The sequence below is a fragment of the Dermacentor andersoni genome, chromosome 3 (genome assembly GCF_023375885.2).
Source record: "Dermacentor andersoni chromosome 3, qqDerAnde1_hic_scaffold, whole genome shotgun sequence".
NCBI classification, from domain to species: Eukaryota; Metazoa; Arthropoda; class Arachnida; order Ixodida; family Ixodidae; genus Dermacentor; species Dermacentor andersoni.
This window is the reverse complement of record NC_092816.1, coordinates 164468344-164540432: the sequence shown is the minus strand read 5'-3', so window position 1 is coordinate 164540432 and position 72089 is coordinate 164468344. Positions and strand designations below refer to the sequence as shown.

The following is a 72089-nucleotide window of genomic DNA, read 5'->3' as shown; positions in this document are numbered from 1 at the left end:
TTTGCCCATCGATTGACTCACAAAACTCGTCCCACTGTTGCTGGCAGAGGGTGTTACAGTATTGTTCGATTTGTTTGTTAATTCTGCGATTCTTTATCTCAGCCTATGATTTAGCCTTTGGGCCCACCACCTTCGGTTATGGCTTCCCTGGCTTCTATTAAGTGGGCAAGTTTCGACTCCATTGCCTCTACATTAGTGTCTGTAACAATTCTTTTGGACGCTGTTTTGATGTCCGTTCTGATGCCCTCACACCAGTCTCTGAGATTGAGTTTGGTGGTTTCTTTTCCGCTTTGGGCTCTTAACTTACGAAAAAGGTCCCAATCTACGACTTCGAATTCTCGAGTTCGGCCTTTCTCAACTTCTAGTTTGACTTCTATGACGTAATGATCGCTGCCAAAATTCATGTTTGCGTTAGTCCATGAAACATGCTCTGTGTTCTTAATGAACGTAAGGGCAGGTGTGGTGTCTCTGCAGACAGAATTGCCAACCTTTGTAGGATATGTCTTATCCGTGATTAAGACCACGTCTAGCTCATCCGCGTGGTTCCACAGATTCCTGCCCTTGGCATTCGTCGTAACGTAGCCCCATAGCTCGTGGGCTGCATTGAAGTCTCCTAATATAATCAGAGGTCTACTTCCAGCTAGGTTAGTAGCCTTTTCGAATAATCTCTTGAAGTGTTGTTTATGGTGCTTCGGATTGCTGTAGATGTTGAGTACGAATAAGCTATTGTTCCTTTCATTTTTGTGTGAAGTTGGTACTACAACCTCAACCATGAGGTACTCTAGGTTTTTGTCTATAATGCCTAATTCATGTGGGATGTGTGTAAGCTGCTTATTTACAAGCACGTACAGGCCCCTATCGAACGTTTGACACTCTATGGCTCTGTATCCAGTGAGTGTGACATATCCATGTCTTGTCCCTTGAAGTGCGATAATATCCGCTTTAGACTGAAGTGACCAAAGGTATTGCTGGATTATGGTACGTTTGTTATTGTACCCCCCGCAATTGCACTGCCATATTCGAAATTCCCTCTCAGTGTGAGCCATATTGCATACTCATCTCCCCCGCCTGGGGAGTTACTGTAGCTCTGAGGAATGACGACCCGCATTGTTCCCTTGCGTCCATTGACATAGTCATCATTTGCAGGGTTTTGATTCTTTCGCCAAAAGCCTTCAGCCCCTCCTTAGGGTCATTCAGTGCCATCTGTATTTGGCCTACATTCATTGTCAACTGTGAGACACTGTCCATAAGCATCTGCATGTTATCGTTAAAAGACGCCAGTGCTTGTTTGACTTCCTCCATCTGTGTTTCAGTGTTCTTGAGCATACTTTCAACAGCCCTACGCTTGGCTGACATAGGTCCTTCACCAGCAGGCGCGGGGACTGGGGCTTCTTTGCGTGTATCAGTGCTATCTTTGTTTTCTGCTTGTTTAGCCTCGCTTAAGAGTTTCCTTATTGCCGTCATCTCTCTAATCATGTTCTGATTCATTTCCTTTAGTTCTGCATTCTCTTTCTTGGATCTTTCTATTTCACGATCCTTACATTGCTCTTGGGGTGGGTCACAATGCATGGCACTTACCGGATCGGTACACGCATCGTCGGTCCAGATAAGTCTTGTTTTATTGGTGTCCCGGTGAGGAGGCGCCTTGTCCGCTATGGCCGTTCCCTTGACTTTGTTGGCCCATGTGGATCCGTTGCTTTCTTCCCCGGGTTTCGATGCAGCCTGTTGGCTCCGATCTCTTGATCCGGATCGCGCCCTGGATTGGGATCTGGATCTGGGTCGGGATCTGGACACGCTTCTTCACCTGGAGCGTGAGCGACTGCGGGACCTGGACCTGCCGCGGGACCTTGAGCTTGGCTGCGTGTCGTTATTGTCCTTGTTGACGTTGGTTGCTAGTGCTCTTTCGTTTCTCCGTTTTCTGACCACGTATGGAGTCGTATAGCGCTGCTTACACACTTTGTCTGCAGTTGGGTGTGGGCCACCACACAGTTCACACCTGGGTTGGCACTGATGTTTGTCAGTCGGATTCACTGCACCACAGCCTCGGCCTATTCTCTCTTGCAGAGAAGCGAGGGCTGAATACCTAGAAAAGACCCTAGCACCCCAAGAAACGACGGTATATGTGGACGCAGCCACATACGCCAGAGCAGCGCGTCAGAGCAACAGCAACGCGGTAGCAACGGTGATCGATTCGAACCTACGCGAGATCACCAGTGCATCACTACAAGGCTGTACGATAGTCGAGGCTGAAGAAGCGGCCGTCGCTCTAGCGGCAGCGGAGGGCTATCGGTCTAAACGGTCTTTAACAATCCTTACAGACTCGCAAACAGCGTGCCGCAACTACCTACGCGGCAGTATAGGGCACGGAGCACTCCGCATACTCCGCTCCGGAGGCCACATAACAGAACAACAAACAAAAGAAGAACCAATTAGGCATACGATAGTATGGACGCCGGGACACACGGGAGTGGCAGGGAACCAAGAGGCGGACAGGATAGCTCGAGGGTACACTTATTACCGAGCATCCAACGTAGGCGACCTCGAGGAGACCGAACCTGTACCCCAAGACTATTCGGCAATAACAAATTACTACAAGGGCTGCAGAAAGCGGTATCCACCACCGCACAACTCCCTTAGCAGAGAGGACTCTGTCGCGTGGAGGCAGCTACAAACGGGCTCGTACCCGAACCTACACGTACTCAGCAAGATTTATCCCACACTATACAATGACACATGCCCCTGGTGCCACGAAACACCCACGCTGTACCACATAACGTGGGCATGCCAGAAGATAGACGTGGTACCCGTTATACCAAACCCGAGTGCGGAGCAATGGGAGGGAGTGCTCTCCAGCGATCACCAGGTCGACCAAGAAAAGGTCTGATTCGGCGAGCACAACTGGCAGCAGCATCCAGCGGAGCCCTGGACTAAGGGCAACCGACCGTTGTGCTAAAAGATGGACGATTCCATCTGAAGACCGCAGAAGACCAGCGAATCTAGAGCTGATAAAGTTTTTCACTCACTCACTCACTCACTCACTCACTCACTCACTCACTCACTCACTCACTCACTCACTCACTCACTCACTCACTCACTCACTCACTCACTCACTCACTCACTCACTCTTGCGGAGACGGGCACACGTCAACTCTGTGACCGAGCCGACCGCAAGTGTAGCATACGTCGACTTGTTTCTTGTATAGTGAGCACCTTACAAGGACCGAGCCGTATCTGACGAAATTCGAAACCTTGTGTCCATCAAAGGCGATGATCACCGCACCGGTATTCTTGATTCTTTTAACGGCGAGAGCCAAAGGGTTTCTTGAGTTGACGATGTTCTTCTTCAGCTCCGTCGGGCCATCTGCTAAGTCAACGTTCCTTATCACTCCCTTGCATGTGTTCCTTACTGTTGCATCAGAAGTCGCTTTTGGCTCAGACAGCTGCACAGCATCATTGCTGGGTTATTCACAGCAAATGAGATCAGGGATGAGAAACTGAAGCAGATTTTTTTGTTCCTAACGCTGCACCAGATGAAAATTTGGGTTTGGCCAGCCACACGGGCATACAGTGTTCTGTTACATGCTGTCACGTAGGTGAATTTAGCGTCTATTCTTGTAGGTGACACATACCTTTATTATCATTTGCACAGTGTCCCCCAATGAGCCTTTGTGCCATTCAATGGAGAATGGGAAGAAGACGAAGTGATTCCTTGACAGAACGCTTGTGCTTTTGTCTCCGCTTTTTCGCTTTGTTTCCCTGCATTTCTGGGAGCTGCCGCTCCCTCCTTGTGGCAATGGATGAAGAAATCTCCGAGGACTTTCCTGGTGTGCAGCCGTCAGGTCGGCTAGCGTCCAGGAAACGTGGAAGTGCGTCAAGCGATACAGACAGCGAGGCCACTGAGATATGTTCGGACAGCTACGACTCGTCGGACGATGACTTCCAGGTCGTGATGAGTAGATCAGCGAAAAGAAGACTACTGCAGGCATCTTCGTCGCCAAGTGCTTCTACCGTGAAGAGTGCACCGCTGCGCTGGCCGCACACTGTGCTCTTTATGCCCGTGGACCCGGCGACCAATTTGCGGCTCCTCAACAGGCAGGTCCTCTCTTCCTTACTCGAGAGAATCGCACCAAGTGAAATTAAAGACGTGCGAATAAACTCGCGAAAAAATGTCCTGGCAGTTGATGTGCTACATCGCAGTGCCCTACAACACCTACGTAATATAACTGATATCGACAAGGTAAAGGTGCGATCAATGATCCCTACAGGCGGCGATGGTACTGCGGGCATCATTTATGACGTCGACGTTGCCATTCCTAATGACGACTTGCCAACGCTGATAAAGCCAACGACAGAAGGCAATTTGATTACAAGGATTTCCAGATTGGGAAACACACGCTGTGTGAAGATTTTGTTTGAAGGAGACAGCCTTCCTTCCCACGTCAAAGTAGGACATGTCCGCCATCCAATACGACCTTTCGTACCGAAGCCCCTCCAGTGTTTCAACTGTTGCAAGATTGGCCACGTGAAGGGTGTCTGCGTGAACAGCGTAGTGTGCCCGCGGTGCTCTGAGTCCCATTCAGAAGACGCCTGCAGCGCACATGTTCTAAAGTGCCCTAACTGCAGTGGTCCTCACAAGGCCTCATCAAAGGATTGCCCGCGGATGCGGAAGGAATTCACGATTCTAAAACGCATGGTGCGCGACAATTCAACGCATCGAGAGGCTGCTACCGCTGTTCGGCGACGTCGGCATCGGCAACGAAAACGTTCAAGAAATTCCGCTACTGCAGATAGGTACACGCCAGCTACAGTCAGCAGGGCTGCCGCATCTCCACACTGCGCCATCTCCATACAAGGAAAGCGAACAAAGAGGAGAGGCTCGCCCGTCCTGAAGAATGGCCTGAGCAACCGAGGGCCCAACTCCCTGCTAAGTTACCTCAAAACGCACCGACTTCAACGGCTTCTGCAACTGTTGAAGCGACGCTGGCTGATGATCTCCAGGTCATCAACATTCTGCGGTCGCTCATGAGTGCCATTCGCGTTATACTTACCAACATGAAGTCTTCGTCTGCGCAAAGCGCACTACAGGTGCTGGACACTTTGAGTCCAGTACTTGCAGCTCTTGGTTAAAATCATGGCTCTCCAGAAGCCGTCGTTTCGTGACGAAGTCCGAAACGCGTCGATATTTCAGTGGAACGCCAGAGGACTGAAGTCACGCATGTCGGACTTTCGACAGTTTGTGTTCACGAATAAGTTCCCAGTCATCGTCATCTGCGAGCCCCTATCAGATAACATCAGACTGTCCGGGTATGAATGTTTCATGTCCGCCACCCACGGAGAATGCAGCAAGATCATCGTATTCATGCGACGTGATCTTACGTATGTCCATCATCCAGTGTCGCCTGACCAAGAAAACCAATACGTCTGTCTGACAGTGAAGAAAGGCAAGCTCACTTTCACATTAATTGGAGCCTACATATCGCCCTCAAGTCGGTTGGACTGCGAGAGATTACGGCGAATCACCACAGTGACTCCGCAGCCTTTGGTGATTACTGGAGATTTTAATGCCCACCACCATCTCTGGGGAAGTTCTAAGATAAAGTCGACAGGCAGAAGATTAGTGTCATTTGCCTCCGAACAAGAACTGTGCTTGTTAAATGATGGAAGCCCCACCTTTCTACGTGGAACTGCCTACTGTAGCTGCCTGGACCTGACCTTTGTTTCACGCTCCTTCACTAGAAAAGTCAGGTGGTTTCCGGATATTGAAACGCGGGGAAGTGACCACCTACCCACTTATCTTAGGGTTGAAGGGTTGACGGACTCCAGGTTAGCCGCCGTCACACAATGTATCGACTGGCCAATGTTCAAGTCAATTGTCGAAGACGGCTGTCGTGATGACTTGTCCACTAGCCTAGAGGACATCATAAAAGGTGCCCTAGAGGCTACGAAACATTCGCTTCTGAGAACGTCTACACGCACCGAATACGACATTGAGCTAGGGAAGCTTCGCGCAATTCGTCGTCGTGCAGAGCGAAGATACAGGCGCACGAAGTCTGTACATGACTTGAGGTTGGCCAGAAGAACTCAAAAGAAGATTCAGCGTCGCATGGACAAACTTGCATCACAAAGATGGAAATCATTCTGCGAATCTTTGGATCCACGAAAACCATTGTCTCACATATGGAGAACTGTTCGTGGTCTCCGTGGAACCCCTCAGCAGCGCCACCCTTTCAAGTCTTTGGCCCTTCACCAACAATGCAGCGAGATTGACGTAGCGGAAGCTTTCTGCAGGAGGATTGCTGGTGAAACTAGTTGCGCTGGAACATCGACGCTCCGCCACTCACCGATTTCACGCGACTCCCGCATGGATAGTCCTTTCTCCATGGACGAGCTCGAAGCTGCATTGGCCTTGTGCAAGCGTTCATCTTCACCAGGACCCGACGGTATAACCTACCGTGCCTTGTGTAATCTTGGCGATGAGGCTCGAAAAGTGCTCCTGCTCCTGTTCAACAGCTCGTGGCAGACAGGTACGATTCCCCAAGAATGGAAGACCAGTCGCCTAATTCCACTGCTCAAACCTGGCAAGTCGCCTGTAGACATTGCATCATACCGACCAATTGCGCTTGCCAGTTGCATCGGAAAACTAATGGAGAGGATGGTTCTAGCACGGCTAGAATGGTACCTCGAACATTACCAGGTATATCCAGATGCAGTGTCCGGTTTCAGGCGTGGCCGTTCTTCCATAGACAACGTTATCGACTTGGTGACGTACGTCGAGCACCAGAAGTCCTGCAAAAGATTATCTGCTGCCCTGTTTCTGGATATTAAAGGAGCGTACGATAACGTAACGCACGAAGCGATTTTCAACGCGTTAGAGGCAGTAGGACTTGGCGGCAAAGAATATTTTTGGATAAGTAGCTATCTACATGAGAGATCCTTTTTCGTACTTACCCAGGATGGCCCGACCTCCCGGCATTACAGTAACCGTGGGGTGCCTCAGGGCGGAGTACTCAGCCCAACGCTCTTCAGTCTAACACTCCTTGGACTCACCTACATCCTGCCAGGTACCGTTAGGCTCTCCATCTATGCCGACGACATTTGCATTTGGACGTCGGCTGTGACGCGACTGCAGCTTCGCGCGCGGCTTCAAAAGTCAGCTACTTTAACATCATCCTACCTTCGAGAACAAGGACTTCGTATATCATACGAGAAGTGCGCAGCGGTGGCATTTACCAGGAAATCAATGTCTCCATACGTGATATCCGTCGACAGACACATCATCTCGTACAGCACGAGTCACAGATTTTTGGGGGTGGTCCTTGACAAAAATCTCTCCTGGACCCCTCGTGTGAATTATGTGAAAAACGCCTGACAGGAATTTGCCATATGTTTAAGTTCCTTGCAGGAAAGACCTGGGGAGTGCCAATACACTCTATGCTGCAACTGTACAGGGTCCTCTTTATTGGATTCCTGCGGTACAGCCTACCTGTCATGTCCAACACCTGCAGAACTAACCTGAACACAATCCAAAGCATCCAAGCCCAAGCACTCAAGATATGTCTCGGTCTACCGCGGAGTGCGTCAACGACTGAAGTCATTGCAGTCGCTCAAGATTTCACTATTAGAACGCACATTAACATTGAAACAATGCGTGTGCACATAAGACACGTCGCCCGGACCCCTACCCACCACCTAGCAAGTCTCCCAGTAGATAGGCCCCACACGACATTCAGTGCGACTGTCTTCGTGCACCGTGCCTCTTTCAGGTCAGGTTACACACCTGCGGCAAGGCCTTCTATTCCTCCATGGTGTATGCGCCGTACTCAAGTGAACCTTACAGTCCCAGGACTTCAGAAAAAGTCGGACTTGCCATCATCAGCGCTCAAGCAACTAACTTTACTTCTGTTGTACGAGAAATACAGCGACTGCACACACGTCTACACTGATGGATCAACTACATCAACCAGTTCCGGCGGCGCTGTAGTTATACCAGCAATGAGAATAACCAAGCGATTCAAGACTTCCCATGTCACTACGTCTACAGCTTCAGAGCTCGCGGCTCTCCGCGAGGCGCTTCAAGTGATAAATACTGAAAGTCCTAGAAAATGGGCAGTCTTCTGCGATTCAAGGCCGGCCTTGCAATGTGTGCATTCATTTCTCCGACATGGGAATCACGATCAGCTCACGTGCGAAATCGCGGAACTTGTCCATCACTTAAGAGAAAAAGGCCATGATATCTCTTTTCAGTGGATACCAGGTCATTGCGGTATCATTGGTAATGATGACGCCGATAAGGCAGCTCGGACGTCAAGCCAAGAAGACCGCTTCGTCCCCATTCCGCTCTCAAGGAACGACGCCGCGAGACAACTTGGCATTCTGGCATGCACGATCTCCTTAGCAGAATGGAATACCGTACATACAAGGCGCACAAGACTGCACCGACTAAACCCATCACTTCAACTCAGACCTCCAGCCGGTGTGCACCGGCGTGAAGCGTCTCTTCTGTGTCGGTTATGGCTTGGAGTGGCCTTCACGAATGCCTACTCAGCACTAATTGGAATGGCTGATAGTCCTGCATGTGATGTTTGCGCATGCGAGGAGAACATTGACCACATATTGTGCCATTGTCCTCAATTTCAAGCACAAAGACAGTATTTGTCCGACACATTGAGGAAACTAGACGATCGTGCTCTGAGTGAACAGACAATATTAGAGCACCGTCCCGACCGATCATCGGCTCAGAAGGCAGTGAAGGCACTTTTGTGTTTTCTCAGAACTTCTGGTTTGCTCGAGCGACTTTAACTGAAGTGCTGTCCGTACACGTACCTACACCTTCTCTCTCCCTTCTTTCTCTTCCCCTTCTCCCTTCCCCCAGTGTAGGGTAGCCAACCAGACTATTGACTGGTTAACATCCCTGCCTTCCTGTATTATTCTCTCTCTCTCTCAATGGAGAATTCATTCATCTTTAAGCGAGGTTGGTGAACTCGCTTTCATCGGCTTGCACACACTTCACACTCTGCGAGTGAACAGTTAGTCTCCCTCTGCGGCCAAAATTCTTGTCCGGTGTGCACGTGGCCTTTCTTCTAGACGATAGCTTGGAACAGTGCCGGTGCTGCCTAGCTGGAGTAAATGAATTCTGGCCATCTTTGGTCGCACTTTCTGTCAAGTAGACGGTCAGCACTGCACGTATTCGGCTTAATTCCTGACTGAAGAAAGGAGGTCAACTGGTTGTGTTTCGTTTTTTGAGGGATGTCGTTGGGGGGGGGGGGGGGGTTGTTTAAGCACTGCACCGAGTACGCAATCTCCGATCATATCATCCTGTCGGATCTTGGTTGAAGTCTATTTGAGATGGGATAGTGGCTGCGTTGAAGTCTCAACAATGTGAAGAATGCACTACCTGTGGTCACAAAGCCCATGTGAGCCTGGAAGGGAGTGCACCCAAGGGGCTAGGATTCGCTTTGCAAGAGCATTCACAGCACAGCAGAAATGATGCCATCAGTGGTCGTGGCTCTGGTGGCCCCGGGGAATAGGCGCTTTCAAATTGTGGAGAAATGGCTGTACGTAAGTTACCACGCGAAACAAGTTTTTACCCGCAGTAGCAGAGGCAGCAATGGAACCATGGAGCTCAATACTTGTTTCAGAGCATTGGGCAATAAGTTTCAGCTATACACATGTTAAAGCGGCTCGATACCAGGCATATCACTGTCAGAATCCATGTCGTCTTCACGCAGATGTATGGCGATAGGCTCAACATGCGCACTTGCAAAATTGTCTCCCATGAACATTGGTTTAATGTCAATCGCATGCCAAAGAGCGTTTGCCCAGTGTTTGCCTGTTACCTTGACGGCTTCTTTCATTAGGAGCTCCACTACACCTGCCAGCTTAAGTGTGGCATTCGTGGCTGCCAGACCTTGCTTCATATGTGTCTATATGGGCTTAATTGGATTGCGCTAGCAATTTTAGGGCGAGAGCCAAAGTACAATGTACCTTGCTCTATCAGCGGCACCGTCAATTTGATACTTGACGTCCCGTAGCTTTGCAGAGGCCGCAAGGTTCAGGGGCTCCTTTTTGACCATTTTCTTTTCCCAAAGAATTCTTTTGACATCAGTCAGTCCTGAATGACATTCTTGCGCGAAGCAGTCGTAGGCACTGCTTCTTCCAGCCGCGAGTGGTACAAGGAATTGTGCATGGCAATGACACTACCTTGAGCCAATCGCTCCAAAACGGCATAATACCACCTTCCAAAGCAGGTGCCGTCCATCTGCTCGTGGTAGTCACCGGTAATTTTACCCATAAAAACATCCATGCAACCAACGACGAAGCCCTCTTTGCTGCCTATATCCCTCGCAATCAGGGGCTGGCTTTTCCCTGATGGCTGCTTCAAACATGTCGGCAGGCCATGCATGAAGGCTTCGTGGTGCGAAGCAACAGCCATGCCCGTCCAAACAGTCAAAAGCGTGTGCCCCGAATTAACCCAGATTTCATCCAGGTAGAATATCTTTATATCGTGCTTCCTGTACTTGACGATGTCATACAGGTACCGCTGCTGCGAAGCGACACTGTTGTCCCGCTCTATCAGCAGCGAGTTCCGCCCCGCTTCTCACTCCTGAATCCGATGTCACTGAGCAGGTGGGGCACAGTCCATGGTTTCAGGGGTGTAACATCACCGCTATTGTTGAAATCAGCGGCAACTATCTTTGTTGTCGGGATCTCATTAAAGCGAAAAAAAAAAGAAGCGATGCACGCAAGACCGCAGTGTACACTTCATGAAATCATCGGGCACTTCTGTGCGTTGTCTCTGGCCTGCTCTTTGCGGTCACTTTCGGGAGGGCGTCGCAACATTTTAGTCATTTTCCTTCACCTCCATCTTTACGTCCATCACCAAAATCACGCTGAGTCACTCACTTTCGCGAACATTTTTTCCAGGGTGAGCTCGGGGTTCAGATGTTGCAAGTGAACGTACGCGCTACTGATCACCGTCCGTCCGGAGCGCTTTTGTTTTTCTTGTATCACCGGGGTGGCGTAGATGTTAATGCACCACAGTTCTATGTCGAGAACGATAAAGCACAATCCGATGTCAGCTCATCAGGCTCCATGGCGGAATGGAGAGCCGGCTATGCGCAAAAGCACAAGAGGCGCAGGCAGAACCAAGGAAGCGGATAAGGAAACATCCGGAAGAGCATAAATTGAGCGCCAACAACAAAGTTGCAATCGTAATTCGTTCCTAAGGCTTAGCTTGCTGCAAAATGTTGGCAACTTCCTGTAGAAAATGCGTTGATGTTCGCAACTAAACAATAACAGCAAAAGAAAAAAAACTTACTTGTTTTTTATTGCACTGCATGCCCCAGCGTAGATTGTATTTTCACAACGACTTCGTGCTTAGCTGGTAAACCATCTTCAAGGGTTAACAGCTCAAACAGACGGGGACAGAGTGAGCAGCAACAGGACACCTGTTGTTGCTTATGCTGTCCCCGTCTGCGCGCTCTGTTAACCATTTAGGATCATATTTTCAGCTGCATTACCTTTTCTTGTTCAACTCGCTACTCCAGTTGACAAATAAGCCATTTCACCTGTTGTACTCTAACGGGCAGATGAGTAATTCTAGCTAACGTTTTGTTTTCGCTCAGAATAAAGGCGCCCTTTGGATCTACTTGTGCGTGTATATGCACTCAGAGAAAATGGGCTCCAATGTCGCAACACGTAGGTGTAAGGCGGTCGGCCGCGACATCACGTTGCCGCAATGACACTATTGGCTGGAAGGGGTCCTTTGACGGGGGAAAATCTCCATTGCTCTTGACTTCTGTCGGACTATGGCGAGGCAGCAGATGGGCCCTTTCACCCGCTCCGCTCCGTTGAGGCGCGCTTCTGACGTGGAGTCGCTGCCAATGGCAATGCGAGTTTAGGTGCTGTTCCACTGCTTCAGATGACCAGACGCCGGCTTTTTCACCCAAAGGGCTATTTGATGCTCTTACATCAAAAATATTTATATTTGGCCGTACTTATGGCAAAAGGACCCGATGGTAGTGCTCGAAAACGTTAGAAGCCAAATTTCAGCTTTCTGAAAAGAAGAAAGAAATACCTTGATACCGTATTCATGTCTTGCAAAATGTGGAGAACCATATAAACAATACGCAGGCAGATTTTCGAGATTGTGCCTCATTTGGGGGTTAAATAAACATCATTAAACCCTAAATTTCGGTCTGTTCGTGCGCTGCTATGAAAGGCTTCAAATCTTTCTCAGCTTGCCTTAGAACTTAAAACAGTAGAAATGTGCTATCTGCGCAACAATAGGCATATATTATGGGTTACACGTATCGAAAGTTTCAAGTGTGCCGGTTAATCATGTGCTCTCAATATAGTTTATCAATGCTCCTCCTCACCCAAATTTTATGCGGTGTACAAGGCATGCAGTTGTGCACAGAGTGGTAGAAAAGTACGCGAACATGTGTGCACCGAGTAAAACCCACCATGAACAAATTTCACGCTGTGCACATTTCGTAGGGTCATTACAATGCAAGCGCTGGGTCGATATTTTGGAAGAGAAAAAGCGAAGGTAGTGGCTTCGCACATAATTTGCTAATCTATGTTGACTGCATGACGTTAATGCTCTCCCCTAGTTTATTTTCGTCCTCCATGGCGATTGCAAACGACGGACGCGAATTCGTAGAAGGCCTGCATGCTGCCGACGCGTCGCAAATTGCAAACCGATGGGCGGCAGCGTATCTATGTACGCTCTGCTAGGATCGGGGCTGTATGCCAACAAATGAAGTCGGATGAGGCCGTGCACGTTTTTGTAGACTAGTACGGTGGCGCTGGGACTGAGCTAAGGAGCGCTGGCTGCGAACCTGTCCACGCCTTTAATGCAGCAAACCTCGACGCGGCTTGGTACCTATTTTAGGTGAATGGAGGTAATCTTTTTTAGGAATGTGGTTAGTATGGCGCAAGTGTCGCTCACCACGACCGACTTCTTCTAGAAGATAGATGTTGGGAAAAAGCCGAGGTCTCAGTCTGATGCGAAAGAATGACTCGGCCGGTATGTTAACTTATTGCATACAAAGGCAGGAAAGACGGCTTTTTTCTTCCGCGGCTGACATTGCAAAGTATAACGTAATAATGCCGTAAGAAACGGGCAAGACCGGCCCAGAAGAAGCGACGGCGAGCACGACAGCAAGTACGGAAGACTCCGAGGTTCCCTGTGGTTGTTGGGTCGTGAGGTTCACGCAGGTCTCGCGCGATCAGTTGCTTTGGAATGAGAAGGAGCAGGTTCGGATCATGGGCTAGAAAGTTGCGATAATATGGCGCGTTGTCCTGACGACGGAACATGCTTAGTGATGCTTCTGTATAGGCGAGGATTAAAGGCAGTCGAGGAGCATCGCAAGGAGACAATCATACGTTAGTCGTCAGCAATGTTGAAAATATGGAGGACGCTTAAGCTTCGCCTTTAAAAGTGGGACGCGATAGTATCCAAAGATCCCTGTTTGCTTCTACCGCTTTCCGGCTACTTCAGCTTATGTAACCTTAATGTTTACCGGCAAACACTGACATCGAACACTATGCACAGAGGCGAGCTTTCTGGTAGAAAGGCGGCGTGTATTGTGCACTAGCCCGGAGGTATTGCACAGCCGCACCAAAAAGGATAAATCATTTTTCTGGTTTCGGCTATGGTTTCCCAGTTGTAATATTTCGGTCTGAGAAAATACAAAAGGCATGCGCTGTCGCTGTTCTGGTTCCTGACATTTGTTTGTGGGACGTCATTCTCAAAATTCCGAGGAATCAGTTTGCCATGAATGCAAGACAAGGTATGAGCAACTTTAGTGATTCAATGGTACCGCAATGTAACCCGCGTATACCACATGCCGCGTATCAAGGCATGACATGTACGCATACTTAAATATATAGGGGAATTTTCGCTCACGAGGAGTCGGAGCCAGACGCCGATGGCAGAATTTCAGCGACACGGGGACCTTCACGCTGTCGCGTTAAGGCAGCTGCCCGGCTAAGCGTCTCCGACGTCAGGTTGGTAAATGTTGCAACGCTACATACAGTCGCCATGTTAGTTTAGGCCCCTGAATTTGCAAGCAATCATGTACGAACACACTCGAAGTCGTAAGGCTAAGGAACTGAGCGGAGCAGGAGGATCTTTCAGGTAATAAAGCAAGCAGAGAGCACGATGATCAGTGACGACAAAAAAGGGCCGACTGTACAAGTAAGGGGAGACTTTAACAGCATACCAGACGAGAGCAAGAAGCTCCCACTCAACAATAGAGTAGCTGCATCCTGGTGCACACAGGAGATGGCTGTCGTAGGCGATAACGCAATAACGCGGTCGAGGCCGCAGCACGACTCCTCTTATGCCGTGACTACGCACATTGGTGCCAGCTGGGTTGGAGTCGGTCAAAAAAAAGGTACGGGGATCGAAACCTGACACCTTCAGGAAAGATAGTGGACAATACCAAACAATTGAAAGGACGAAACAATAGCGAAGCAGTGTTCGCAGAATATATTGGCAGAAGCGTAGCAGCGCCGAGCAACATTCGAAAGATATCGCGCAAAAATTATTTTGTCGTCTTCGCTATGACTACACGTATACCATGGGTTGCCCCGCAACAATACCTATGGTAAATGTACTGCATATTTCTTGTCTTCTGTACACGGAGCATGGGTTCTTCAATTATCCCGATGTGATCTTGCTGCTTTGCGTAAACTTCCTGTGCGCTGTGTTGGGGGAGTGATGTCTGCAACTCAGAAAAACCATCTGTGCTGCTTGCGACCTCTCGAATAACATAATCGACCCCTGACGAAGGTCTGATCTTTGCTGAAAGAAGCAAAGGTTTTAAACAGAAGTAAGGAACAGACAGCCCGTGAACTGTTGGAAGCCTTCTATATTAAAAGAAACTGTAGTGGTTGTGTAAGCGCCCCATCTATCTCCATTTATAAGAATTACACTGCTTTTTTAGATACACGGGGGTGAAATACGTGTGTGCCTCACCTATCTTTTATCTGCTTTTTTTTTTTTTTGTAAAACCCTCGCGAACATGTGTGGTTCTTGCTACCCATCTTGATTTGTCCTTATATACATTCGTATACGCGGTGAATAAACTGTTGGAAGTTGCGCCTGTCCCGTCTCGCTTGCTATGTGTTGTCTTTTTCGGCGCTACAACCCTCTTCTGGTCTACCGTATTTTCGCGATTCTAAGCACCCCCCCTCTATTTTCGCGAAAAAGTTAGGAAAAAAGGTTGCATGCGAATCTAAGCACCCCCCTATTTGTTAAGAAAAGCGCGTAGCCAAGGCCGCCAAACGCTCTTGCTCACTCTGGAATCATTGCTGGGCGGACCTGCAGGCACACGGTCGATGCTTCTGTTGGACGCGTTTCGCGGCCACCTGACCCCGGAGGTAAAGACAAAGCTTCGGAACATCAATAGCGACGTGGTTGGGATTCCGGGTGGCATGACGCCAGTGCTGCATCCCCTCGACGTTTCAGTCAACAAGGCCTTCAAAGCCAATCTCCGACAGGAGTACGAAGAGTGGGCGCGAAACCCTGACCGGAAGAAGACGCCGACAGGAAAGCTGCAGAAAGCGTCCCCATCAACCATCGCAAAGTGGATTTCGGACGCATGGAAGAGGGTCCAAGTGGACGTTGTGGTCAAATCATTTAAGAAGTGCTCGATCACAAACAACTTCGACGGAACGGAAGACGACCTGCTGTGGGATACTGAGAGCAGCGGCTCAAGCGGTGCGACGAACTCGAGTGGCAGTGATAGTGACTGAGCATCCTACACAAGCGGTGGGTTTACTGTCTGTAGCGATTTTTCTTTTGAATGTTTGCAAATTAAAATGTTGTTTCTCGCACCCATCTCCTCGTGATGTCACAGTGAAAATAGGGAGGGGGGGGTCATTCTAGATTTCTCGAATCTAAGCACCTCCCCTCACTTTGGGCATCGCGATCGTGAAAATAATGGGGTGCTTAGAATCGAGTAAATACGGTATATCTGTCTTAATATTTGATTCACGGCACAATATTACGTTTTCTAGCGAGCACTAACTATCTCAGCAGCATGTACTTTTCCTGCAAAACTGTGTCGAGGCATTTTTTTTTTTACAATATCACACACTCTTTCCATAAAGCAGCCGCATGCGCCCAGTCAAACTGTAAATTTAGTAGGCCTGAAATTGTTGTGGAAGATAGCACCTAAATTTCTGAGTGATGGGCAGTAAAACCTAATAATAAAACACGACATGAAAGTCTGCATGCATGCATAATTGTGGATCGTCTTGGAAAATCTGCGATGCCTGCATGCCTGACACGCAATCAAAGATACTTAAGATAACAGTGTGCTCGGCCGAGTGAAAACGCAAGCATTTCTCGGAGCCTCCTATCAAACAATAGAGCTGGGCTAAGTGGTTACAAGTGGGTAAAATCCTGCGCTTGTGTGGCGCGAGATTGTATGCGCACTGAACTGCGGAATTTGGGTCCGTATATGCAAAGTGTTCGGCCAAAAGGACGTGCGATTACACTTCCCGTACAATTACAATACAAGTACCATAACGTGCGCCTTAGCGAAAGTTGATTATATGTCATTTTATGAAATCGTTTGAAACCACAGACGGAAGGTGTTTCTTTCGGCGTGCGCGAAGCGAGATGCCACTGGGCAGTGATCTCCCCCGCCCCCCCCCGAAAATAAATTGTGTTCTCCCGGAAGGTGCGCGAAAGCATGAAGTTGGCAAGATTTCGAATTTCAAGAGCAGCCTGCGCGTGTAGCATGGCCAAATAGTATTTTGGACTTCGGCAAAAGCTGCCTAATTTTAGCAACTACTGTGTGTGCAATATAGATGTTGAAGATCATAATGCACCGCTAAGATTAGTGCCTTGCTGCTGCTCCTCTAAGGATCGCGTATTATTGACTTCGTATACAAATTGGCATGCCTTAGGTTTAGATAATCAGAAATCCTTCTATTGAATGCGTCATTCGGGTCAGATTCTAGTACCGCCATAACTGTGGCTCCCGGTTACCTTGCTTGCTTGAAATTATTTTCGTTGCAAACAGTGCAATGATGTAATTGATAATTTTTATACGGAGCATATACTTAAATGCACATACACAGTATAGCAGCCCGTCCTGTAACTTGAATCGACGTGCCAGCAAGTCATCCCTTTTTCAAGCAGTATATTTCCTAACAATGTACAGGGGAACGTCACCTTAGCAGCAAATTGGCACCGGTGCCTAACACGGCTCTCCGACTTGAAGGCACTGAATGGCAGCCTCAGAATGGCAGCCGGCGCACGGCTTACGTCAATTATGGCATGTCCGCTTATCAGATAACATCATTGTTAAGTGCGTCGCGCCTTGCGCACAAGTTTCAGGAGACCCTTTTTGTCGGCTCTTCGCTGAAGGAGCATCGGCTGGCCTGCAGTGTCTGACACAAAGGTAGGCACCCTTTTGATACCTATCTTCGACCCCTTCCACTACTTGGTTGAGTCGTTGTAGGCAAGGAACAAATTGATTGTATATTTGGTGTTGGATGCTTTTTAAGTGAATTAGCACTAAACAGTATAAACGGGCAGAAAATTTCCTGGTCATGAACTTTACAAACGGCTGTTTATCATAGGCTTTATCGTTCGTTACGCAAGATTGGACAAATACGAGCGCTCATGCGACCAAGCTGTTACTAGAGAGTTAAAACTGTATACAGCTCGATTATAACAAGGTTTCTCACCACTGGGATGACTGGCGCTTTACGCACCTTGGATTGCCTTGGCTGACGCAATGTCACCTGCAATTTGAAAAATATTAGATTGTGTGTCATCGTTCTTGCATAATATTAAGTGAAAGAGGCATTCAACGAAAGGGTCCCTCCCGTGTTCTTCGGAACTGATTTAAGGACTTATGTGCAGTATATGTTGCTATTATGGTCTCCGCTAATAAGACATCATTTCACTTCCGGCAGGCTTGTTCTGCGCAATTGCACCATGTTCCAAAAACATAATAAACAGAAAGTGAATTTGTGAATCTTTTAAATTCGTTTTCTGGACATCGCGCAGTCTCGCGCAGTAATATCTCTTTAGACAAACCACGTGAACTGGTCGAGTCGCGCTATATGCTGCATGTAAATTACAAAAACATGTTTGAAGAAAAGGAACGTTACATACGTACGTGTTTCCACTTGTATTTACGACAATGACCATGTGTGGGCTCCTTTTAAAATAGGAAAGCTGAAAGGAGTACGCCGCTCACCGCTTTGACTGTGGCACGTGGCGACTATTTCTTATATGTCTCATTTTTCCTCAGTCTGAACAACTATTGCACTTAAAAGCTGGCGTCCTTCATATCAAATACTAGAACGTCACCAATTGATGGGGTGAAACGAGTTAGCGCAGGAAACGTAAGAGTCTAGAAAAAGAAGTGGCAAGGGACAGAAGCATCTATCAATAGGACGCACTTGACGAGAAGATAGTATGATACAACGGAGGATGATAAAACAACACGTGCATTCTTTTAAATTTTGCTTGCCGTCTCATTCATAGAATTGTCTTCGTTACTGTGCTACATGTCTCTTCAAAGGCGTGCTTGCTGTACCGGAAATTTGTTGAAACGCTGAACCTATACGATAGCTAGAGAGGCCTGAGTAATCAGAGTGTAATAGCGAAGCAAGGCAGTAAGTACTCTAATCTAAGAAAGCCCCAGCGACTGCTTCGGATTGTGTGGTAAAAAATTTATAAATAGAACACGCACTTGAGCAATGTGGGTGCCATTCATGCTTACTACTAGCATTACCGCTGTTTGGCTGTGTAATTCACGAATTGACGATCGTGTTTATAAGATACTGCCCTTCTTCAAGCCACGCATAAAAGGGTAAAAATTTCAACATAGCACGCACAACAAAGCGCTCTCGACTGTCAAATACGACATCGCAGATCAAAACGACTTTCATATGGCCTAGACGGGGCATATTTGACATGATTCATGAGCATGGAAAATAAAAATTAACAGGAAAGCACTTCCAGCGGATGTACCTTTTCTTTCGTGCAGTGCCTGTTTCACAGAGCGCTTTTTTAGTAATCTCAAACTACATTATGCGTTTCGCTTACCAAGTCACAGTTCCCTATTGTCACGCACAACGAGCCAGCAAAAAAACATGAACAACACGGGGATTCCAGCGAAAGGAACGGCCGTGGCCGCTCACTTGCTATGCCCACTGCACTGCCGAGGTGAAGGTCGCGGGTTTGGACACGGCGGCTGTTTGCCTATAGGGCGTAATGCGAAAAAGCTCGTGTACCGTGCATTTGGTGCACGTTAAACAGCTGGTCAAACTAATTTTGCAGTTTCCCGCACATTCTCGCACATCGCGCGAGGGAAGTGGGAAGCGCCTTGTCGTTGGGCTCAAGTGTAGCACACGACGCACTGGATAGTGCTGGTAACAGCTGTATACACAGCAATGTGCGTACTTTGTGTTATCTAAGGGTTTATGAGGCCTGCATGGTCACTACACGTGCGCGTGACAACGCTCGCTTGCTGGCAAATCATGTTGCTCCCCAGCGCTTGTTTAGGATGCCAGTTTATGCCACTCCACTCATCCTCTGAGCCCTTGTCTGCTCCATGCTCTCTACCAACTGAGGTCCCGTCTTGTCAGCTCTAGATTTCGCGTCAGTGGTCGGTGTGTAACACCCCTGGCTATCCGGGACCTCCTCGGTTTTCATTCTATAGTGCTTTTCTTGAAATGTTATATGGTAGAACGCTCTCACAAAACGCTTTGCAACGTCCAGTATAAATATAATTGTTAGAGCACATCCAACAAACCTCTCGTATTCGCCGTCAAGTGGAGCACGAAGGATTCATTGAAACGTTTCAGTAATACGTTATGTCAAGACATACACCATGGGTGCATTTTCATTTTGTTTTAGGCGTCCGCAAGAGACTATTTGCGTTCTTGTCCCATCGCAGAACTTTTGATTATTAGTGCATGATACGAAGCTGTTTCCTTTCCTTCATAACAGTAACGTCATCAGCCGGCATACACTTTCTCGGTGAATATACACTGGAACCATAGCAGTGCTTTCAGCACAGTTGACGCCACATGCATCGCATGCTTGTCTGTAAATTGGCAAGCGGAGGATGGAACCTTGTGTGCATGTGTAGACAGCATCTTAATTTTACGGCTTTCAGTACATTTCCTACTTCCGCGTCGCTTCAATCTGGTTTACTTGGGTTTCTTGTTGTCATGTTTTCGCTGTCATGCGAAAACGAGCTCGCGATGCGTTATAGTGCCTCATTATTCAATTAATTACACATACCATCAATCCCTCGAGCGATTATAAGAACGACAAGCAGAATGGTAGGTGTTGCAAACACCAAACCGATTATATTTACAGCGTATAACTTGAAGAGCGTCAATGCAAAAGGTTTTTTCTCTAGATTATAACGAAAAAAGCAAACACCCCATTACAGCTCCAAGATAGAGTTACAACATACGGTTAGCTAGTGAGAATCTGGCGCATCAAAATGAAAGAAAAGAATTGAACATCGACATAGTAAGCTATGCGATAAAAGATATACCACACTGAAATGATAAACATCATATACAAGTGCACATGACGCATTAGGGAAAACCTCAGTGTAACATATAAAAAGATGGCCATACTTCTTAACTGCTAGAACATCTAGAAGAAAATGAACAGTAAGATTAGGTAGCTAATAAAGTACGTAATATTATAAATATTAGGTTGTTTACAAGCCATATAACAAAACATGTTGATTACAGACAAATCGGGGAATAAAGGAAAAGAAACTGCGGGCGTATAGGGATATCAGTGACAAAGCAAAGCAAGCAAATCACGGCTGTAAAGCGAATATTCTTCCCACACGACAGGCAAATATATATAATGAGCAGCTGCTACTAATGGACTGGCTCAGATTATTTCACGGTCGTATGACTAACGGAAATAAATAATGCTGAAAGCATTTGGCACGAAAAATATATTTATTGAGTGTGTTGAGCGTTTAAGGCGGGTTGGCCATGTTTCAGTTCTGGAGATGTATCTAGAGTTCTGATTGCGAAGCATGTCGTGTGAAAGCTGGTAGGCAAGCCTAGAATGGGTTAGTACTGCTCGGCTTTGTATTGTTAGGATTCTGGCTCTCATAAATGTTTCAATGGGCGAGTCTGTTCGTTTATCTTTATTGTATATATATATATATATATATATATATCTTAGCGGGCATTTTTGCTTGGTGCGCCTTCTAGTTTTTTAATTCGTCCCTTGGTCTACGGGCAGCCCGAATAAAATTTGCGTACTCGCCAACTGACCTGAAAAAATTTTGTACGCTACAATCTTTCATCACGTGGTTCTAGTCGGAGGTGTCTTGGAAGGAAGAAATCGCGCTTCATAGCGGTGGATGTTACATTCCTAATATGGGAGTGCAGTCTGAATTTGCGTGTAATTTTTAATGCGGGGTACTTGTGTTCTCGAATTTGTACGAGCCGTATGTCATTAACGGCAGACGAAATGTTGAAGATACTTATTCTCTTAGTAATTGATGGAACTACAGATTTCTAAGCGTTCATAGTCAGGTGCCAGTCGGAACACCGGTTAGTCACTCCATTTAAGTCATTGTTTAATGTTATGTGGCCTTCATACGAGTAAATATTTCGATAAAGAACGCAGTTATCTGCAAATAGTCTAATGGTTCCAGTGACTTTTCCTGGTAGGTCAGTAATAAAAATATAAATATATTTGTAGCCAAAACGCTTCCTTGAAGCACCCCCAATGTATCATGGGCTGTCCAAAAAATCTACTGGTTCGTCACCGCAAATTGGGTAATGCTAGTTACGTATTTGCGATTACATGGAGACGACTATGCGGCTTGCACGTATTTATATTATCTATTGTAATGAGGATAATGAGGCGCATTTAGGCTCGGACACTCGCAGTGAGGGCGAGCGGATATCAGAAGAACAAGAAGAACTAGCGAAGGCTTTCGAAGCGGTGGCCTCCGGTTTCAGTTCAGTTCAGTTCAGTTTACTGTCCTTAAAGACCCCCAAAGGGGGTATTACAAAAGGGGTGGGTTTAACATAAGTTCCACATTTGGTACACTTCATTATTTATATTCAAAGTGATCGATCACACGCTGTAGCAATTCTTTTCTTCTGAACAATGGTTCAGTCTATATGATTCGAACCCCTGATCCGACAGCGGCAACGTCACAAAAACCTGACTCGACCGCACAGCGACTGGAAAGCTCACCTTCTCGCCCTGTCAGACAACCAGTAGACAACGTGGACGCATTTAGCCTATCCGTAAAAGTGCGACCTACACCGTTAATTGCTACAGACGGCACGTAAGCCTCTGTGATGTACTGCCAAATTTTTTTCTCAACTGAGACGCGATAATTGTCTTCAAGGCCTCCTATCATCCCAAAACAGCCAGTATCGCCCACCAAAGTCGCTTTCGGTAGCGTGGACGAGAATAAAAATACAAAAAGGTGGATTCGAGTTCGGGTGCGCACACTGAAGGAACGACGGCAGAAAAAGAAAAAGCAGCAGCAAGCATTCACAACGATGATCTCCGGTTTTCTTTCTTCCTGACAATCATCATCATCATCATCAGCCTGGTTACGCCCACTGCAGGGCAAAGGCCTGTCCCATACTTCTCCAACTACCCCGGTCATGTACTAATTGTGGCCATGTTGTCCCTGCAAACTTCATAATCTCATCCGCCCACCTAACTTTCTGCCGCCCTCTGCTACGCTTCCCTTCTCTTGGAATCCATTCCGTAACTCTTAATGACCATCAGTTATCTTCCCTCCTCATTACATGTTCTGCCCATGCCCATTTCTTTTTCTCGATTTCGACTAAGATTCCCTTAACGTTACACCTATCATTCTTTCAATAGCTCGATGCGTCGTCCTCAATTTAAGTAGAACCCTTTTCGTAAGCCTCTAGGTTTCTGCCTCGTATGTGAGTACTGGTAAGACACAGCTGTTATAAATTTTTCTTTTGAGGGATAATGGCAACCTGCTGTTCATGATCTGAGAATGCCTGCCAAACGCACCGCAGCCCATCCTTATTCTTCTGATTATTTCAGTCTCATGATCCGGATCCGCAGTCACTACCTGTCCTCAGTAGATGTATTCCCTTACCACTTCCAGTGCCTCACTACCTATCGTAAACTGCTGTTCTCTTCCGAGACTCTTAAACATTACTTTAGTTTTCTGCAGAATAATTTTTTTTAGACCCACCCTTCGGCTTTGCCTCTTCAGGTCAGTGAGCATGCATTGCAGTTGGTCCCCTGAGTTACTAAGCAAGGCAATATAATCAGCGAATCGCAAGTTACTAAGGTATTCTCCATTAACTCTTATCCCCAATTCTTCAAAATCCAGGTCTCTGAATATCTCCTGTAAAGACGCTGTGAATAGTATTCCTGACAGTAGTATGTTAGAAAACGTATGGTAGTTTTCAGAAAAATGGTCTCATCGCTTAGCAGTTTGCAGGCGGGCAACAGATGAACTTGGTACGTTCTAGGCTTTCCCTCTATGAGGCGGCCGCGCCTGCAAAATTGAATAACACATGTATACCAGCTGCCAGACGCAAGCGGCCGTTCATCTCTTTCGCGACCATCGACTGCGCTTGATGATCTCGCCACCATCGAGTTCTATATTATTTTCGAGCATACAGTTTCGAGCATATTACTTTCGAGCAGCTCCGTCTAAAGTAATTGCAGTTTACTACTTCTCTGCCTACTTGCTCGCCTATCCACTCAGCGTCACACCTACGTGACGGAGGTTCTGATGCTCAGCTCTACCCGAAAGAGTCAGGTTGTCAGCTCAAGTAACGTCTCTGCAGGCGAAGCTGATGTTTCTGAAGACGAAAATGTGAAACAGGTCTTGGTGACTATGAACCGCGAAATTTGAACCTTTGCTTCACATCTGGCGCTGAGTGAAACTTGGGCCGACTGCAATAAAGCGCCGCTATATGCCAGCTAAACCGATGCTCCATCAAGCTCTGTTCACATAACGCCAGCCACAAAAATGCACTGCGTATGTTTTATTTTCGCAATTTTTATATAAAATCAAAGTCACTCAGTACAAGACAACAATGTCTATTTTTCTAGGGCTCATGTTTATATTTCCAAGGAAATTTACAATTCTGCGATTTGACGTGCAAGAACCACGATCTGATTATCAAATACGCCATAGTGGGCGTCTATCGATTAATCTTGACCACAGGAGGTCTTCTTACGTGCACCCAAGGAGGGTCCAAACAAAAATTCTGGAGTGGCAGCGTCCACAATTGCTTACCAGCAGATGTGAAGCCAGAGCTACTCTATACTTCACTTCTTAAACATGGCCGTGACAGCTGAAATCTGCTCACCTCTCAATTACTTTTATTCAGTTATTGTAAATGCTAGAATAATTGGTAAAATTAGGTCTTCTGTGTTTCTTTTTGGGGGGGGGGGGGGGCGGCCTAAAATGTTTTCTTTTGCTGCGTACTGATATCATGCTGTCAAGAAAAATCGGGCAATATGTTTAGGCTTCCTTCGCAAGAGAGTAGGAATCAGGGACAGTTGGTGTATCATTTACACGAAAAACCAGTAGAAAAAAACTAAGCACAAGAGGCGCGAATTACCACCTAAACGACTGGACCTACAACTGTGCTTTATCAAAAACAGAGCATTCTAGCAAGGCTAACCGAGCATGTGCAGCAGAACCAGCCCTAGTCACAAGGCAATCATGGAGGAGAGATACATGCCAAATCTGTCGAGACCAATCTAAAAAAGAAAAATTCTTTTCATGCAAGCACACGAAAGTTGTGCTAACATAATCATAAGCGTGCAAACCTATGTAGTAAGCTTTTAGAATCTCGCGCTCTTCTTTGCCCCTGCCTCTGTCAATAACATTGTTGAACAGCGGGTAGCAACCACATTCAAGGCAATTACAAGACGGCTTTGCTCTGTGATCAGAACCAAGGAAGGTGAGGTGTTCACGCAGCTGGTGATTAATAGCCCGGCCTGTTTGGCCTATTAACCATTTTCGCACGCGAGAAGTCAGACAAAAGTTATGTACCACACGTGTGGCATGTGTAGTGGAAACGTTCTGAAGTAGAACATGATATTGCAGCACAAAAAAAGAGAAAAAGAAAGATTCTAAGTTACACAAGAGCAAGAAGCACGGCGCTACATTAAAATTGGTGAGGGAGGAGAGAGGGATCCCCGAAAAAAGGTCAGGTGGTACCAAATTTCCACAAGGTGAGTCACAATCTCGAGAAGGTGGCGAACAGTTAAGGGGTACCTGCTGTGCTTCCCGCCCTTGAACAAACTGGCTGGCCGATGCCCCCGAATCACGGTATGTGCTGCGCATACTTGCAAAGTCAAGCACACAGAACGCTACATGCAAAAGTGTGCCACTGCTGTGGCCGACCAGACACCGCTAAGTTGCGGAAAAATTTACGTTGGGCCGGCCAGTCGTTGTGTGAATGACCGAATGAGTGAGCACGCAAAGAATATAAAAAAAGGATACGAGTGCCCATCTCTCTGCATGTTGCAGATCGTGCTCCTGCGAACCACGTTTTTCTGAAGTGAGCATTCTTGGTATGAGCTGAGATAAAATCACGCGAGAACTGCTCGAGGTGTACAACATTCCTATCAGTGGTCAAGCTTGCGTTAGTCAAACATCTGTTTCGCTATAATATGCAGAAATGAAATTGCTAGGTTACTCGGGAACAATATGACTTGCGGCTTGATCTTTGCCGCTCCCTGGTGTCGACATTGTGCGCGGCATATAGTTTATGCCATATAAACAGTTGCGAGCATAGCGCGTTCTTTATTGCTCTTCTGTCTGTCGCTTAGAGTTAGTACTTTTCCGTGTTTTTAGCGCTACACCATGTCGTTCAGCAAGCAGCAACTCGACCCCCCTCCCCAAAATGTTATTATTATGTTGCGTCGTACACCTCGGGTTCCTTGCCCTACCTATCAAGATACGCGAGCACAGGCTCGAGAGCTCGCCGGGAACAGAGAACACAACGCTTATGCCCTGATTGGCCGCCAGCTTCCTAATCTTGTGGGCCACTGTGTGCGCATCAGGCACAACTTCAAAATTTATTCGTTCAGTTGTTCGTCCAGTCGTTGTAGTGCAAATTTCGTACTCTTTTCCTTCGTTTTTATTTCTTTACCGGTTTTTCCTGTGAATTCATTCTCGGACCAGTGACAGGAAAGAAAATACGCCATGTAATATCTTTGCTGCAAGTTTTACTATCGTATACCTGAATGGAGCGTGAACGGAGCATACATTATCTGCTATTCGGTAACGCTTTTTTCGTGCCTGTGGTAAAGTGGTGGTGGTCCTGCTTCAGTTTGGGTACATCACCTCCACCACACCAGCAAATTATTTTTTAAAACCTCGTTGCGTGCACGCAGTTCTCAGTGCACAAGCGATGTCGCATGTTGCCCCTATCGAAGTGCCGACGCTGTGGCCTGGATTCTATGCCGCGACTCTGTTCTTAGCAGCGCAACGCCAATTTCATTAAGCCACCGCAGAGGGTGCGTGAAAACCTTGAAAAGGTAGAAAATGTGACGTATGCAATGGCCCAAATTTCTAATTTTGGGAAATCTTACAACATAAGAGTATTCCTACGTCTTCATACTTGGGGTGCAGTGCTTACAAATAAAGTAATGAAGTAAGGGCCGCCTATTTCACACATTATCAAAAATGGGTACCAATTCGTTTTTTAATAGGAAGCCCAGAAAGGAGCCTATCTTAGGAATTTTTCAACGTTGATGACAAGAATTGCTTCCACTCAAGAATATTCTGTGCATACGTTGTCAACAGCCTCAACTAGCCGCCAGATATATTGACAATCTCGTGTACACAGCAGTGTTGAATTTCATCGGAAAATTTTGCAAAATATTCTCAACGCGCAAGAGTTCCCAATTACTTACCGGACGGCAAAAAAAAATATTTTTCTCCAAAGGACATTTCGCAATTTCATCTCATTTCATTGGTCAGCGGCACTCTGCAAAGAACATGTCACCCCATATTGTTTTAAGTTTAAAATAGAACAATGAAACATGATGTATAAGTTGAAGTGCTTGGTGACCCTCGGTGTCTGTTGTAGAACGGCGCAATGCCCAGGAGCCAGGTGTATTTACGGCTTCCGCTTCTTTCAAGAACTTAGAAGCCACCTACGTTTCTGCGGAACACTGGCCCGTTATTCACAAAGAAAGTGCAAAAACGTCACTAGTCTAGCTGGGTTGACTGTCACGCGCCGTGGTTGCTTAGTGGTTATGGTGTTGGGCTGCTGAGCACGAGGTCGCGGGATCGAATCCCGGCCACGGCGGCCGCATTTCGATGGGGGCGAAATGCGAAAACACTCGTGTATTTAGATTTAGGTGCACGTTAAAGAACGCCAGGTGGTCGAAATTTCTGGAGTCCTCCACTACGGCGTGCCTCATAAACAGAAAGTGGTTTTGGCACCTAAAACCCCATAATTGAATTTTTTTGGGGGTTGACTGTCCGTAAGTAAGAGAACTTTTCCGCAGAATATGTGATAAAACTCCTGCCAATGATGACAGCCCTTATCGTAGTCTCATTGCTTCCAGAGAACTGACCAATGCGTTTAACCAAATTGAGCTGTCATTGGTTGGTACCAGCTATCAGAAGATTCTCCGTTGCGTGAGGTGACGGATGCCCAGTTTGTCGAACGGGACGGGGAGCGTTTTTTATCTAAACTGAAACGACTACAATCACGGAGAAAGCGTGCAATTGCCTCTGCATGTAAAAGCTTCAAACGTTGAGCGGTTTCACCACATTCGGATGTGGATGTCTTCTAGTCAAGGTTTGAACCTACTTACTCTCTAGCGTAAAAGATATATATATATATATATATATATGTTGGCACCTCAGCTTCTTTTCGGGCGTTTTCACGAAGAACCCCGTCTCGAAACCTTATCAGTCATTATGTAAAGGCTGTTTTCATTATGGAGGTAAAATTTATTCATGTATTGGTATTTATTTGTGCATGAGCGATTGCGGGGAACCACCTCTAATAGGGAGAGGTGAAAGAAACGCAGAAAGATTAAGCACACGAAAGAGCCCAATGCTATCGTGCACTGGGGAGTAGGAAAAGTACACGTAAAACTTCAAGAAAATAAAGTGAGAGATAGTGAAACGCAGCACAGGTACAGAGTCACGGATGCACACAGCACAAGATAACGGTTATAGCACTTGTAGATACTACCGGCGCTCATGCCGGTGTGTTGTCCCCAAGAAATGCAACGCTGCATACATAGCCCTATGCTGCCAGGGCTTGTGAGGGCGCTATTCTAAAATGATGTCTGCTGGAAATAGCCTGTCTTCAACACGAGCCAACGCAGTTGCAAGCGTTTGTCTCTGTACAGTGTATAGGAAACTGTCGTACACCATGTTCAGTCTCCAAGAGCAGCACGTGTTCTCTATTGCTAGATGATATCGTGGAGGGCTTCGCCTTATTTTTACCATCTGTAATTCTTCGACGTACAAATGAATATAAGTGGGGCAACGCCTTTGCAAAGCGGCCCCTGCGGCAGTGAATACAAGCTGCGACATAACTTCGCGTTCAGCTGCAGAATAAAGTATCAACTGAACCACCGTAGTTAGAACTGTCGCGTCTTTGTTATTAGCTTCATATATAAAAGAGCAGTACTTGTTCCACTGCAAACCGACCTACTTATAAGTTCTTGCGAGAAGTAGAAGCGATCCATAAACTTAATGACTCCGCATACAGCGAGCACCGCGGGCAGGCAATTGGTGCAACAGAAAGATGTTTGCATATTTTGCTATTTTGCACTCACAGCAAGATAGTCCAACGTGTTCAAGCAGAAAACAGGTAACCGAGGATAGAAGATATACCTGGAGAGATTTCTGTGAAATCAGAGGTGGTGTTATTTCTTTATTTGCGTTCAAACATTGCCAAATTTCGGACAAATACTTTTTTTTATTTTCCGCCAAAATTCAAAGCTTTAGTGCATACGAGACATTGAATACATTTTGCCGTGAGCGCCGAAAGCAACAACGCATATTTAGGAGCATTTTTTAGCAGCAGATTTTTTAGGTAGCAACACCAAAAACATCCAATAAACGCCCTTTTGGGCTGCCTCTGGAAGAGGCATTTGTCAATTTTACGTGTGTGGGTAAATTGTGCAAGAAATTCTGTTTATGTTATTTACATTGTGAGTGTTGTGAGTGTAGTGCCAAACTTATAAAGACGTTTAGTTGCGTTTATTTCTTCCTTTCACATTATTTTATGCTCAGGGCATCCTGCAATTTGCATTGAACGTGGCTCTTTCCCCGGACAATTCTTTCGCAAAAGGAAAGCCGAGTGTCAGGCCAGGGGACGCTTGATGCCATTTCAATAACCGGTTCGTTGTGGCGGCATCGTGGTTTTTGACCACATACGTTGCGTTTTAATCTTGCACTAGAATTACATTTCATGCGAGAACGAATGCGAGCACAGAAAAAAAAAATGAGCTCAATTGTCATGCATCGAGCGATATTGCTAAGTTATATAAATATTACTTCTTAAAAAATAAAATCAATGCAAAGGATACCGCTGTGACTCTTGCGAGCACTGGTACGCGAAGGTATTCGCCATTTCGACGCTCCAACTGGAGGGCATCCAGGAAGGGTTGGGATGATACGAGAAACTGACGACGATCAACAGGGGCCTGATGAAGTGAAACGGCGAGATATATTATTCTGCCCTGTGGACTCCGTGATTAACGCAGTACAAAAACAATGAAACAAACTTGACAACCCTAGTTGTCCGCGACGGTCACCAGCATTATCCGGAAGGAGCGTGCCGAGGCCCTCCCGCCAACGCGCTACAACTTCGTATCCGTGGCTGTGCTCGTTGACAACACGCCGAGGCTGTAACCCCTCTTGGACGGGCGAACATCACCGTAGAAAAATGTTGTGTACCTAATGAATCTCATGTAAAAAACACTTTTTTTCCGTACGCCAATGATTTGTGTATGTCACTCAAATTAAGCTGCCTCTTTGTCTAGATACGCGTTTCGTTGCCACGATTCAGTCCTCATTCACTGGACCGTGAATAAATGCGAGAGAAAACCTGCTGAGGGTGGCGCAAATGAAATTTTTGGATGTGGTGAAGGAGTTGTGATGGAGTGAGATAAGGAAAATCGTGTGTTCAAGGCCGAGAAGGCATGGAGATAGAATTATACGCGTCCAGGTAGGGGACAGTGAATACTTAGAACGGACCGGCTTATACAGTCATCTGTACTAGCCCCAAGGATGGAACAGTGAACACCTCTGTCCATTACGGAATTAGGCAATGAAACGAATTGCGGCCGAAATATTTTCACTGGAAAAACGTTAGGTCAGACCTCGGTACCAATGACTTCCTCTCAGTATGCGAAAGCGTTTTGAAAGTTTTATGTTCTAGACGTCTTGATAGCTGCGCGTGTGCGTCGCGGTCTACCTTACACCCTCTCAGTTATCAAAGTGGTGTTTCTAAAGTGCAACTTTCTTCATGATGCGAGGAGGAAAGGTTGCGCGAGGAACCTCTCCTTGTATCCTCTCCTTGTAGCCAGCGCGGAGGTCATTATATGGCAGTTCATACAAGCTCGGCGGGAAACCACTGCGTAGCCTTTGGGTGCTCCAGTAAGTACAGTCTGTGGAAATTTCTCTTAGCTGCCTGAACATGTGACGTGCATCATCAAAACCACTGTGTGTGTTCGTCTTGTGAATTACCTTGGCTTGATCGGTTTCTACGCAACAAAAAGAAGCGGTGTAAGTGAATTGGAAGCGTGAATTGTAAATTACTCGCACTATCTGATTGCTTGGCATAGGAATTGAAGCATAAGATCTCTCGTGTATGGCCAATCCAAGTCAACCTAGAAACATATAAGCGATCGTAGATATAGAATATCAATGATCCTCCGACATTGTTCTCATGCATTTCATGTATTCTATGCTATGGCACGACAGCCTCCTGTATGAGGTCGATGGCCTGTTCAGAGGGATCACCGTGATTGGTAAACCAGCATGACAAATATAAGCTTTATTCTTCGCCACTACCTCTTTGCACAATCAAGAAGTAATATAAAAACGGGATCGCGTAAGAAGAACGCGGCCTCTATTTTTGAGAACATAAATTTTGAAAACTGGTTGAGTGCGTGGATGGTAAGCGAAGCTGTAGATAGGTTGCGCCTAATGTAGTGTAACTTATCAAACACCGATCCCATTATGTGCGCCCGTTATACAGATTGCTCCACAAAGTGATATATCACACAAACACAGCTTTGAATGCAGCGCTAAAAAATTGTATTTTATTTATTCCTTTGAAATGACTGCTACACTGCTTTGTGGTCGCTATAATACGCACTGATGTTTTGCATTCTAATTTTAGAAATGTTTTTAGCCAAAGTTAAATCGATGCATGGACCGTGTACGGTGGTAGGTTGAATCGTATCGTTGAAGTAACTGAGGCCAAACTCTTCCGCGAAGTGAGGGAACCAGTGCTATGTTTCAGGTTTTGAGATGTCAACGTTAAAGTGTCCCACAACAACCACCGGCGAGGGATTTGCGGATACGTACGTCGATCAACGCGCAAGTGCGCGCGCCTCGTGATCAATGATGTGGTTTGACGGCTGTTATTATCGGCGCGTTTCGTATTCAAACGAAATCTGTGCCGTGCGCTAGCTTCATGCATCTGCCTTACTGAGGCATGAGCCATTGCTGCTGGCCCTGCACCGCCACCAAACTCATCCACAAAGTGGGTGAGTTTGGTGGCGGCGTAGCGCCAGCACCGCCACCAAAGTCACCCACTTTTTGGATGAGTTTGGTGGCGGTGCAGGGCCGGTATTGCGTGCACCTCGTCATGAATTATGTGGTTTGACGGCTTTTTTATTTGTCAGTATTGTATTGAAACGAAAGCTGTGCTGTACGCTCGCTTCACGCCCCTACCTTACTGAGGCATGAGCCATTGCTCCTGGGTCCTGCACTGCCGCCGGGATCGGCCACCTGCGTTGGGTTTCCTGTAGACGGACGCGAAGGTTTTCTGGGATCCTAACCATAGAGAGTTTCGCTGTGAAAAGCACGGACTAACGCCATAGTGCGACCACGCATGGTCATGCCGCATGCTCGGCCCACGCACCACAGAACAAGCCGACCGATAACCAAGCAGTTACCACTACTTCGGAATCTCGCGCAGTCCGTAGTCCGTCGCACGACAAATGATATTCAGTATGCTGTTATTAATAACAAAATCTGCTTCATTAGCGGGCGGAAACCATATGCATGAAAATTAAGTAGCCGGCTCAACGAATCTGCACATAACAATTTGAAAGGTTGTCAAATAAACAGCAGAACTTATTTCGTAGCAGGACGGTAACCACGATAAGAAACAAGCAAACAACAAAGCATGTGCTGACTACCAACGAAGCTGATTACACGGACACAACGAATGTAGGGACGCGTGTATTTACGATAGTAGATATGAATTCTGGGTACGAATTTTCGCTAACAAATTAAAATTTTTAGAGTTTGTTCTCTTGCTGCAGGCTGTGCGTGCGAAGGCGAGGTTTGCAGAAGTCTCGCCGTGGAGTATGAAAGCTGCATTTTTCAAGTAATAAACTCAGTCGGTAGCAACGCGTGTGCTGTTGTTTTTTGCTTCTTGGTTTCGCCAGCGGTGCTTTTGAAGATGGAGTGTTCGCAGTTTAACCATCGGCAACACAAATACGTTCACTAGGTTCTTTTATTGTTCTCAAGCTTTTCGTTTAAAGTAAAGTAAGTTTAATGTCTTATGTTGCATATATATTTACTGTTCAGGATGGATCCTCAGGATGAACGCACAATCAGTGCCTCGAAGACGCCGCCTAAGCCAACTGCCGCTCCGCGGGGAGTTGACCAATGCTGGCACGTGGCTATCATCTGCGCTATGACTACATTCCTCACTTCCGCCACCATCAGGTCATCTGGCTTTCTTTACATCGGCATAATGAGGGAGTTCCATGCCGACCGCGGTCAAGCCGCCTGGCCAATCTGCCTCATGGGAGCCATGGCCAACATGGCTGGTGAGTTGTTGGTAGTCGGAAACACAATTACTCATGGTAATCGGAACACAAACGAATTTCAGCATCGCATGTCAATGCCAGCTACAATTTCGTCTCCTGTCGAGGCGTCACCCATATTACTGCGAACGGTTAGGTGAATAAAATATCTCGTTCTTAGAAACACTGCACAAGTTGCCCGTATGCCAAAATTTTGCTATATTCTAATTAAGGGTGCCTTCAACACTTCTTTCGTTCAAGAAGCGATACAAATATATTAGTAATCCATAGCAGCTTACACCATGGATGACTGCGATTTCTTGCCCAGACGCGACTGTAAGTAGACAATATGCTACTTAACATCCGCTATCCACGAGGTTCCATACCGCGCAAGTCAAGTCTTGTTGACTAGTACGAAATGAATGAGGAGTCTTAAGAATCATGAACTGGATTAAACGCTTGAAACACTCATAATGCATGAGCTTACCCTTCTTGGCCTTCCGGAATCCTTACGACGCATTTTGTAGCAGTTACTTTTCATCAACTGCATCGAGTCGCCCATGCCCACGATAATCACAATGCGCAGCGGCCTCGGATCCAGTGACCACTGACAATAACAATGCTTAAAAAATCGGCGCCCCCAGGCCTCATTTTCTCAGAATTATCTTCCTGCGACGTTATTACTCTCTCATTATCCATACTGCCGAATGGCGATGGCCAAATAAATAGAGAAACATGTTCTGGGGCTTTGCGTGCTAAAACCGCGATGCAATTGTGAGGTAGACCGCATGAAAGGAATGAGGATTCATTTCGTCTCCCCCTCATCCCCACCCCCCTACTGGGCACCCGCTGCAATGTCCACAAATCTTTTTGCATTCCGTCACCACCTAAATGCGGTTGCAGTGGTGGGGATTAAACCCACAACATCGTTCTCAGAAGTGCAGCGCAATAGCCCCTGAGCTGCCGCTGCAGATTGGCGAAAAAAAGAAAAAGGGAAGTCAGACAAATTGTTACATAATACAGCTTAGAAGATACGGGTTATTGTTTCGCAGAAAACTTTCTTTGTTGGAGAGCGGTTAGTCACTTCTAAATTACCGAACTATCAACAGTCACAGCAGTGCTTGCCATTTTCATAGATATGCGGATGGACATGCCTGATTGCTGTCTTATGCCTCCTGCCTTCTTAATGTTTCTCCGGTGAAAGTTGTGTCTCTTTGGAGGCTATAATGTCGGATCCTTTAGACATTCCACCACCTGTACCTAGAGTCCAACACCTAAAGCGATACACTGTCTAAACTGTGCTGGTTGAATGTAATTGGACCAACTTGACAAATCAGCTCTTTTGTTCCTTGGATCCACGTACTAAAGTTGTTCCTTCCGAACCACTTACCACGATGGGAGGTTGCTCGCACATGTGTCGCCTATGGCTTGAAGTACCATTTACTATTGCCTGCTCCTTCTTGTCAATTGTCAAAAGACCAGGATGTGATCTTCGTGGGCGTAAAGAGACACTCGTGCACCTTCTGTACAATTATCCTCGTTTCAGTGCTGAGGAAAAGCAGCCTGCACCATGGAAGGTAAACTTGACAACCGTGCTCTTATGGAAATGTGACTTCTCGGACCATGGTCTCAGCCTAAGGCCGCCAGGCTTGCTCAGAAAGGGCCTGTGCTTTTTTTTTTCAGTTGCTCTGAGACTGACTCAAAATCTAGTCGATGTGAGTTGCTTTCATTGTGTTTGTGCATACAGATTAGCTTCCGTATGTTTTCTTCTTTTCTCCTCCTATTTTCAGCCGTTACCCCACCTCCTGCAACAGTGTAGCCATTTAGACATTTATTCAGGTTGCTGACGTCTCTGCCGTTTATCTCCTATTTTCCTAACTTTCTGTTCGAGCATCCTCAGCGAATATTCACTCAAGAGGCGTCAAACTACAACAACATAAGACATATATATACGTTGGCTTAACTAGCATAAGTTCACTTGGCCACTACTGCCATTTCTGCTTGAGGGGGGTCATTGCGCTTTCATTTTAATATAGATCAATCTATACAACAGAGAAAGCTGCCAAAAAATATGCAGCAGAGAGTACTTTCTTGTCCTTGCTCATTCGGCGATTAAATCATCTCTTAATGTGCTATAGGAAGTGACCGCGAGTTGAGCAAAGCGATGGTGCACACACGGCTCAGTGGGACTAGCTGAACATTACACACTTAGACACTGTATGTATGCTGCTTTAGGGTGAGTAAACGCTATCGGCATTCAAGTTAATATTCAATTGCGTGTGCGTGACTCTATTCGCACAGTTCAGTACAACGTGCCTTGTTTTACTTGATTAAAGAGTGCTTACGCTACAGTAAATACTGATGTTTACCGCAAAGTGACACTGCTGATTATACTTTACAACGCTATAACAAGTCCACGAGAGAAATAAAAGTAAGCAAGTAGTGTTGTGGGAATAATTGTGTATGACTAAAGTTTCGGCCATTGTCCTGCGAATTGACTCTTGAAAAACTATATTTTGGGAAGAGATCTTTTTCTTTATCTTCTTTACACTTTTCTTCTCTTACTCCATCCCCCGCTGCGGAGTAGCTAACCGGACAATTAACCTGGTTAGCTTCTCACCATTTCACCTTTTCTTATCTCTGTATCTCTCCTCTCTTGGCAATTGTGGACAATGGAGCACACAATGTCTTCCGCATTCCCATTTTATTCCTGCAGGCCTAGTCGCCGGTCCTTTGATCCAGAAGTTCACGCCTCCGCCTGTCATGTTCGCTGGAAGCATAATAATGTCAGGCGGTATCATCGCTTCGAGTTTTGCACCGAGCATAACATGGATTGCTGTTACTCAAGGGATTGTGTTTGGTAAGACTGCGATTTTGTTATAACGCCTATCAGTATTTCATGACACTTAAAAATCGACACCTACTTTCTTATCAGATGTGATAATCAAGCAATTAATAATGTACTGAAACATTTAAAGTGATGTGCCCAAACACCGCTTGATGTCATTGTCCGCGGAAGATTCCATGGGTCGAAGCGCAATTCTGAACGAGAACGTGAATCAAAGCTACACAGGTTCTATACATTGTTCTTAGTGGCCTGTTTCTTGCGAATTTTCATTATACTAGATGATTTGTATATTGTAGTCAACCACTTATTAGCTTTTTTTTTTTGAGGGTGGGATTAAATACTCAGTGTGCTTGCCGGTAGATACTACACATGTGCAGGTTTTTCCCTCGCACGTAGGCTAACATCACAAGCGTATACATAGAGTAACTGCTTGCCAAAATATCCGTATTACCTCCGAAAGTGATAATGTTTACTACAGGAAAATGGGAAAAAGCTCCTGCTGCGCGCGTAGGTTACTGAGACGAAGAGTAACAATGATTCTGCATGGACCTTGCATTACAACGTGACGGAACGTCCCATCACGCGCACTGTAACTTCCAAACTTTTGAGAAGAGTCTTTGCAATCGAGATGGAACTGAATCTTGTAACCTCAGCGTTTGACCTCGTTGCATACTGTGGCTGTTTGGGGTTTTGTGACTCGCAACAAACATATTTTGATGCATACGAATGGCAAACTACCCCCCCGTATTTTATTTCCTGTCTGAACTAAATAAAATTTTCTACACACAAATACAAGAAATGTAATGTACACAGTAGCAGGCAGCTCTCACAGGAAATACTTCATATTTGAAACGCTTTTAGGAGCCTATTTGTGGCATGGAGCTCCGCTTGTTAACGTACATGAACCGTTGTGACGATTCATTTTAGGCTTTGGGCTGCTGAGCACGAGGTCGCGGGATCGAATCCCGGCCACGGCGGCCGCATTTCGATGGGAGCGAAATGCGAAAACACCCATGTGTTTAGATTTAGGTGCACGTTAAAGAACCGCAGGTGGTCAAAATTTCCGGCGCCCTCCACTACGGCGTGCCTTATAACCAGAAAGTGGTTTTGGCACGTAAAACCCGATAATTTTTTTTTTCATTTATGCTACATTGTTTCTGCAAGGCTGAATGAATATTTATGAATAAATAGAGAAGTGCTTTCTCGAAGAGTAAAGCGATCCGCACAAGCTTAATTAGCTTCTATTATTTTATTTCGCACACTGCGGAGACTGCAGTGGCTTAGGCCAAACGTAGTACAACAGATAACCGTGGCAGGATGTCATTGCTTATGACATCTTGTCTAGAGGTGCTGATTTTCGCCTTTTGCTGACCGCGTCTATCACTAGTACGCCACAATGCAGTTTTCGTTTTAGGTGGCGTCGGTAAAGAACTAATAAATGTAGTGAACACTTGGTTTGTCGTTTATCAGACTAAGTGTAGGTGTCGTGTGTAGATAGCAGAACGGATTATTTTTGGCTGCTGCGTAGCATAACATGCCTATTTTTGTGTTTTCTTCGTTTCGTGAACAAGGCATAGGATCAGGCCTGGTGTTCATGACGCTCCCCGTATTCGTCAACCAGTACTTCGACAAGTACAGGGGCTTCGCACTTGGCATCATGTACACCGGTTCCACGAGCTCGGCGTTCGTCTTTCCGCGGTTGCTGCTGTACCTCGAGAAGACGTACAACTTTCGCAGCAGCATCATGATCTTCGGCGCTATCATAGGCCACGCCATCGCCATTAGCCTCCTCCTGAAAGAGCCACCATGGATTCGCCGCAAGCGAGCCGAAGACGGACTGGCAGTGAAGCAAGCCAAACAGATCTTCACCATCCAGAAAGAATGCATGAAGGAGCGGTCGAACACCATCCTGAAAGACGCTCTTCCTGGTGAAAAAGGAGAAGGTAACGCAAAAGATAAAGCAAAGAAGCCGGTGAATCCTTGGAGTCTCCGTCATGGGTTTACTGTGCTCGAGAGTCCCATGTTTTATGTCGTGGCGCTCACATATATTGTGTTTGGTTATAACTTTGACGTCTTCATGGCCACCATTGTCGACTTTGCTATCGACAAAGGCACGGATTTGGAGGCAGCCGTGGGTCTTATACCGCTTTTCTCCATGACCGACACTTTTGGACGCCTGTGCATCCCGCTGCTCGCCGATAGAGGGTACCTGAGGCGCAGTACCCTAGCCATGCTCACCTACCTGTGGATGTCTGTAGCACTGCAAGTTTTTCCGCTTGTGTGTGGCTACTACCATCTGTTGGCTGCCTGTCTGTGCTTCACGATGGCCGTTGGGTGTGGCATCATCATGTATCCGATTCTTATGGCCGACTACATGGGCATCCAGAGGCTTCCTATCAGTTATGGCATCGTTGGGACAGTGGCTGGCCCGTTGTTTATAGTCAAGCCACTTTTTATTGGTAAGTTGATGTCTTCCACTCTGTTCTTCCTCGGCCATGTTGCTTCATTGCGAAGCGCCTTTGGGATGTACAAATCGATGCACTATCAAAAAAAAATTAGGCATTGAAAGAAGCATCACCATAGGCGACCCTTCCATCGGTCTCCTTTTTTACATGCATTAACAGTCAAATATGTAAAAAGCTTCCGTAACATCAACCTAAACAATTCTTGAACCACGCTTTTTGAACAAGTGCATTGAGTCGAAAATCTTCGTACAACTGCATTTTCCTCAAATGTACATTTCGGTGCTGGCCTCTTGTAATCTACTATTGCTGTTTATGTAGTTTTAGGTAGCTTTGGTGGCCTATAAGTGTAGCGTAAGGTAGAATACCCCTGATAGTAGGCTTGCTTCTGCGCATTCTTTTGCGGGAGAAGGAAGCTTGTCTTCGGAGGCTTCTCCCGTTACCTGCGCTTGGGGATCTCTAAGTGACAACCCTGTAACGTGTTCACAGTGCGTGGAACTTCTGTCTACGTGGATATTCGTGATATCTTGTAGCTGTGCCCTGGCACTAAGGATATGGTCTGCAATATGCTCAGGATGGCGAAACTAAAGCTGGAAGTTCCAGATGACGTTATTATTTCGCCAGTGGACAGCAACCACGCTGATTCACTGCTATAGTACCGGTGCAAAAGAGGGCTCGATGCATTTCTTCGATGCCCTTTGTTAAGTATGATGCATATCCTTGTTGGCAAATCTCCGAATAATAAAAAATAAAAATTTGTCTTTCCGAAATATAAATGTAATTCCTACAAAAACACTGTTATGCGCAATGTTTTCTCTTAGTGAAAACATAATCTTCACTTTTTAACCATACCTATATACCTAATGTTTGCAGAAACTGCTGTGTGGCCGTGTGCTGTGTGCCTGCTGTGTGAATCAGTGGAAGCATATGGTGCATTTTTTTCAACTTGGCTGTGTGCGAAAAATAGCTAAAATATACACGCAGACATAAAAGCCACATTGTCCCACAGGCAGCATCTGGCATAAAAAAGATGTATGGTTAATACACACAATTAGCACATATGTTTGCTTAAGTGGTGTTAATCCTTATGGCCTTCAATTGAAGCTGCGCCAGAGAACAAAGTACAAAGCATTTTCACTCATCAACATGAAAAAACAAATAGAAACAGCCACGGACATCGTCGCCGCTCACGCTTGAACAACCGAGGGATGCGTGCCCCTTATTAAGGCGAAAGCCCCAGATGGCTCATCGGGTGAAAAATCCGATGTCCGGCGTTATGGCGCCGAATTGCATGGCACCAATATTCATAGGCAGTCGAACCCTCTACCTGTGGTGTTTATGGCGGATTTATTTAAGACCCATGACCTTTGATGGGAGTCAGACCCACTACATTTGGTGTTAATTAGGCCAAATGATGTCATCAATTTTTTTAAATGAAAGCGTGAAGCAGTGGCGAAAAAGCGTCAGCCCGACCTGCGTGTTAATTAGGACAAAGATAAATAAGGCACAGTTAATTACTATATGTTTAATGAAGGCACTCGCACCCATGAATATTGGTGGTGGTCGAATCCATGACCTTCGGTGTCAAGGCGAAGTTAATTAAAGCACTTGAACCAGTCGAGCCTCCAACCTTTGTTTGGACTGGAACCCATGACATGTGGGCTTCAATAAGTCGAAGGTTATTAGGATAGTGTTACGTAAGGCACTCGTGGCCACGAACTTTGGTGGGAGTCGAACTCCCATTGAGATAGGGGCAATCCAGCCATATCTCCGAGTTGGATTCGAATTGACATCGTGGAGGCGGAGAGTCGAATCCACTACCTTTGGTGTTACTTAAGGCAAAGTGAATTGAGGCGCAGTCAATTAAGGTAAACTTAATTAAGACACTTGAACCCACGACCTTTGGTGGGAGAAAAATGACAGGAGGTAACAACGCATTAGAATGAAAATGTCATGTAATAAACGTTTCGTGAGCAGGCAGTCTTTCGCCTTCCTCATTTTTAGCGTCTGCTAAAGTGACGGTCAAGCTTTTTGGTTGCTCCGGTGCTAGCACAGGGCACTGTAAGCACGAGTAAATGACTTCAATTATCGTGTTTGCTTGTGTTGGTAATACAGAAACTGTTATTCTTTTTCTACCAAGAACTTTTGTACAATAATGTCAACGCTATTCTGCGTCGTTAGTAAGCTTGTGTATTTAATTTTAGTAGCCATCTAGCACTCTAATATAATTCCCATTCAACAGCACAGGCCCATTTTAAATCTCTGGAGCGGTTTTAATTACAAGTTTAAAGACGCATACACACTTTATTACATAGCATAGCTTTGATTGCCACGCTCTATGCCGAACGAACGTGTTACTTATCTTAGACGGCCATGTATTTCGGAACGCCCTCTTCGAGTAGTTCGCGCATTATGGATGATCTGTCAGGTGGTAGTCATCGAATGCACGCATAGGGCCTCGCAGGGTAGTTATTTATTGAAAGCCCTAAACTTTAGCAAGAATGGGAATGAAACAAAGTGACGGAAAATGAACTGTTCACTAGTTTCATTTGTATCAGGAAAGAAATGCCCGTTTTACATTTGAAAAGCACGGTCATATTATGAGGTGCGTTGCAGCTTATTCGGATAATTTCTGATCACCTGGCAAGTGCTTTTGCCGCCGAAATACGGACGCCACGGACGGGATCGAACCTATCACCTCGAGCACCGCAGTGCGGCGCCTGAGCGACTAAGTTAAGATAGTATGCTCATTTTTCCTGCGAAAGCTTCCACGTGCTGGATATATATGTGCATATTTTTAATTGACATATTTACTGCGCTTTTATAATCATGTTAAAAAAGAACACCTGCTGTTGTTCCACCCCTTGACATTCCCATGCGAAGCTACAGCGTGTGCGCAACGGTACATAAACGATCTTACGCTAATACTCGGGCACAAAAACAATGTTGAAATATATCAGCTGTGTTTCATATCTGTGTCAGTAGAATGAGGCCGAAAGTGTATTGCAGTGGACGGTTGCGCATGTAACGCAACAAGAACTGCACTAGCTTCGCCGTCGTGAGGGTCTAATAAGTACTGCACAACTGTACATATGAACAATATGTGCTGCACATTGAACCTAGTAACAATGAATAAAAAAGAACAAAAAAAAGAAACATGGTCTTGTTTTGATGTGCTTGAAACCGTATCCACATTGAATTAAACACAACCGTCACCACGTGCGGCCAAATTGTTTCTTTCTTTCTTGTGAAATTCCTACGTGCCCTGGCTCTCGTGTTATCATTAAGGTGGAATAGTCAGAGTGTCCTGTAGTTCTATTTTGATATTAATAGGCATTTTACCTGGTCCAATTACATACAGAATGTAAGGGCTAAGACGCACCGCAAAGGTTCCCGTGAAACCTTTTGACATTCGTGTTCTCTTTGGAATCGCACATCCATAAATGCGACAGTGTAACATGCACAATCACATCTGTTATACTCGCGCAGCTCGTTTCGCCTATATTAAGAATTCTTCTACCACGATAGATTATGAGTGAAAGTTGCGCGTTTAATGAGAATGTTCACCATTCACGTAGGGGTAGCTGCAGTTTGCGCATAGCTGTGGGCAAACTGCGGGAATGATTCTATAATTAGCCAGAGATCGCAATCTTATATGTTTGTTTTCTTAAGTTCGATTTTTTGTCTGGTTAAAATTCATGGCAGATCTTTACAAAACAGAGGAACAACCAAATAAAGTGCTTTAAAGGTGCAATGGGGTATTTTTCTTAAGAATATGACCTTGCATACGCGCCAAGGGGCCAGAAGGTCTGCAGGGCAGCTGTGTTAGAGAGCTCAAGAACACAAACAAAAGTGTAGCAGCAGCTGTTATTCAACACATGCTCCCGATTTCCGGGAAGTCAAGTCTGTTTACAAAATGTGTCGGGGAGTCGCATACTTTGTCGTCGACATTGTGCTGCCGTGTGCGAAGCCTTCTGCGTTATTGGCTTTGCACATTGAAAATGCGCTAGCTCTCTATATGCCGCGGCTACGCGTAAGAAAGTAAATGTAAGTCAGCGTGTTTCGAGAAAAGTTATAATTAAATAATATGTCCAACTAAAACGGTGTTTTCTTTTATATTTTCCACCCAGGCTTCACTGCCAATGTTCTAACACAGTACGAAGTTTATCATGTCAAGTTGACTTCAAGGGACTCGGATGAGCAAAATATAGAACTTTAGTAAACATTTGTTCATTTCTTCTCCCTGTTGAGCATAAGCGGTGCCAGAATAATGCGAATCACAGAAGAATATATAGAACTTTCGATGTCGTTGCCGCACTATCATGTTCCTCATGCTTAGCTCAGTTGTGTATAAAGTCTGCAATCACTCTGTATGCAACTGCTAGTACCTTCCAAAATTGTTGTCGCTTTCTTTTTGCTAAGTTCAAGTGTTTTAATATTTTTAGAATATTTGAAGCAAATTCTTTCCTTGGTTTTTTCTTCATTTGCGCAGTGGTTTTATACGTAGGTCACACGCATCACTTTGTTCCTTTATTATGACATTTCGCAGTGTGCTGTACTGCATTAGAAATGTCAAATCAAAGCAAACGACAGGGACGAGAGAAAGACGTCACGAACTTACAAGTACTATCCAATCCTTTCTGCGTTTTTTCCGCGTACATGTCTTTTCTCGCTGCATTACCATTCCTAAAGTGGGAGCAACTAGCTGCCGTGCTTATATGTTGGTTAACAGTATTGCTGACGATCAGTGCTAGCGGCATGCCAAACAATTGGTAAGCGGAAAATAAAGCAAGAGAAAAGTTTAAAGCCATTCTTGCTTCCCGAATTAAATGATCTTGATTCTTCAAGGCGTAAATTAATGCTGTCATTCTTGCCAAAAGTTATGCCAGTGTGTCGTGACGTGCCATACCAAAGCGACATGTCTTGCAGTAATCATCAGTGCGCTTTATTTCATGACGCACTCATAAACGCACGGTGCCTTTTCCCCGACATCATATGAGTGATTTTTCGAAGTAGCTGCCAGCAGCTTGAGTCTGTGCACCATTATTTCAGGATAATAAATTGTAGACTCTACCAATATTCTTCTGCGTCTGTTACCGCCACAAGTATGAAGCGGGCCTGGTTTAATTTTCTGCACGACTTTTCCAACCTAGACTTTTTTCAGGATAAGCATACCATCGTTGGGATACTTAGCCTGCAACAATCCTTTCTATAACCTCCGTGGTTCTGCCTGCGTTGTGAATTTCGCGTTACTCGGGTTGGTTTCGCACTAATCCAGTGTCCACAGAAAATTAGGTTACTTTAACAATAAATCCTGCAGATTGTAAGCGTTGAGAGAGTAGAAAAGTTTGTGTCGGCTGCGTCGAATGATCTTGACGTGGTAGAACGCAGACTATGACAGCAGCTGCATTCAGCAAACCATTATCATCGGAGTATAGTCCCCGCATATTTCTTTTCTGCGTACAGGTGAAATAGCCGTGATGAGGCAGCCCAATAACCCTTATATGTATATACATGCAAATGGAGAAATCGTTTTTATCGCCACCTACAGGGCCAACTTGGATGAAGCTCGTTGTTTTTAAATTAAACGATTAAAAACATAGTTACTCTTACAACTACAACACTTATTGAGGCTGTCAACTTTTTCACTAAAATTGCTGTAACATTCACAAACAAAGAAAGAACCTCATGAACCAGAGTTAACAATAATGATAAAATAATCACATAAATTGCAGCCACTAGGCTATCTGAAGCGGGAAAAAAAACTGATTAATTACCTGTAACGCAAAAACAGACAATTAATTTGGTAGTAGAGACTTTCGGGAAACCAGTGTTAACTTTGAAAAAATACCACCTAAGTTGCCAATCTATACGTCATATTTCTCTGTTTTAGAGGCTTTACTAGATCCAATTCACAGAAATGTGGCATCTGTTCTTGGTGCAGAGTCACCGATTTCGAAACTTCTTTATTCATGTTAAGAAATAACGACATTCGGCAAATAATGTAAACAATTGATTTCAAACATTAAAGTTGGGTTTTCCTGTGGTTGGTGAACTCGAACTGTATCTCACAAATGAAAAGAAAATAAAAAATTCAAATCGATCGAGCGGTTTTCGCAGGAGAGCATTTCTACCAGCTTCATCTCTTTGAGTAGAAAAAAGTCAGCGTTTCTCCGACCCTACGCATATACCCTCCGCGGTAGCTCTGAGGCTGTGGCAACGAGCCGCTGAACACGAGGTCACGGGGCTTATGCGGTCGTCTTTCGATAAGAACGATGCAATAACGTTCGTGTGCTTATATTTAGGTGTACGTCTGAAATACCTCAGCTAGTTGAAGTTATTTCGGAGTTCCCATTACGGCGTCCTTCATAATTAGATAGTGGTGTTAGACGGACGATTTCAGAAAAAAAAATAAGAGTGAGCTCCGAGCTAAAGAATTCTCTAAAATGAATTCTGGCTCTTACAGCTCGACTGAAGGAACTAGTGAACATATCCGGTGCTCTTGCCTGCAGGCTACTTCCGGGACTACGTCGGGTCGTACGACAACATGTACCGGTTCCTTTCGGTCGGCGTCTTTGCGGTAGGCCTTGCTTGGCTAGCCGTGTGCCTGAGCGAGCGCCGCAAGCGCAAGACGTGGCAGCCGCCTGCAGAGGGAGCCACCGAAGCCATCGTCGTTGCTGGCCATGCCATCTACTGCAACCCCGGTTTCGCGGCCACGGAACCTGGCTGCAGGGACGTTTACTGCGCCGGGTCGAAGGCGCGAAAATGTGATCCGGAATGCGGAACAGTCTCAACATGAGGTTCCGCAGGCGAATTTATTTTTGTTCAAAACACGACATCTGTGAGTGCGTTCGCAAAATAGCCCCGCTACAGAAAGTGCTGCGGGCTTTAAGACCCGCGTGTCCAAGATAGCGGGTTTTAACATGGTTGTCCGGCTGCGTTTAAACCATTTTGTCTACTTTGAAACAAGTCGCTATAAAGCGCATAGTTTCAAGTGTCGCCTAGCTTTGAAACTAGGCGGCATGGAGGCGCCATCGAATGCACGCCGCGCAGCGGGTGGCGAAACGTCTCTGCACCCTATCGATAGCCCAGAAGATGACAAAGATTGTACCAAATGCTCTGTGAAATTTTCATAACGTCTTAGATATTGTTACTACGATATAGCAAATCGGTAAACTAGGATAGTTGGCACATTGTAACACAAGTAAAAAAAAAACAGCGGAAACACACGAGAGATCAAATGAAGAAGACTGAGGGACTAGCTGGACGGGACTAGAGGGACTAGCGATGGATGTCTACTTCATCTGACTTGCCGTGTGTTTCCGCTGGATTTTTATCCGTTTTGTAACGTGCCAACTAGTCCAGTTCACCGCTTTGCTACTCCTGCTAGTCCGGTCGTCTTCTCCATCTGGACTCCCGTGCGTTTCCGCTGCTTTTATTTCGTTTTCCATTTTTAGTTATTCCGAATATATTTTTGGCATAGTGCAAGCAGCAATATTTCCAACGGAGGCTTTGAATAAACAGAAAAAAGCACACACTCAGCAGCCCTTAGTCAACGAATGCGCTAAACAGTTCCACTACTGTATAACCGTTCGCATGACCTGCATACACTCTCTGTCATATAACTGAATGAAAGCTTACATCATCAATACTCACCAGTTCCTCATTTTTCTTCCTCGAGCCTATGCATGTGAGTGGTAAAGTAGTGATTCACGAATTCCTTCTACCGTTTTATTATTGCCATGAATTCCTTTGCATGGTAGCGTAAAGCAGCGTGCAATTTGTATTGTATCTAAACAGTTTGCTTTTGTCTTACTGGCGGTAATCTACAAGCTTAAGTTTCTTTTTTTTTTCACACTATGTTACGGGTTGTTGTTTTAGCCCGCCAGTATTCATATGATAGATACAAAGCCAATTTTTTCCGAAACCATTTTGTTCGTGATAACTTTTCTGTCACAAAATTTAGTAAATAAACTGGTCGTGAGTGGTGCCACGCAGTGTTAATTTTTTTACAAGAGGATAACGGGCTCGCCGTGGCGTACCTGTGACGTATGACGTTCTGGATGCGCCATATAGTACCTACTATCAGAGCAAGGTGTCACTGGTAGCAACACAAAAATTGAGTGGCTGGTCAATAGGTTTATCACTGTATGAGTGGAGGCGCATCAGAGGCAGTGTCTACTCGCTTGAATATTGGCAAATTCGACTTTGCTTCTTAAAAACCAATTCCAATTGGTCACCCAAACGCGTCCTTTTGCCAGATCTTGTATTTTAATCATTTGTAAGCAGAATCGTGTGCCCCGCGCCACTGTGACCAGAAGCTTGTCACTGAACAAGAAGCACAATTGACACATTAGAAACAAAGAAAAAGCACGTCCAGAAAAGAAAAGAAGTGAAAAATGTCAAGCACGTTAGTGCTAGGAGGCCCGAGTATCGCTGGTGTCGCATACACAGAAGCAGGCAATGATGTACCATCGCTGAGCTGATGGAGATTCTTAAGGATGCGTCTGAAATGCTACTGCTATGCCCGGTAATCCGAACGGTGAAGAGAGAAGACTAATGAAAGGTGAGTCAGTGAATGGTGCTAAAAGAACCAATTTTTTTCCTATGCGCTGGCACAGGGCAAAATATGAGAATTAAAATATATGTTAGCATGGAGACTCGTATCGTGCTTGACCTATTTTGTTTGAGTCTACTTTTGCAGTTGCGGTCACTGAAAAGTTTTTACAACGGCTCTCAAGGCGAGTTCTATCCGGAAGTTAGTAGGTACCGGTGCGAAACTGCCTGATTCTCCCATCCTGCCTACTTTCCTAACCCAAATATAACTATATTATCATCATCAACAACCTATTTTAAGTCCACTGCAGGACGAACGCCTCTCCCTCCGTTCTTCAATTGCCCGTATACTGCGCCAACTGATTCCAACTTCCGCCTGCGTATTTCTTAATTTCATCACCCCACCTAGTCTTTTACCGTCCTCGACTGCGTTTCCCTTCTTTTAGCAACCATTCTGTCACCCCAATGGTCCACCAGTTATCTAACCTACGCATTACATGTCCTGCCCAGTTCCATTTTTTCCCTTAATGTCAATTAGAATATCTGCTACGCCCGTTTGCTATCTGAACCACAACACTCTCTTCCTATCTGTTAACGTTACGCCTATTATTATTTGTTCTATCGCTCTTTGCGTGGTCATCAACTTGTTTTCGAGCTTCTTTGTCAGTCTTCGAGCTTCTGCCCCATATGTTAGCACCGGTAGAATGCACTGACTGTACACCTTTCTGTTTAGTGATAATGGTAAGCCTCCAGTAAGGGTCTTCTACAGACGGGGGCGTACCCAAATCCCTTACTTCTTCACAATATGTATCCCGAAATTCAGACAACAAATGCATGTGCACTATGCAATGACTTAGCGAACTTACCTCGCATGCTCTGGCGATGTCCCGCGTTACGCGGCGATGAAAGCAACACTTCTTCACGCTGGGATGCGGTTCTACACTGCCCCAACCTCGAGGAACAGTTATGGGCTGTCGAACGGGCCCGCGACGCGGCGGAGAGGCTCGGCCTCTCTATCCCGACGTGGGAGCGGCCCGCTGCGCGCTAGTGCGTGCCCTGAAGGACCCTAATAAAGTTTTCCATCCATCCATCCATCCATCCATCCATCCATCCATCCATCCATCCATCCATCCAGTAAGGGTCTGAGTAGGTCGGTCGTATGCGCTCCAACCCAATTTTATTCTTCTGTAAATTTCCTTCGCATCATCAGGGTTGCCTATGAGTAATTCACCTAAGTAAACGTATTCCTTCGCAGGCCCTAGAGGTTAACTAGCGATTCTCAACTCTTGATCCCTTACCAGGATATTGACAATTATCTTTGTTTTCTGCATATTGACCTTCAACTCCACTCTTACACTCTCTCGGTTAAGGTCCTAAATCATTTGTACTAATATGCCTCCTGTGTTGTTAAACTGGGCAACGTCATCTGAAAACCGAAGGTTACTGTGATATTCGCTGTTGATTCTTGCTCCTAAGCCGTCGTAAGTCTCCTGTACCACTTGAGTACGTAATGCCTATATGACTGCTGATATCTCTACTGAATCAAATGCCTGTTCGTAATTTAGGAAAGCCATGTAGAGAGGCTTGTTGTCCTACGCAGATTTCTCGATCACCTGATTAATTACATGGATAAGATCCATTGTACAGTATTCCTTCCTGAAGTCTGTCTGTGCCATGCTTGACTGAAACCAAGTGTTGCCCTTATTCTAACAAAAATTATCTTCGTGAATATTTTATACAATACTGGAAGTAACTTAATGGGCCTCAATTTTTCCATTCTTTAACGCATCCCTTTTTTTAGATTAGTATAATGTAGGCATTCTTCAGGTTATCTGGGACCCTTGAATTCTTGAGACATTTAGTATAAACGGCGGTAAAAGTTTTAAGCATGATGTCTCCTCCATCTTTGAATAAATAGATTTTTATTCCATCTTCTCCGGCCGTATTTCCTCGTTTCATGTCTTCTAACGCCCTTCTAACATCATCGCAAGGTATCGAAGAAGGCTGTGTAACCTGTTCATTACTACTTTCAATGGAGGTATTCTGACTGCTCTGGAAATTGTACAGGTCCCTACAAAATTATTCCGCTACTTTTACTATAGCTTTGAAATTGCTGATGATATCACTCAGCTTATCTTTCAGTGCATATATCTTGGCTTTTCCTATGCCAAGTTTTCTTCTCACAGATTTCATGCTGCGTCCATTTATTACTGTTTCCTCAGCCTATCTTAGGTTATAATTGCAAATATCCTTTATTTTCTTTTTGCTGCTCAGTTTTAGCAATTCCGCGAATTCTATCTGATCTCTTCAGTTCGACTGTTTCTTTCTTTATCTCTTATTTATTAGGTCCTTCGTTGCTTGGAAGAACTTAACTACTGGTTGAAGACGAAGTGATTCCTGTAGAGACCACTGTTCCTTCGCGATGCAGTGTTTTCGGCTTTATCCCGTATTTTACTGGGTGACGCCGCTCCCATTGCCACGGCAGTGTAAGTGGAGCCAGCAGAATGCCGACGCGACGTGAATGCTTCGGCAGGCACCGCCCCGAGGAGGAGAAATTGCCCTCCTATTCAAGCTGACAGTGAGGACACTATGTTGTACACTGCTCAAGCGATGACTCCTCAAATGAGGAAGGCTTCGCAAGAGTGGTACACCGAAAGGCCAAGAGAAGAAACATCAGTGGACATTCTTCGTCAAGTAAGTCTACCGTCGTGCCACAGCGAAGGCCATCGGCGCACAGAATTCTTTTTGTGCCGGACACACCTGCTGAAAACCACAACCGCCTTAATAGAAAAGCGATTTCCGTTCCTTGTCTCTGGAGAAATCAAGGATATCAGAATTAATACTCGAAAGAATGTCCTGGCTATTGATGTGCACAACCGAAGCGCAATCAATGCTTTGATGGCAGTAAAGCTCCTGGGCAACATCAATGTCCACTACCTCATTCCGCAGGACAACGAAACCACGCTGGTGTTGTTTATGATATTGAAACATTGATTAGCGAAAGCGACCTGCCAATTTTGATCAAACCTGCAACAGATGACCTTGTCTTACTGCAAGCTCGGCGCCTTGGCAAGTCGACCTCTGTAAGGCTCTTGTTTAAAGGTGACGGGCTACCATCACATATTAAGGTCGACCATTTTCGGCATGTGGTACGACCTTTCGTACCCAAACTACTTCAGTGCAGAAGGTGTCAAAGAATTGGACATGTGAGTGCTGTCTGCTGAAATACAACGATATGCCCACAATGTTCCGAACAACTCGACACTTTCTCTTGCCGTGCAACAGAGCTCAAGTGTCCAAATTGTCCAGGCTCGCACGCTGCATCCTCAAAAGACTACGCACGCCGAAAAGAAGAGACGGATAGAATGGCCTGAGACGGATCATTACTCAGAGGTGCTTCTGCGGCGGTAAGACGACATCACTCCCGGAAACAAAAGTCTACGAAATCGTCTTCCGGTTCAAGGAAAATATCTCGTCCGGCAACGCCCCCACCTGTTCCATCTGTCTCCAATAAGAGCACTAATGACAGCGAAAGAAGCGGACGTGCTATTCATGCTTCATTAAGTGAGGTGTGGCCGATTACACTGCCGAACAGCACTGCCGAACACATGCCACGAACAAGAGCCACAGCACGTGACTCGCCACTTAGTCCAATATCGCTGCAGTCGATCACATGGGAGACGAAGATTCTCAAGTGATTGCTATGCTAAAGTCACTCACGAATGTCGTGCGTCTGCTACGCACAAAAACGAACCCTCCGGCTGCTCGTAGCGCACTGCAACCATTAGACGCGCTGACTCCAGTGCTTGAAAGCTTCGCATAGCACCATCACCCGCCCCTCGCTGCCCTTCTAAAAGAGAGCCGAAAAGCAACTCTATTGCGATGGAATGGCCGCGCCTTCAAATCAAGAATTTCAGATTTCGGACACTTTGTCTTCGAAAACCGTTTTGCTATCCTAGTAATTTGCAAGCCGAACGTTCAATATATCATGCGCGTTTCTGGCTATGAGGCACTCATGTCCTCTACCTGTGGTGATGTGAAGAAGGTCACCGTATATATTAGATGCGATCTGACATGCGTGTTGCACCCAGTCCCGTCTCACGACGACAGCCACTACTTTTGTTTACTTGTAAAGACTAAGAAGCTTACGTTCACTCTCGTCACTGATGACATTGCTCCTTCAAGTTGCTTCCACTTTAAACGACTGCACGACGTGCTATCAGCGACGCCCGCTCTACGATTCTCACCGGAGATGTTAATGATCACAATCCACTTTGGGTGAGTTTGAAGATGGAATCCAGGGAAAGGAGAATAGCATCCTTTGCGGCACAGCACAACCTTTATTGCCTCAACGATGGTAGTCCGACATATTTACGTGGGCTTACATACAACAACTGCCTGATTTGACCCTAGTTTCTCAGTGTCTTAAAAGAAACATGCAATGGTTTCCAGACTTCGAATCACATGGAAGCGACCATATTCCCACGTATCTGAATATGAAGGGACTATATAGATGCTCCTCCACGACCCTCCGGCGAATTGACAGCTTGGCGTTTCCGTCGCACATGGAGAGAGTATGCCAGCAAGGGAACCATTCAAGTCTGGAACACGAAATTGAAAAACCAATGCAAGAGGCTACGTCGGTTTTTAGCCTTTCCCGAAATATTATTACGATATTGCTACGGAACAATATGTGCGATCACGAAAAGGCGAGCTGTGCGAAGACGACGACGACGACGAGAAGCTAGCGCGGGCTGTTGCCTCTTGGCCAAGCGCAGCGTATTTTCCTGTAAATATACTTGTACATAGATTTCCTCTGCGTCTTCCTACGTAACATATCTGGTGGAGGTGTTGGGTAATCTAATCGACATTCTCACAACGCCTCCCGTTCTGGCCCATTTCGGTCCTTCTGCGCCTACCGAAGTCCGTACTGATGCCAGCGGTCACGGAATTGGCGCAGTACTGGCACAACGCAAGCATGGCCACGACCGTGTTATCACTTACGCCAGCAGGCTTCTCTCACCCGCGGAGCGCAACTATTCCATCACTGAGCGTGAGTGTCTGGCCCTAGTTTGGGCGGTTTCGAAATTCCGCCCATACTTATATGGCCGACCCTTTTCCGTTGTCACAGACCATCACGCGCTTTGCTGGTTATGCTCACTGAAAGATCCTACAGGAAGACTTGGTCGCTGGGCCTTACGCCTCCAAGAATATTCGTAAACTGTCACCTATAAATTTGGCCGTCTACACAAGGACGCTGACTGCCTGTCTCGCTACCCGGTCGACGAGCTTGACGACGCCGACAGTAGTACCGCCGACGGCATTTTCTCTGTGTCTGCCTTCGCTAACATCGCCGATGAGCAGTACCCAGACCTATCGCTGCGAGCACTTATCGAGCGTCTGCGCTCAACACCTACCGACGCATCCGTTCGCCGATATGTCCTCCAGGGCGGCATTCTGTATCCAAGGAACTTCCTCCCTGACGGCTCTGATCTTCGTGTCGTGCCAAAACAGCTACGACAGACTGTGCTCTTTGAGATGCATGACGCACCCACTGCAGGACATCTTGGGGTAACCCGCACGTGCGACCGCGTCCGCCGCCGCTTCTATTGACCTGGTCCCGCTCGCTCCGTTCGACGCTATGTTGCTGCCTGTGATCCCTGCCAGCGTCGGAAAACACCCCAGGTGCTACCTGCCGGTCATCTCCAGCCGATCACCGTCCCTGTGGAACCGTTCTTTCGTGTTGGATTAGACCTGCTCGGTCCCTTTCCCACGTCATCCTCTGGGAACAAATGGGTAGCCGTCGCGACTGATTACGCCACCCGATACGCTATCACTCGGGCTCTCCCTACCAGTTGCGCCACTGACGTCGCGGACTTTCTCTTGCGTGACATTATCTTGCTTCATGGCGCCCCGCGACAGCTGCTTACTGACCGTGGTCGAAACTTCCTCTCGAAAGTTATCGCTGGTATTGTGCGTTCCTGCTCCATTCAACACAAACTGACTACCTCATACCATCCTCAAACCAATGGCCTGACAGAGCGGTTAAACCGTACTCTTACTGATATGCTGTCCAAGTACGTTTCCAAAGAGCACCACGACTGGGACATTGCCCTTCCTTACGTAACATTTGCGTACAATTCTTCCCGGCACGACACCGCCGGATTTTCTCCATTTTATTTACTCTACGGTCGCGAACCGACCTTGCCCCTAGACACGGCACTTCCTCCTGCTGCAATCTCAACAAGCGAGTATGCGCGCGACGCCATCGCCCTCGCCGACCATGCACGCCAGCTTGCCCGTGCTCGACTGACGGCCTCACAAGCCACTCAGCAGTGTCATTACAACGCCCGCCATCGTGACGTACAGCTTTCGCCTGGTGGGCTCGTGCTCCTGTGGTCGCCCTCCCGTCACGTCGGACTTTCAGAGAAGCTCCTTTCGTGATACACCGGGCCCTACCGCGTACTGCGCCAGGTGACGCCTGTGACTTATGAAATTGCTCCTGTGGGTTCAACCTCGTCATCTCTTGTGGCATCCAGTGATGTCGTGCATGTCAGTAGGCTCAAGGCCTACTACACTGCTTCCGAGTCCGATCTTTAGTCGCTCCGGGACGGCGCTTTTGCAGCCGGGGGTAGTGCTACGGAACAATATGTGCGATCAGAAAAAGGCGAGCTGTGCGAAGACGACGACGACGATGAGAAGCTAGTGCGGGCTGTTGCCTCTTGGCCAAGCGCACCGTATTTTTCTGTAAATATACTTGTACATAGCTTTTCGTCTTCGTCTTAATACGTAACAATATTATCCGCGACATGCTCAAGAGACGAGCCACCACGAGAACGATGAAGTAGGTCTGTGCCTTGGCGAGAGCGAGTGTTGGCGTGGCTCTCTGGCTCCAGTGTAAATAGCTTCTTTCGTCTCTGTCTTTCCACACGTAACATTCTGGTGGAGGTTAGCGGTCCCCGTTCTCGCCACGGAACTGCCAAGGGGTTGGTACATCGAGCATGTCACCATGCCTCCCGGTGACCAGACTGCCTCTGTAGTAGGTTCAGCTCGTCCGACTGCTCCAGTCGTCACGGTTGCCCAACATCGCGACCCTGGTGTGTTCTCTGGCCTGGAGAGACAGGATGTTTATGAACATGCCAGCGCTAATAACAGGTGGGACCCATACATTATGTTCGCCAATGTCATCTTTTATATCGGTGGCACCCCACGCGTGTGACACCAAACGCATGACGAGGAGATAACCAGTTCGGACAGTTTGAAAGAATAGTTACGGGAACTCTTCGGCGACCCCATTGGGCGCAAGGTTACCGCGAGAAAAGCACTTGCGTCTCGTGCTCAGACACCTACAGAGCCATACGTTTCATATATACTCGGCGCCTTGGCTCTATGCCTCAAAGCTGACAATGGTATATCTGAAGCAGACAAAGTGGCGCATCCGCTAAAAGGCATCGCCGACGACGCTTTCAGTTTGCTTGTTTTCTGCAACGTCTCGACAATCCACGCCATCTTAAAAGAATGTCTTCGCCTTGAACAAGCGAAGAGCCGCCGTATCTCACGCCACATCCCGCGGCGACCCAGCACTGCTGTTACATCGACATGTGAGAGTCGACTGCGTTAGACACACGTCATACCGCGTCATACCTGTGACGAAGTAACAGGTGATCCACCAGCAACCACGATTGCGATGATTCAGGCCGTCGTCAGACAGGAACTTGAGAACATGGGTCTGAACTCCGTGTGTTCAAGTACTCAACCCAGGGTTGTCCAGTTCTCTTGCGGCCCTCCTCGTCCCCGGCAGTCTTTTCCTGCCACATCTCGCCGCAACCTGTCCGAATCGCATACCCCTGATGACAGGCCGATCTGCTTGCACTGCTGTCGCATTGGCCACATCGCTCGTCACAGCCGCAACCGAAGGCCACCACTTCCCCGGACATACGCCGCCGCTTATTCCCGCACCTTTGGACCTTCTGTTCTCTATACTATTCGCCATAAACCCACTGCCGCTGATGCTCCTGCTTCGAACTTTCGCTACAGCCGCTCGCCCTCACCTCGACGCCAAGTCTCGTTCGCTACAGCCTCGTCGCTTCTGTTCGCCGCCTATCGCCTCCCGGATCCAGCCGGAAAACTAGACACTGCCGCTTCTGGAGGTCAAGCTGTGTTGTCGAGCTTTCCCTCAAATCCTCTGTTCACGTTACCTACAAACCAAACCCTTCTCGACGTTGATGTTGACCGCTATCCTGTCGCGGCACTCATCGATACAGGGGCACATCTTTCTATTTGAGTGCTGCCTTCCGACGACGACTGAACAAGCTCCTCATCCTAGCGTCGGCACCCGTCGTCAGCGTTGCGGATGGCGGTACTGTGCCTATCATCGAAATGTGTACGGCACGTGTCAGCATCGCCGGCCGCCACACTCCTGTGCTCTTCACCGCGATTGCTCATTACCCCCCCGACCTAATTCTCAGCCTCGTATTTCTCTGCGCGCATTCTGATCTTATTGACTGCTCTGCCAGTACCCTTCGCCTTGAGTTACCGATTCTCGCAGAACCTTCTGACGCTTCTCAGTGCCGCTTATGCCCCACCGGCTTTCTTCGCCTGCCGCCAAAGTCCATAGCTATGCTGAACTGTGGTCTTCCCCACCAGTTCCTGATGGCAAGTACCTCGTCACTCTTCTGCTCGGCATTCCACTCCAGTTTGACGTTACCGTGCCTCACAGTATACTTACTATTACTGCGAACCGCACTCGCATGCCTGTCTTTAACTTTGGATTGGCAAAGCAAATTATACCGCAAATACCGCAAATTCTACCTTGCCAACGTTGATTCTCTCGGCTACCATCGCGTGTCAGCGTTATAGACCGATGGTTCTTGCGAGCTCAGCAGGCCGCCCGCGCCAGCCTCGGGCGTCGATCCCTACATAAAAAAAATGGTTGCGATGAACCTGTCCTCTACGCAGACTGAAGACCTTTGCCAAGTATTATCGTCCTACCGAGATATTTTCGACTTCGACGATCGCCCTCTAGGGCAGACGCTCACGGCCAAGCGTCGGATTCTTACGGGCGATGCTACACCCATTCACCGACGACCGTATCGAGTTTCGGCGTCGGAACGCTGAGTAATTCAAAGTGAAGTGAACAAAATGCTAGATAAAACCATCATTGAGCCTTCTTCGAGCGTCTGGGCGTCACCTGTGGTGTTTGTTAAAAAAAAGGACGGCACGTGGCGCTTCTGTGCAGACAACCATCACCTGAACAACATTACTAAGAAAGACGTCTACCGGCTCCCACGTATAGACGACGCCCTTGACTTCCTGCACGGTTCCAGCTATTTCACTTCTATGAATCTTCGTTCTCGATACTGGCAGATTGCTATTGACGATATGGACAGAGTGAAAACCGCGCTCATCACACCTGATGGCCTTTACCATTTTAAATATTGCCGTTTGGATTATGCAAGGCCCATGCCACCTTCGAGCGTATGATGGACTCCTTGCTCCAAGGTTTCAAATAGTTCACGTGCCTCTGCTACCTCGACGACATCATCGTCTTCTCGCCAATGTGCGACACTCACCTTGAGCGTCTAACTATATCTGATGTATTTCGAAAGGACAAGCTGCAGCCTAACTCATCCAAATATCGTGACTTTCCGGTTCCGACCTTCGTGCTGCTTTGGTCACCATCGCGTAAAGTTGTCCTTTGTGAAAAACTGCTTTCCTGCTGCACAGGTCCGTATCGCATACTCCGCCAAGTGACCGATGTCACCTATGAAATCGTTCTAGCGGCGTCCACTCCGTCCTCCGCTGTGACAACCAGTGACATTGTCCATGTCGCGCGACTAAAGCCCTAAACCTCTCTACGCGCCTTGGATATTTACAGCACCGTGACGGCGCTTTTGCCGCCAGGGGGGGGGGTAGTATTACGAAATTATCCGCGACATCCTCAAGAGACGAGCGACCGCGAGAACGACTAAGTGGGTATGTGCCTTGGCGCGAGCGAGTGTCGGCCTGGCTCTCTGGCTCCAGTGTCGCCTGTAAATAGCTTCTTTCGTCTCTGTCTTTCCACACGTAACAATATGAAGAATTTGAAGCCGAACTGCAGCGACTACAAGCAATTCGCCAACGGTTGAAAGAAGATACAGGTCAACTAAATCCATCCATCATCTCAGAGAGGCAAGGCGGGCGCAAAAGAAGATTCAACGCAGCATCGATGCACTACAATCTCAAAGATAAAAACGTTTTTGTGAGTCGTTCGATCGACGTAAACGATTATCTGATATATGGAGAACCATGCGTGGACTTCGCGTGTCACCGCAACATTGTGTTCCTTTCAAATATCTCGCTTTGCACGAAGGTCGCAGAGAAATTAACATTGCTGAAGAATTTTGCTCAATACTTGCCAGCTTGCAGCTCCAACGCGCACTTACACTATGTGCCACTCCTGCGTATCGGGATTCCCGTATGGATGTAATGTTTTCGGTGGAGGTGTATGAAGCGGCACTGGCGACTCGCAGGCGCTCTTCGTCACCTGGGCCGGACGGCGTTACCCATGCGGGGCTCGCCAAGCTTGGACAGAAAGCATGGCTCATGCTGCTAAACCTATACAACGAGTCTTGGCGCAACGGTTTGGTTCCACGTGAATGATAATGCAGGCGCTTGGTTTTACTTCTCAAACCTGGTAAATCACCGTTATATTTGTCATCGTACCGCCCCATCGCTCTGGCCAGTTGCATAAAGAAAATAATGGAAAGAATGATTGTGAAGCGCCTGGAATGGAAAATTACAACGTGTACCCAGATGATATGGGTGGCATCCGGCGTGGGCGCTCACTCATAGATAATGTCATCGATTTGGTGACGTTTGTTCAACATCAAAAACGTCTCAAACAACTCACTGCGGCATTATTCTTTGTCGTAAAAGGCCCCTATGACATTATAGCACATTATGCCATTATAGAGGCTCTGATTCAAGCCGGAATGGGGGCCACACGTTTCAGTGGCTCTGCACTTATTTGACCGACAGGCATTTCTTCGTGATGACTGAGGATGGCGCCACGACTCAACACCAAATATTCCGTGGAGTACCGCAAGGCGGAGTGTTGGAGCCCGACGCTATTCAACCTAGTGTTTGTTGACCTAGTAAGATGCTTGCCCAACACAGTCCAAGTATCAATCTATGCCGACGACATTGGCATTTGGGCGTCGGTTGTAACACAACTGCAGGTACGAGCAAGGCTACAAAAGGAAGCTACGTTAACATCAGTGTACTTGCGTAAACAGAACTTAGAGCTGTCTTCAGAGAAAATCTGCCTTGTTACATTCACTCGTAAGGCAATGAAGCGTTACTCTGTAAGTGTCAATGGGCAAGCAATTGCAAACCCACGAATACACAGCATTTTACAGGTAATTATTGACCATGACCTTTCATGGAGCCGGCACATTTGATACCTAAAGAAGAGGTTAGTGACAATAATACATATCCTATAATTTCTCTGAGGAAAGTCATGGGGCACATCGGTGCACTCAATGCTGCAGCTTTATAACACCTTCTTCTTCGGTTTCGCAAGGTACAGCCTCCCTGTGCTTGATAACACCTGCAATACACACGTGCGTGTACTCCAGGGAGTACAAGCTCAAGTCCTAAGGACGTGTCTCGGTCTTCCGAGGTGTGCGTCTTCAGCGGCAACAATTATCATAGCTCCAGTACACCCAATATCAACGTACTTGGCAACCGATGCTCTTAGGGCCCATATTCAGCACGTTACCCGACTCCCATCTCAACATCTTGCGGCTTTACCTGCACAAAGGCCACACATAACTTTCAGTCGTATAATTGTTGCCAATCGTACCTCGTTGCCATCGAACTACTTGGCTGCTGCAAGACCATCTTCACCATTATGGTGCCTGCACAAACCTGAAATACACCTCGCCATTCAAGGAATCACGAAGAAATCAATCATGCCGTTGTTTGTCCTGCAACAGGCCACATTAGGACTTCTACATGAGGTGCACAGTGGCCGCGTGCACAATTACATCGATGACACAGTCACATCTGCAGGTTCAGCTGCCGCTTCGGTGATACCAACCAGATGCGTCAAAGTACAAGTAAAAACGTGACGTTTATCATAAACGACAGATGCCGAACTGGTAGCTCTGCGTACCGCTCTTCATTTCATACAGAAGGAACCACCCCAAGCATGATCAGTCTTCTGTGATTCCAAGGCAGCCCTACAGAATGTACACTCAGCACTGCGCCATGGATGACATGAGCAGCTCGTCGCAGAGATCAGAGAAGTCTATCATCGCATAGTTGATGAATGACCCGATATAATATATCAGTGGTTGCCTAGTCAATGTGGCATACATGGAAACGATCGAGCAGACGCTGCTGCCTGATCTGCCCCTGGCGGCGTCAACTGCGTTGCCATTCCTCTTTCGAGAGCCGACGTAGCGAAAAAATTTTCCGCACTAGCGCGTGACCTGAAATTAGCTCACTGGAATTCATCCGATTGCACAAGTGCACACCTTCATACCCTGTATCCTAATTTACAGCTCCGTATTCCACCCGACCTTCGACGACGTAACTGCAGCCTTCTAGTCCATCTATGCCTTGGAGAAGCATGTTCAAATGCGTTTTCCTTTCTTATCGGAATGGTCAAAAGCCCGCTTTCTGACTTCTGCAGGTGCAATGAAACAATCGCCCACTTTCTTGATGAGTACCCTTGTTTCAACCCGCAAAGAGCAGCGCCTCTCTGCCACCCTAGACGAACTAGACAATCGCTCAATGACAGAAAACAACTTTGGAAGCTGGCCTACACGAACATCAGCGCGATACGCTATGAAGGCGCTGCTGTGGTACTTAAAACACATGAGACTTTCTGATAAATTGTGCTTGTACACTGTGTGATGTAGGATTGTACGGTTACACTGCGCAACACTAGGAACGCCTTTGCAGACTGCGTGACAGTGTCCACAGAAACCGTTCGTATGTATCGTGTGAACGTGTGTGTGGTTGTATGTTTTTTTTTCATTATCTTTTCATTGTTTATCCTTTTCTCTGTTTCACCTATCTCATCCATTTGCCCCTCCCCCAGTACATGGTAGCCAACCGGAGATAATCTCATGCTAACCTCCCTGTCTTTCCGTTGCCTTTCTCTCTCTCTCTCTTTACCTACTGGTAAACTTGGTGCGTTGCCTTCCAGTTCAAGTGCTGCTTCTGAAGGCAGCGTAGTTAGTTTCATTCATTACCTCCATATCGTCTACATCACGCGCTACATCTATGCTGTTCTAAGGATGCATATTTGTTTGCAAGTACCAGCCTGAATTGGTCCGCTTTTACCCTTACTGCGTCTAGGTTAGCCTGTTTCTTCTTGACCAACTTTACTCTTTCTGTCTTCAAAATCAGGGGAATCCTAAACATCACTAACCTGTGGTTACTGCACTTTAGCGTACCTAAAACTTCTACATCCTGCACTATGCTGGGATCGGCAGAAAGTATGAAATCGATTTCATTCCTTGTTTCACCAATAGGGCATTTCAAGGTCCACTTTTTGTTGCTGCGCTTTCTGAAGAAGCTGTTCATTATGCGTAGCTTATTCCTCTCCGCGAATTCTACCCTCTTTCCTCTATTGTTTCTAGAACCGACGGCGTAGTTTCCAATTACTTGTGTACCAGCCTGCTTTTTCCCGACTTTTGTATTAAACTCGCCCTTTAGTATACTGAGTTAGTGCTTTTCTGATAGCTAATGCGACATCTTCATATAACTGATGTACTTCATTATCATCTTGACTGGAGGTTGAAGCATAGGCTTGTACTACCTTTAATCTATACCTTTTATTGAGTTTTATTACGACTGCTGCTATCCTCTCAATAATGTTGTAGAATTCGTCAAGGTAGCCCACTATGTCCTTATGTATTAGGAATCCTACTGCCTATAGTTTCCTATCTGGGAGTCCTCTATAGCAGAGGACGTGGCCGTTAGTCAACACTTTATAAGCCTCACCAGTTCTTCTAACTTCACCAAGGCCAATGATATCCCAAACAATGCCTGACAGTTTCGCAAACAGTCCTGCTAAGTTAGCCTTACTCAAACAAGTTCTGGGGTTCAAGATTACAAGGGTCAGTTTCCCTTGGCGGCATGTCTGCGTGCAGAGGTTCTTAGCAGCCTATGCTGCGTTGCAGGTCTGACCGCCGCCTTGTCCAGGAGGCGGCCAGTCCCGCAGCCACTGGGGGCTGAGGGCCATGGCTTAATTGTAGGAATCATGAGGAAGGTAGTGGTCGAATACTGCACCAGGGAGGCCAATTCTTGTTCTGGTGAAGGAATGTACTTCTTGAAGCTTAGGAGGTTCTTTCCTAATTAGATTAGTATAGCCCCGCTGGTTCTCGGCGTTTTAGCTTGCGTCAGGCGCCACTCGAAGCCTGGAGGTTTTTGAGTACTAGAGGTGGTGAATTCAAGATTACCACATTCACATTTGAACAAAAAATCCTCGAGGATTTGAACTTCTAAGAGACCCGAGCATACAAGTTAGCTCAGTCAGATAATCCTGGCTGTGTGGCCGTCTTATGGCGGAGAACTTCGGCCGAGAGGTCCTAACGTGCCTAAAAACTTCCTTAACACAATATAGAATGATTTCTAAACGCTGCTGACCTCGTAGGTCCGGAATCTGAAGTACGAAGGCGGCCGTTCGTTCGGCTAGGTACATGAGGCGCTTCGGCGACCTCTGACAGCATTAAAATGAGAAGGGGACAAAATAATGGTGGAACTGGTCGCTTCTCTCACCCGAAAGGTTACAAAACACGGCGTACTTCAACCTTGTGCTGCGTCTAAGGTCAAGCCATCGAAAGCAGATAAAGTGCGCTTTCATATACATATACGTATATATACGCGGAAACTTTCGCTCACGAACGAATCGGAAGACTCCGACACCGGATCTCCTGCCACATGGAGCCCCTAACGCTACTCGCGTTTAAAAATACCTCAGTGCCTTTCCACTCTGTGAAGAAAGATGACCAGCGAAGCTATGTTTGTCGGTTCCTTAATGGCGAACTGCACCTCCACCACGGATTGCCACGGCATTTCCCTACCTTCGGCATTGGATCACGTGTGGGGAGTGCTTAACGTCTGCTTCACCTCCGCCGCGGGTCAGCCCGGCATCGCACTATCTTCGCGATCGGCCCACGAATGGGGAGTGCTTAACGCCTGCTTCACCTCCGCCGCGGGTCGGCCCGACATTGCGCTATCTTCGGGATCGGCCCACGTGTGTCTCTTTTACCAGAACGAACGATCATGAGACCTACTACACCGACGCTAGCCTTTAGTCAGCACCACCACAAAGCCCCAGAAAATAGGCACACGCAACGGCAGTAACCAACCAAAACAAGGTGGTGGCATGCGCGTCTATACGGACCAGATTAAGCGCCACCGCGGAGGCAGCTGTCATAGCCCTCCAGCCGGAGAAGCAGAACGAAGGGCTCGCCCCGCATATATCCTGACGGATTCACAAGCCGTCTTTCGGTTACATCTCAGAGGCACATTTTCCAGGTGTGTCATCGATATCCTGGGCCCCGGATTGACTGAGGACCATGTCGTCGTCTGGTGCCCTGGTTACACGGTCCTGGGGGGAACGAGGATACGGATTGCGTAGCTCGAAGACTTGCTGGCCGAGCCGCAGAACCCTCTGCAGCACCCCCTTCAGATTACCACGAAGAAATCATCACGAGCAGGCAGATTTTGGATGACCAGCGCCTCACCAAGCGGAGGTGCGCTCCTCCCCATCCCAAGTTAGGCAGGCAACAAGCCAGGGACTCGCGCTGCCTTCAAACAAGCACATACTTGCACATACCTAGACTGCGACAATCTTTCCAGACATATACACAACCGTGATATTTCCCTTGTGCAACAACCACACAGCCGCACTGACACACATTGCTTACCAGTGTACGGAGCGCGTGGCCCAGGCAGTATCCAGGCTGGTGAGCTCATCACGAGCACTGACGACGCGGTTTGGACGGCCCGGCTTTCCGAGCTGGCACTGGGAAGCCAACTGGCGACCCTGGACAAGGCCGGCGCGCCGGCGCGGCCAGTGGGGCTCTGCAAGAGAGCTCCACCCGAGATTAACCACACCGAGTTTCTTCGTGCAATAAAGTTTATTCTCTCTGTCCGCCGTTGGTCCGCGCAGCATTGCAATATCTTAGGAATTGGCCCACGTCTGGTGAGTTTTTTGCTTACCACGCCAACGACACGAAAATTTCCTTGGATAGTAGAGGTATACAGCTTCGCTGTAAAATAATAACGTGCGCGATGCGCTCGCTTCAACCACAAAAGGGGGCATCTAAGTAGGTACGCCTCGGCAGCGCACTTCGGAAGTGACTGTAGCCCATTTCGTAAATCTTACATTCCTAAAAACTTCCTTCATTTAGCGTCGATGGCAATAGGTAATGCAATATAGAATGATTTCTAAATGGTTTTGACCTCGTAGTTCCAGAATCTCATGTATGCAGGCTGCCGTGAACTCGGCTAGGTACAGGAGGCATTTCGACGACCTCTGACAGCACTTAAAACGAGGAGGGGGCAGAATGGTGGTGGAATTGGTCACTTGTTTAATCCAAAAGGCGACGAGACATGGGGTACTTCCATCTTGTGCTCAACACCGGACTTAGTGCATGATTGTGCGGGCTATTTAGTAGTAATAAAAGCGACTCCCAACGGGAGCCAATGGGACAGTGAATGGCAACAGGAAGCAATGGGAACGATAACGTAACTAAATTACTCCTTTAGCTTGCAATAAATGATGCGATCGCAGTAAAGGCAACGAAAAGACCCTCTAAATATGCCGGTACATAGGCCGTTTAAAATGAAGCTGAAAATTGCAAGATAACATACAGCTGTTGATGAATATCAGAGTACAGATAACAGCTAAATGTGGTGCCCGTTTCTCTACAAGCTACACATGACGTTTGTATAGCAACTAGAGAACCAAACAGACCTCGACACATAGGAGGGAGTCACAAGGATAAGCTCGTTTATTTATTTTAGCGGTATCCAAACGGGAGCAGCTGCCGCTGCAACACCAACACAAAAGATTTGTTTGACGGCACCTTTGTTTATTTTCTCTGAAATGAAAGAGTACTCCAGAAAGGTATTATTGAACAAGATGTTGAATATATTGCCACGCACAGCCGTCTTCAGAAATGAGCCGAACACACTTCAGTCCTCTGGCTATTACAGTACGTGCCGCTTGGTCACTGCGTGCGTGCCGCTGAGCACTGCGTACGGGCCGCTTGGTCTTCACCGGTCTTCAATAAGCGTCTTCGATGCCAACTTAGGTCACTCAGTATGCGTCAGCAGGTGTGTGCCGCTCTTCAATGAAAGTCTGTGGCGACCGCTTGGGAAAGTAGGTATGTGCCGCTAGAAAGGTGCCGCTCTACAATGAAAAAAAAAACAAAATTTCTCCGATGCAGCTGCGGAATCAAAGCCACGTCACAAGGGTTCCTCGAGGGCAGCAACACGACGCACTAGCAGGCAGCGCCACAAATGCACTGGGTATGTGCCACTTTTCAATAAGCGCCTTTCACGCAAACGCTTTAGCGAGATGGGTCATTGAGTGAACTCGGTATGTGCCGCTATTCAGGGAACGTCTCGCCAACTTGGGTTACTGAGTATGTGCCACTGAGTGCGCGGCAAGTGAGAAAACAATTCTCAGCGTTCGCAAGCACGGGTGCGCAACGGATCTCGTCTCAGACGTCATGCGCGGAGTTCTCGGCAGGTCCATTAGATGGCGCAGCGTGTCCAGAAAGCACTGCGAGAGAGGATCCCGGTTGCTGCATTAAACGATCTTTAGAGGTCGGGCACACCAACGCACCATGCATTTCGGAGGCCATGCGCCGACTTCGCGGCGGCTCCGCTAGATGGTGCCGAGTGTTTTTAGGGAAGTCCTGATCAACTAGGCTACGGGACTATTTGTCGCACTCCGTTTAAAAGAAGATGCCAATCAAAATCATCAACAGCGCCATCGAAGCCGGTAAGAGGGGTCCCACTGCAGTACACGCCTCATACGTTACTCGGTTCGATGGGTATTGATTTAATACTGAACGTATTACCGTCGATAGTTATCTTCGAATGAGTTCCACCAATTTTTTGTGATTGAATAGTGGCATGTACGCTTTGGAATGGGCCCTGTTGCGCATGCTGGCCTCAATTTTATTTACTGAAGATCAGCACATACCTGGTGGCACAGATCCAGCGACGGAAGTTGGCCTCATAAAAGTGTCCAGGGATTCAAGCTTGCCTGAGGGCTAGTTTGTAAACATGTTCCCTTAGCACAGCAGATCGGTGCGCTAACCATAGGCTACCCACTCCCGGTGACTCACACAATATGGCTGGAAAACAGACACACAGACGTATAGATAGATAGCCACATAGATACATAGATTGGAAGAGATGCCATCGACAAAGAGTGCGCGATGTACCCTAACAATGCTAACGGAAATAAAATGATGATATGCTGAAATACGTCCTTTTTGTAAAAGCTTTCCTTCACTCTGGGCGTATCGGCTCCTGCGGGTGCCCAGCCTGGCCTCGGCAAGTGTCGCGCATGGCACTCTGTGAAGACACAAGGATTCGTGAAAAATGAATACCGTCAAGCGAAAAAGGACTGTCTGCTGGACAATTTGCGTATTCAGTGAAGACACGGTAGGCGGCACACGAATAAAGCCCCCTTACCCCCCCCCCCTCCCCGGAAGAAAAAAAGAAGACACACCGTTCCTAGCATACCTTAGCGGACCCTACCCTCAGAGAATTATTAAGGTAATAATTGAGACGCTGGCGCACCAAAATCATTTCTGAGAAGAAAGACAGAAATGAAAATTGCCGTAGTGCCGTACAGCTAACATTTCACTGTTCATTAGTAGGCTGCATTTTTCGTGGACTCCTTTCTGGTTATCTGTAAATAAAGTGGTGATACGGTCAGCTGACGCTGAGCGTGGCATCACTTACGCTAGATTCCCGCAGTTCATCCAACGTACAAGGTTATGTGAGCCCTTCTGGTAACTGTTTCGTCACTTCTCTAGTGCCTGTTTATATTTCGCTGTTGTTCGGGTAATTGTGATGTGTTACGTGTACTTGTAAAATGTGCAGCTGAGTGCGCTTTGGTTGACTGACGCTTTGTTATTTGTAGTGTACAAGTAAACTTACGTATGGCCGCCATATCAGCAATAATGACAAAATATTACCGGGTGTTCTTGTTTTAAGATTATACAGACTTTTAAAAAATTAACTGTGACAGAGAGCATAATTGTAACCAAGGATCTAGATTACTCACAGTGGCGCATATTACTTGCTCCAGAAAACAAAATGCATAATCGAGTAACTCGTTAAAGTTATCCAAATAGCTTTTTAAATAAATACTTTAAGTTGAATATTGCAATTTACGAATCGCAGCTAGTAAACATCTGAACGAAGTTAACGATTACGCAACTTTTCAGGTAATACTTTCCGCATTTGGCGACGAAATACATCGCCGTCGATCGCCGTTACTTTTCTGCTTCAATCTGCGAAGCCCCATTTTATATAAGAAAGGTGAATAATAGCGCATTTTTACAGATACTATAAATCCACGTATATCGAAAGTACAATATTTGCCTTAAAGTATTTAATGAGAAATATTATTACGAAAATTTGGTTATTTCTTCGCTAATGCATTTCAATTTATCCTTCAAGTGATGTCCATTGCTTCGAGTAATCCAGCTCAAGCACTACAATTACGCTATCTGCCACTTTCTGTTTTAAAAATCTGGCTGTTCTTAGCAAATACAATTCATGTATTTAAATGATGTTGTGCGGCCAATTTAGGGACCACAGTACATCGAAAGTACAAGTATGGCTCGCTATGGAAGCTTCACGGTGAAATAGCGCAGCCGCCCGACTTTAGGTCGACTTTTTTTTTCTCAAGTGCACCCGAAATGCACAATCGACCTGAAGTCGAGAGCGAAGAATCTGCGTCTAAATTCCTTAACAAAGCGAGGAATAACAGAGTTTCTCTGTCTTCACTACCGTAAAGCCAGTCTCAAGATTATCCAGACTAGCTTCATGAAATGCAGCATATCCAACGCACTCAACATCACCGAGCACAACCTATTTTGTGATGCTGGGGATGCTTGCAAAACCTCCGCCTAGAGCGACATTTCTGGCAGTTCCGACATGGATGCAGCTTGCGGCTTCAACTCGCGAGACTTAGTAGCTGAGCTTGCGGCAAACAAAGGTGAGTCATGCTCATAGCTTATCGCCTCTAAAAAGGAAAGGATGGATCGACTTGTGTTCGAATTATAATGTTTTATTCCTCAGGAAGGTAAATGTATTTGGACCGACCAATTTTCGAGTAAATGCGGTTAGTGCTTCTGATGTTAGCCAGAAATCGGACCTAGTAGTCGTATTAAAGTTTCCTGTTTGAAGGGTATCGCGCAACCAATCCCGCTGGTTGCGCGATACATGCGTTACGAAACTTCTTCCAGAATATTATTCGTACGAAATTTTGTTCTCCATAACACCTGCTTTCGTTAGCAGTTATCATAAAAAAGGCCCTCTGGCATGAAGTACGCATTGCGATGTAGCCTGAAACTGAAGCGTTGCATCTGCAAACGAAAATGTCGATGTATTAACAGCGGTATTTCATGCGCGACCTAAAAAAAAATTTGTGCTTGATGGGATTTTAATTTGAAATAGTTCACACCGACAGCTTTTAAACAACAAAAAAAAACGCGCTATGTGCGCCATACGTTCGAAACAACTTTTTCTCCCGGTAGTGTTTGCAGCAGCCACTAAGAGCTACTGCATTCAAGTCGTGCGATGCTGCTCAGGAATTATATTGATATAAAAAATTGTGCAAAGGGGCATCTGTTCATGGAATGGAAGGTCCTTCTGAAAAACAGGCGCTATAGTCGAGAGTGTGCTTGAAAATATTTTCCGTCTGTTGAGTCACGAGGACGTGAGAACATATGCTGAGTCATGAGGATGCAATACATTGCACCTGGGTGCTACTTGTGCAGTATGCTGATTGTTATGCTTTCCGACAAAACAGCGAAACAGCCATGGCAGGGCTGTGGAAAGCTAGAGAAGCGAGCATACCGGGAATGACAACATTTTCATGAGTATCTTCAACACCGGGAAGCTATTCAAATAAACAGCGGTGGTGGCGGAAAGTATATGCTGTATAAAAGTCTAAAGACTATTCAACACTTTTTTTTTTTGGATTCGCAGGTTTAGGATTTAGCTTCTCGTTATACAGGGTATCTAAGTTGTTATTCACTAACTTTTAAAAGAATACAGATTTTTGTTGGCAACTTAGATCAAGTGCATGTTGGTTAGAGCCGTGTTGAGAAACCACCAGTAATCTTTGGTCTATGGCATCATGTTAGCTAACTATAAATAATATTCCAAAAATTTATTTTTCGAATTGTTAAAAATCTGACACGGGGTTTCAGTAATCGCTATTCGCATTGCTGGCCCTACCGCGGGTCTCGGATGGCGCTACAGGGCCGTACATAAAGCAAGATTGTATGCATATGTACGTATGTGTGGGGGGGAGAGGGGGGAGGGAGGGCTCAATGAACGCCGTTACGGGCAATTTGCAACGTAGACGCGGACGTTGTGATGTCGACAACGCGAATAGCAGCTCTGCGGCTCCGTGCTTAGCACTCTCTTTCTTTCTTTTTTGTTTCTTCATACACTCCTGCGAAAGATGGTAAGCTTTGATAAGCTCTTCGGGTGGCGGGCATTGCGCTGATTTAGGGATTAAAAAAATTACATTCAAGGCTCCCTGATAGAGGATGAGTGACGGCTTTTTTGCAGTTTGCAGAGGCATAGTTCACTTTACTATATTGTGCACATTACAAATGCATTGCATCGATAAGGGGATATTTTTTAAGTAAATATTAAAGAGGAAATTCTTTAGTGATAATCTCTCCGTCTTCACGAGCTGTGGGTAGCTACCACGCATCCTTACTTTGGCATTGTTGTGGCTGACGGTCCTTCTGGACAAGGATTCTTCACTGCAAAACCGACAGCTTTGAAATGATGTTGTAACCTCGCCCCGGCAGGCAATTACGCACCGATCGCCGGCGCCCGGCGCCGTACCCCCCCCCCCCCCCCCTCTTTAGCGACGGAAGACGAACTGGGTGATGATAGAATAGTGCACGGCACGTAGGCGGTCTCCAGGCTTCGACCCCGATCAGGATTGGGGAACAGGATTTTAACCAACTGCCAAATTCCTAGAAGGCATGGCAGAGATGTCGCAGGTTGTCAGCACTCAACCTTCTCATTTTTGCGCCGTCAACTGGACCTTGACGTTTGAGAGGGGGAAAGGTACCCTCTCCGTTCATGTGCGTGTTCATGACTTATAACGACCCTGCAAAGGTTTCCAGATCGGTGCGATCCTTACCACCACGTGGAGAAAGAAAAAGGGGAGGGACCACCTCGGCTAGTTAAGCCGGCGCGCAGAGGAGCGCCGAAGTGTGTTCACTGTGTTTCTTCAAAGATGTAAATACGTGTATAAAGTTTTTCCTCCGTCCCTAAACTTGTCCTGATGACTGCCTGGGTATGACACCAACCCGACATCACATCGTCCATGATACCCCAGTCGCAATAGCAGCAAGATACTCATTTTTTTGCTTCAGCTACTCATTACTGTACTTATTGTGACCGAAGTGTGGTATACGTTTTGTGGTGTCAGACACAGCCCGAATTCACATTTTATTAGAAAAATTACAACTCAAAGATTTAATCTGTAGCGATTGAAGATACGAGCACGTGACATTTTGCTCAGTTTTCCGCTATTTAACGTGCAAATTCAGGTAAGGACACGGATGTATCTAAACCATGAGCAAAGACAGTTTATACCAAACCAGGCATTGATCTTCCTTACGCATGTACACGTGATCTGGAGTATTTCGCTGGCTATGAGCGGACAAATGAGTAAGAAGCCCACGTAACGTGAGCCAAAATATATTTTTACAACTCGACGAGCCTTTTACTGTGCTTGCAGGTGGCAAACGTGCGTTGAATCATGACACAAAGAGGTACGATTCATGACGCTTCGTGCCGATCTCACGTGGTTTACTGCCGCGCTGACCACACAATCAAAACATGCCAGCATTTATTAGTGACCGCAGCGCTATGGTTTCCGGAAGCCGTGCAGCTGAGCGGCCCTTTTTACTATTTTCCGTCAACAAGAACACTGTGTTTTCCGCTGGCCTTGTATCGTGGCGTGCGTGTTTTACGCTTTGTATAGTGAAAGTAACAGAGGCTTCTTTTTCTCTCTTTACGCCTAGCGCCAAAGTCAACCGACTTTTAAGGAAATAAGAGTGTGCCGGCCTTGTTAATGAACTCTCTCTTCTTCTCTTCCCCCACCCCAAGTCCCGGTCGTCGTCTTCTCTTCACGGAGGTTCCGCTTCAGGCACTTCACATTCTCCGCGGGTTTGATTGTCTCCCCTACTGGGGTAATATTTGATATATTAATAATAATATTAGTAATATGGTAAGGTTTAATGAAGTCTGGGAGAACTAGGACAGGATCTGACAATACTGTCTTCACTAGTTTGTGATAACTGTCTCCACATTCCTTACTCCAAATGTACGGGGGGGTCTTCTTGTGTCAGGGCTGTCAAACACCTTGTTTTCGTCGCAAAGACCTTGATGAAGGCCCTGAAGCGTGCAGCTAGAGCAAAGAAAACCTCCAAAAAGTGCAAGTCACTAGGTTTATCAAATTTTTAATCGTTTGCACTGGCTCTTCCTTCGTACTTTTTGTATGACCATCAAATGTCCTTGTATGACCATCAAAAACTGCTCGCCTCTTGAAAAATTCACTCGTTTCTTAAATTGATCTTGAACTTGCCAAAGCACTCATAACTTGCGATAAATCCAGCTCATGTTCTTCTTTTGTTCTAGAGAAGACAATAATGTCCTCGACGTGCACATTGCAGCATTTATCAGTCAGAATCCTAACACGGTTTTCATCATTTTGTGGAACCATGCCCTGAATTTTCCCAGCCGAATTGGAGCCTGTTATTTTCATATATATCAGATGGGGTCACAGAGGCGGTGTATTTTTTGTACTCTTCCTAGAGTGGTATTTGCCAATACGCTTTACACAGGTCAATTCTCGAAAACCAGTGACATCCCCCTGTTTAATTAATAATATCATCAATGCGGGACATAAGAAACGAAAACGGGTCTGTTGTTCATTAGTTACACGATAATCAGTACAAAGCCTGAATGTTACAACTTCCTTTGGCACTATTGTAAAGGGAGAAGTATATGCCGACGTTGACGGGCTTATAATTGCCAGTGCGAGCATCTCCTATAGTTGCTTGTTCAATCACATGTTTTTCTCCTGTGATACACTGTAAGGTTGTACCTATTTTTGTCATCACGGTTGACGGCCCCTCCTGTTCTGACCACCATAGTGGTTCGCAGTATGTATAGATAAATAAATAAATGTTTCTTACGGACAGCAGCTGTCTCTCATAATTTAAGTGGCACTTCAATAAGCGACGTTGCATGAGGGTAAGGGCCAATCCATAATGGTGCTACGTAAGTACTGGGAACATCCATTGATGGTTTGACAACGCGGATATTTCCGCTTCTTCCACTGTTATCTTTATCTCGCGCATGATCGATTGTGAGTTCGTCCTGCCATGAGATGCTGATCCCCAAAAGCTTCCCAACTGGCCTTCACATTATGAACTTGAACTCGACGTCGTTCATTACTATTGCTTCAATAGGGATAGTGGCACCTATAAATTCAACTCGAATTCTCACCAAGTTCTCTAGGAGTCTTGTTTTTCCTTCATAACTACGCACCTCAATAATCTTGTCATTGCGGATTTAAGTTTTCTCTACCAAACTTGAATTTATCAATCCCGCGAATGCCCCTGCATACACAAGAACATCTACCTCCTTTCGATTTACTGTCATTCTCGCATAAAGAATGTTGTTATTTAACAGATATACAGTGTGATATTTTTCAGGTAGTTCGGACAGCTGAGATGCAGCATGGGTGGGTATAATTGGAATTTTCACATTCGGACATTTCGTCCTATGTGGTGCATTTGGTGTGGTTGCACGATAGCTGTTTGACCGTCTGTTGGCGATGCTTCTACGCTGACTACCGCATAATGTGGTTTCTATAACAATGTCTTTTAGA

The 72089-nt window shown here is 46.5% G+C and overlaps 1 protein-coding gene across 1 annotated transcript; it reads left to right on the top strand.

Moving 5' to 3' along the window:
• The first annotated feature begins 16722 nt into the window (after positions 1-16722).
• On the top strand, positions 16723-46334 carry LOC126524513 (monocarboxylate transporter 9-like). Its single transcript, XM_050172814.3, has 5 exons — positions 16723-17423; positions 32811-33055; positions 35748-35891; positions 37451-38338; positions 44854-46334. Exons 1-5 carry the CDS (start codon positions 17251-17253, stop codon positions 45138-45140), a joined length of 1737 nt encoding a protein of 578 aa, XP_050028771.2. The 5' UTR covers positions 16723-17250; the 3' UTR covers positions 45141-46334.
• Positions 46335-72089: the final 25755 nt, after the last annotated feature.

Coding starts and splice junctions, on each gene's coding strand:
- LOC126524513 (XM_050172814.3), top strand. CDS start 17,251: ATGGCAGCCTCAGAATGGCAGCCGGCGCACGGCTTACGTCAATTATGG. Junction 35,892..37,450: donor TACTCAAGGGATTGTGTTTG/GTAAGACTGCGA, acceptor TTCGTGAACAAG/GCATAGGATCAGGCCTGGTG. Junction 38,339..44,853: donor AGTCAAGCCACTTTTTATTG/GTAAGTTGATGT, acceptor TCTTGCCTGCAG/GCTACTTCCGGGACTACGTC.